Here is a 72,089-nt window from a genome sequence, read left to right on the forward strand (position 1 = left end):
AAAAAGTTCATTTTTATATAGTAAACTTAAAAACGAACATTCATACACAAAAAAGTAGCATTCAATATAATAAAAATAAATTTTTAATATATTAAAAATGAATTTTATATCATGATGTTCACGTCAAGTGAACCATGGTCTACTGTATAATGATTGCAATCATTATATCGTGCATCTAGTCCATCATAAGCATTATGGATCTTGTCCAGATTATATATATAATTAACATATAATATACTTTCAGTTAGTATATACAATTAGGATCCATTTGAAACCTTCATTTTCTGAATTTTTCAGTATTTTGGGTACTAAAGGAAAATGAAGTCAAAAGAAAATATTTATTATGGTCAAAGAAAATAAGGTCCAATTTGACGGAAAATGTCTTCCTAGTTTTTTGGACGGAAGACATTTTTCGGAATCTTTATCTCTCTTCACTTTCTTCTTTTTAAGTTAATTTCCAAATTATTATTACCCCACCACAATCACCACCAACAGCACCAATACCAATACCAATACCAACACCACACCACAACACAACCACAACATCACCACCACCACCAACATCACCATCACTATCACACCACCACCATTACCACCACAAACACCAAGACCATCACCACCACCACAGCCATCACCACTAACACCACCACCACCACTACCACTACTACTACCACACCACCAACATCACTACATATTATTATTATTATTATTATTATTATTATTATTATTATTATTATTATTATTTTAACAAATAATATGTTCTTTTTCAAGAAAATGAACACAAACCGAAAAATGCAATTTCTTAACTTTCAGCCAAATACTAAAAAATAAAAACATTTTCCAGAAAATGACTCATTTTCGGAAAATCAATTTTCAAAAAACATTTTCTAATTTTTCAAACGGACCCTTAGTTAACAGATTATAGGGTACAACTCAGACAAATTGTTCGGACAATTAAAGCTACAAAGTTTCAAATTCAACTTTTCTTAAGAGCTATTTATTTGCCTTCTTCATTGTGAATTTTTCCGAGTACCAGAAGTGAGCTTTTCTGTTAATCAAAGCTTGCTTCAAAGAGGTGGGAATGCGGATCTCTAATATAACATACCAAATGAGGGCAATTTATATCGTGCACCACGGCGCACATAGCAATGTGCGCCCAGGCACAAAACGCGCGCGTTTCATGTTGACATCATGCTGATGTCACTCCGTCCATCCGAACAGACCAAACCTCATTATGTGTATTCAGTTAAAATTTTATGTGTATTGTGTTATGAGTTTATGTATATTAGTTAAGAGTTTATGTGTATTATGTTAACCAAACCCATTATGTGTATTCAGTTAAAAGTTTATGTGTATTGTGTTATGAATTTATGTGTATTATGTATTATGTTAGATTATGTGTATTCTGTTATGAGTTTATGTGTATTCTGTTATGGCTTTATGTGCGTTCTCATTTTTTTTAACAACTTAACAAAACGACGTCGTTTTGGGAGGCGTGAGACGCACAGTGCTATGTGCGCCTTGGTGCACGGTATAATGATTGGGCCATGGGCTGAATCTTAACATGATTGAGTATATCAGTCGGTAAAAATGAGGTGGTTTTGGTACGCCTTGTCATGGCGTGGCGCCACCACACCATAGGCTCATTAATTGAGCACATCGACAAACAATAGCGACCCCTTCCCAGCCAAGATGCACCTGTTGCTTGCACAAATGGCCGGCAACTAACTGACGAGACAAAACCCAATCATAAACTAAATTACACCTCCTATCTCCTCGCCCTTTTCCTTCCATTTTTCTGGAGAATACAGATGCGATAGATGCGTGGGTGGCAGTATTATGGCAAGCAAACCAATTTACTCGGTAGCTTCCAGCATAACGACACTGAATAGTAATGTGGATAAAGACACGTTTTGGGACCACGACTTGGTGAAGCAAAATCTTATACTCCAAAAATACTGAAACACACAGGATAATGCGATGGCTCCAAACTCCCAACCATGCTTTATTTCGACGACGATGACAATGACGAGAAAAAACATCCTAAGCAATAACGTACGTGGACACGTGAATCCCATCCGGCGTCTGAGATGTCGTATGATTATCCGTTACATCCACATAAATCTTCTGCCGATCCGTTACGGTAGTTTGTGGTTAACCGCTACGTTACACCAATGGTCTAATCCATTATTGTGCTTTCGTTTTCTAAAATGGCATTGGACACTCTGATCTAATCGATTTCGATGATACGACACTTGTCATTAGTAGTTATTTTAGTTTTTGATTAATCTAATAAAGTGTAAGTATTGTTAGGTCTAGATAAAGACAGCTCTTTGGAGAACCAAAATTGATGTGTTATATATAGGGGCAATCCCAACCAAGTTGGTCAGATGATTGGTTTGGTAACTACAAGATTATAAGTTTGATTACTAGCAGGAGTGACCTATTGGTCTTATTGGTTTGAGTCAATTAGTTATGCACAACAAACTTATAAATTAGGCTGGCGTATTTCCTTGTGGACAAGCCAGCTAAGTTAAGGTAAAAACTGAGGTTAATTAATTGTTTACCCTCAAGTAATAGCTCCGAGTTTTTCTCATTACTCCAAATTGATATGTTATGTGACTCTCGTACCTAAAGATCATGTGTTCGATTCTTAGCTAGTCGTCACTCTCTCGGGCTCTCGGTTAAGCCTGTGCATGTGATTTTTCTAGTGCAATTTATTTCTCATGTGTGACTTACGGGTCATTATATACAAGAACATAATTTATCTAGTACATACACATCATTAGATAATAGTTGTGAGTTTCTCTCCAAACTCAAAAAATTGAAATGTTATTGAATGGTTGTGCTAGTCTAGTATATAGTTGTTGTGTCTTCAAACCTTTGTGGTCAATAGCCCAAAGGCTAAGCCAATATGCAATTAGTCAATACATAACTTTTGTGCTGCTAAGTTGTTTAACTAGAAGAAGCTAGAAGGAATTGATGAAGTAAGTTGGAAACAAGTCAAGTCAACAAGCCATCAAAATCCAGTCAGCAAGCCAAGGGCTTATTTGTCCTTTCCCTTCTCTTGGCAGTTATAACTGCCATTTGTATATAAGAGCCGTTTTATGCTCTTCTTCTTTTGTACTGTATCTTTCCAAGCTTCTGAATAAGAATCATCTCCACTCTTCTCCTTTGCTCATCTCTTGTAATGATCTGAGCCTACTCCAACATGGTATCAGAGCTTCATCGTAGCTATGCCGCAGCGGTAATGGCGGAAGACGGTGAAGGGAACTCTACTGGACAGCAAACAACAGGGTTTTCAAATCAGAATCAGACAAACTTCAATCACAATCAAACGAACTCCAATTCAACTCAATACGATCCTGATGATCCGATGTATCTGCATGTGACCGAGAATCCCAATCTCGTTCTCGTCTCTCCACCACTATCGGAGATCAATTATGCCTCATAGAGTCGTTCGATGAAGATGGCGCTGGAAGTGAAGAACAAATATGGCTTCGTAGATGGAACAATTGTGAAACCAGCAGAAATAGATCCTAGATATCCGATCTGGAAGAGATGCAACAATGTGGTGTGCTCCTGGCTATTCAAGTCTCTCAGTCCTACTACCGCTGAGGGAGTGCTCTACTTTGAGCTTGCAGCAGAGATCTGGAAGGTTCTTGCAAAAAGATATTCCCAGGCGGATCCTCACAGAGTTGCAGAGATACAAAATGAAATTTATAGGAGCTCTCAAGGTAATCTGTCTATCAATGAGTACTTTACTAAGACTAATGCCCTATGGGTTCAATTAAATTCTATGAGACCTATTCCCACTTGTGAATGCGTGCCTAAGTGCTCTTGCACTCTTATGAGTAAGATTAAAAAGGAAAAGGAAGAGGACCAGATCATTAGGTTCTTAGAAGGCCTGAATGAAAATATGAAAGTATCAAGGCAGGGATTCTTGTGATGGATCCCATTCCAGTCATGGAAAAAGTGTTGAACATGACTTTAAAGATGGAAAGAAAGCTTAAGAACTCAATTAGTGTCAAATGTAATGATCTGGCTCAGGCCAATGCTATACAGAATGACCAAGTTCAACAATCATATGAACAGATGATGATTGCCACTTCAAGTTCATATAATAGAAAGAAGTTTAATACTGGATCTCAGAAGAATGTACCTAAATGTACATATTGTGGGATGCTGGGCCACACTGTTGAGAAATGTTATAAGAAACATGGGTATCCCCCTGGGTGGGTACCAGGTTATAAATCCAAGGGGAAGCAGAGCCAAGATACTCAGCATAATTCCAATGCATCTGTCAGTCAGGCCAATGATGTTGGCTTATCTCATGATCAGTTTCAGAGACTCTTAGCTCTCTTACAGAATAAAAAACAAGGAAGTCAGCACTCAACTAGTGCAGCTGTTACAGTTAGTGGTGTTGGTCTCACTCCTGAATTCAGAAACTCTATGGAAAACAGCCACAATGAAGGCAGGTCCATTTCTAATCCTTGTATTAACACTGTGTTGAATTCTTCTAGCATTTGGATTCTAGATTCAGGTGCAACAGACCATATTGTTTGCTCCTTGGATTACTTTGATACTTATCATGCTGCTTGTGGAATCTTGGTAAAATTGCCTAATGGGGATACTGTGGAGGTCTCACACATAGGCCAAGTCAGACTACACATAGACATAGTACTGAATGATGTGTTATTCATTCCATCTTTCAGCTTCAATATCATTTCTGCTAGTAAGTTGATAAGGGAATCAAAATGTGAAATTATCATCAGAACTGATTCTTGTATCCTTCAGGGGCAGCTTGGAATAGTGGATGGTTTTGCTAGTGAAAGAGATGGATTGTATCTGATTAGCAACCCCCCAACAAAGAAGAGGACTTGCTTTTCCAGCACTGCTTTTGATTTCTCTTGTAATAGCCTTTCCATAGAACAATGGCATAATAGATTAGGCCATTATCCTGTGAATAAAATGCATCTGTTGAAAGGAATAAAGCTGCCTCCTTCATATAAATGTCCCAATTTTGTATGTGATACTTGTCATTATGCTAAACACAGGAAATCCAGCTTTCCTGTTAGCACAACTAACACAAAAAGTTCATTTGATTTGATTCACATGGATGTGTGGGGACCATTTTCTGTGGGAACTTTGAAAGGAGACCATTACTTTTTAACCATTGTAGATGACCACAGCAGATTCACATGGCTACACTTAATGAAGCACAAGTCAGAAGTGAAATCCATATTTCAGAACTTTTGTAACTATGTCTGGAATCAGTTCTCAGCTAGAATCAAGATGGTCAGAACAGACAATGGGGGAGAATTTATGTTGAGCAGCTTCTTCAATGAGAAAGGAATCCTACACCAAAGATCATGTGCTTATACACCTCAGCAAAATGGGGTGGCTGAGAGAAAACATCAGCACATTCTGAATGTTGCTAGGGCATTAAAATTTCAGTCTGGCTTGTCTGATATCTTTTGGGGCCATTTTGTTTTACATGCTTCATATCTGATTAATAGATTACCCACTGAGGTTTTGCATGGAAGTAGTCCTTTCTAGGTGCTCTGTGAAAAGGATGTGGACTATAGAAAACTAAGGCCTTTTGGATGCCTGTGCTTTGCTGTAACCATAACACAAGGAAGGAACAAATTACAACCAAGAGCCAGAAAAGCCATTTTCTTAGGCTTTCCAGCCAATGTAAAAGGTTACATATTGTTTGATATGACTGACAAAGCTACCTTTATATCCAGGGATGTCACTTTCTATGAGCACATTTTCCCCTTCAAGGGAGATCCTGAGCATCAACACAACAATGATATGCAAGTGATCTTTAATCCTTCCTTGCCCCTAGTTCCCATTTCTGATGAAATAGATGATAGCATATTGGACTCATTTAAGCAGAATCCTAATGCTGAGAATCACAATCATAATCAGCATGACGAAGGGCTCAACACTGATGACCATTCACCAGCCTCATTTACTGAATCTGTCCACACAGATGAGTTAGCAGATGATTCTGGAAACAATGGTAGACCAGAAAGTTATAATGTCCTCTCTCCCATGGAGCAATTACCAAGTGATCATGTTGTTGAACAACCACAGCTGGAAGTTTACTTAACTGATGATATCCTTGATCAGCCACAACTCAGAAAGTCTACAAGGGCTAGATATACCCCTCTCAAACTGCAAGATTATCTGTGTCAATCAAGTGTGATGACCAGGACATCACCACATCCTATCAACAAGTTTATATCATATGACAATCTTTCTCCCAACCATATGATATGTGCCTCTTCCATAGCCTCCATTCATGAACCCCAGTCCTACAAAGAAGCTGTGCAGCATGAAGAATGGAAACAAGCTATGCAGAATGAAATAGATGCCCTAATACAGAATAATACTTGGGCTTTGACAGAGTTACCAAAAGGAAAAACACCCATTGGTTGCAAGTGGGTATACAAGGTCAAGCATAAAGCAGATGGATCCATAGAGAGGTACAAAGCTAGGCTTGTTGCCAAAGGCTATACTCAACAGTTAGGAGTGGATTACATTGAGACATTCTCTCCTGTGGCCAGAATGACTACCATCAGAACCTTTTTAGCTATTGTTGTTGCCAAAGGCTGGGACATCCAGCAACTTGACATAAATAATGCATTCCTGCATGGAGATTTAGAGGAAGAGGTTTACATGGTTCTTCCTCCAGGATTTCAGTCCAGCAAGCCCAATCAAGTATGCAGATTACTAAGGTCTCTATATGGACTCAGACAAGCTAGTAGACAATGGAATGCTAAGCTCACCAAAGCCCTACAAGACAATGGCTTTCATCAATCATCAGCAGACCCCTCTCTATTTACAAAGCAATCAGGACACTCATTTACAGCTCTACGGATCTATGTGGATGACATCCTTGTTACAGGTACAAATTCCAGTCAGATAAAGGAGTTGAAAGGGGTTCTGGATAATTCCTTTAAGATAAAGGATCTTGGTGCTCTAAACTACTTTCTAGGCATTGAGGCATTCAGGAATGCAGAAGGAATCAACATCTGTCAGAGGAAATACACTTTGGAAATCTTGCATGAGAATGGTTTCTTGGAGGCTAAACCTACAAAGACTCCATCCATTCCTGGCCAGAAACTTACTTCATTAGATGGTAATCTCCTTGCACAACCTGAAGAATTTAGAAGATTGGTTGGCAAGCTGCTATATCTCACCAACACCAGACCTGATATAACATATGCTGTCCAACAGCTCAGCCAGTTTGTAGACAAGCCTAGGGACAGTCATCTAATTGCAGCCCATAGAGTATTGAGATATCTCAAAGCCTCACCTGGAAAGGGTTTATTCTATCCTTCAAATCAACAAGCCAAGCTACAAGCTTTCTCTGATTCAGATTGGGCAACCTGCTCAGAAAGCAGGAAATCTGTAACAGGATTTTACATATACTTGGGAAATTCTTTGGTTTCTTGGAAGACTAAGAAACAAGCTACTGTATCCAGGTCATCCTCAGAAGCAGAATACAGAGCTTTAGCCTCAACAACATGTGAGATTCAATGGCTTTTATATCTTCTAGCAGACTTGGGAATTGAGAAAAACAGCCCTGTGGCTCTATTCTGTGACAATAGTTCTGCAGTGGCCATAGCTGAAAATTATGTGTTTCATGAGCGTACCAAACACATTGAAATAGACTGTCATGTGGTGAGGCAAAAGGTCCATGAAGGGATCATCAAACTCCTAAGTATTAATTCCCACAACCAAATTGCAGATGGTTTCACAAAATCTCTACCAAAACCTTTATTTGATGTGTTCCAATCTAAGCTGGGCTTTCAAGACATCCATGCTCCAGCTCCAGCTTATGGGGGGGGGGGGGGGGGTGATGAAGTAAGTTGGAAACAAGTCAAGTCAACAAGCCATCAAAATCCAGTCAGCAAGCCAAGGGCTTATTTGTCCTTTCCCTTCTCTTGGCAGTTATAACTGCCATTTGTATATAAGAGCCGTTTTATGCTCTTCTTCTTTTGTACTGTATCTTTCCAAGCTTCTGAATAAGAATCATCTCCACTCTTCTCCTTTGCTCATCTCTTGTAATGATCTGAGCCTACTCCAACAGGAATTACAAGTAACCTCACAATTTAAATAATTGGTAAATAAATTACTAATACAACAATAAGAGGTTTGGTTAATCAATGTATGAAAGGACTGGTTTTGAATGGAATTATAAGACTTGATTCAAACACAGCGGGATATAAATACTAATATACTATGTAAAAATTAAAAACACAATTTACTCCGAAAAAAGTGTTCAATTGAGTAGTTGGCAACTGGTTTGAGGTTTGTTTTGTCCATATATTATGTTGCATTTCATGCTTTGTGCTATATCAAATCATACACATACATATCATGTACTATCTCGCATCAATAAAGAAAAGTATGGTACATTATATTTGACTATAATTTATTTCTCATCTTTTCTAAAAATGATGATTAGTCACTTAATTAGACTAAGTAATTAGGTGAGTAGTCCCCCACCACCCCTTAAAAAAATATTAAATATCAAATATTGAAAAATATGCCACTCTAAGACCTAGTATTCAACTTAGAATTGGAGTATCCGACACACATCAAACATGTAATCATTTTAAATTTCAACACATCAAACCTTACCAATCTAGCTTTATTGTAAACCTAAATATCATTAGCTAGCTTGCCGCTTTCCAACTACTACTCCTAATTTATTGTAATAATAGTAATTATTATTATTTTTAATACAACAAGACAATAAATAGATAGTGTATTGTTTTCAAAAAAAATAGATATTGTATTATTAATAATCATTATAACTAAATATGTAATTATTATACATAATTATTAATCCACAATAATCTATTACACCATCCTTAAATTTTTAAAAAATATTGAAATTAAATATCATGTACATGCATGTCATATCTCAACATTTGATGCATAGACACATGCGCGCAACGTGCACATAGACGCGGTGGAATTGACACATATTCGTAATCTTGAAAATTTTCTGGTTGACGAAACTATTATTGTCGTTTAGTATTTGATAATCATTAAAGTATGTAAAATCTAACGGTTTGAGAGAGTTCGTAAGTGAATTACTAATACAACTGTAAAGTTGATGATCAACTTTTGTATGAGTGTACAATGTTAAAAAGCTCTCTCGATTAGCCAAATAAGTATGACTCGAGGTGAATCTGAATCAATTTTAAAGTGGCTGGAATATTGGGAAAATTAAAGCTAGATTTGAGGAGGTGGAAAAAGGTGGTTGGACAAATTGAAATGAAATGAATGAAGGGCCAGATGTGTGGCAAGAATGAAAGGTAAAGTGAAAGAAAGAAAAGTATTCCATAATTGGAGTCTTTAAACAATAATATCCCCCAAAACGCTGCTTTGCTTGCGTAATTGCATACTGATGATTAGAGTTATTAACCCCAAAAACCTTGATTTCGTGTCTTCAACATAGACCCCTCATTGGCTGCTCTCCGCCATGATTGATCAATCAATTACTTTTTTTAGTATTTTTGTTTCTTGTTTTTAAATATATTTCTAGAAAACCAAACACTTGCCATTAATATTAGGTTGCAGTGTCCGGAGAGGCCGACAATTTTGCCTCAACTCGACAAGTGTTTTCTTTATTTTTTTATTTTTAAAAATATTTTTTACTCTAACAACCCCACACTTTTATATATATATTTTTTATAAGATGTCATTTTTACTTAATATTTTCAATTATGATGTGTCTTATAATTCTTGAGTGTTCATTAATCGCATGATTCCACTGTTAAAAAATGTCATGTAAAGAAGAAAAGATTGAAGAGAAAAATTTTAGAGTAAGTATCATTACTCTTTTTCTTAGCTAATAAAAAGTTGTTGAAATTTTTTAAAAGTAATCAATAAGCAAAAATGTGTTTAAAAACATTAATAATGTAACATTTTGGGCAAACTAAAAGCAATATAGAGTTAATGGGTTGTTAATTAGTGGTCTAATGTTTCGCCTCTATCCAGGTAATTGGTCTCAACCTAAGGCGTGGGTTTAGGCCCATTCCAATTTAGAATTGTGGGACACGACTATTCAATTTTTAAAATGATAGATTTTCAAGTTTGAAGGACTGCTTTTATTATATTTTAGGTAATAAATTTGTAATATACTCACACGATTTGTGAGATCTACTTTTTAAATTTAGGTTGAGCATTTTAATTAGTTTTTGAGTTGTTTGAATACCCCGGAAGTTAGATTGTAAAGAGTTCAAAATACTTGTTACCCTAAGCCATAAATAGCATTCCATATTGTCTCAAATATCTTTGGTTTTATTCCCTTGTTTATGATTAGGGGTGTAAACGAGTCGAGTCGAGCTCGAGCATGAGTTGGCTTGAGCTCGAGCTCGATAAGCATGGTTCGGCTCGAGCTCAAAACTTGATGCTCGAGCTCGGCTCGACAATTTTCGAGCCGCTCGAGCTCGGCTCGACCAGCTCGATTGTTCGAGCACAGGTTCGATTTTGACCTATTTGAATTCATATTTCAATTAATAATAAACATTGTTTTATCCATACATAAATAATAAAACTTTAAAAAATTTGAAAGTCCAAACTTCAATGTTTAAAGACTCCAAACACTCAAAACAAGTTTACAACTCCACTTTAATTACAAGTCAATAGTAGACATTGATCATTACCATATATATAATATTTATCTATTTATTTAATTATGGCTTGCGAGCGGCTCGACGAGCCATGAGCCTAGAATATTTGAGCTCGAGCTCGACTCGTTTAATAAACGAGCCGCTCGAGTTTGGCTCGAGCTCAATTTTGACCGAGCTCGACCCGAGCTTTGACCGAGCGGCTCGCAAACTGCTCGCGAGCCGCTCGACTCATTTACACCCCTATTTATGATTAGTAGTGTTAACTGTTGGAAAAAATAGCTTAGAATGGCATAAAATGGCATATTAAGTGGCTATTTTGTGGTACAATTATCAGTGGGGTCCACTTCTGATTTCGGTCGGATCAAAGTGGACTCGTGTTCTTCGTAGTGAGAGGAAGAGATTGATATATTGTACGCTCAAAATGGATAATGGGTGAATGAGATATTGATTCTCAAAGTAGACCCATTTGAGTTGGAAAATGAAGGGAAAAAGTGAGCTTTTGTCCCACATTGGTTTGGGAAGAGGATTTGCCCCACTATTTATACATGAGCTCTTTTTAAACTTATTGAATTGTATAGCATAGAGGTTCTCTCTTGCATGCAGGGGGGGGGGGGTGTAAATCAAATCCCAAAATGAGATAAAAAAGGCTTAGATCAAGCCTAATCTCGTGTGCGTGGGTACGAATGTCGTCCAAAAATTGACAGACCTTGCGGGTTAAGTTATTCCAAACTTCAGTATTCATTTTTCGGCCAAGTGGCCGAACCTATTGAAACTTACATTGAAAAGGTAGTGGCCGAAACTTGCAAAGTATACACGAACCAGAAAGCATATCCCTGTTATGACCGTTGGGTTCTAATTCATCAGCTGTTACTGGATTTAATTTTTTAATTAATACCAATTTCAATTTTGAATTAAAACCTATGTAAATGGTAGCTGTTACAGGAGTTGTAGGGGTGCCCCTAAATGCCATAATAAAGGCTATTCACTCCTCATTCCCTATATAAGAAGGAGTTGAGCAGTAGCATTTTCTAACACACAAGAAAAATTATTTTTCCAGCCTCAAAATACTTCTGCTTCTACTCCATTCTTGAAGCTGTGTTTTGCCCGTGCTCTTGTTCGCCGGGTTCGTTCGTTTGGGTGCTCAAACGTCGAACCGTTGTACGTTTTATCCTGGGAAGCCTAGGCCACAACGCTCCTAGCACTTTTGGGATGTGGCAAATAAGATTTTAAGGAAAGAAAGGTACCTCGCCTAACTCGTACTAATCTTTCTTCCTCTCCTTCTTTCTTGTTTGGATTATGCTTTTAAGCAAAAATCCGTTCTCCATCTTTTGATATATTCGCTGAATTGGACTTACAATCTGAGGATTATTAGTTCTAATTTTGGTTGATATATATTGGTATATCTTTTTCATAGATATACATGTATATATAACCTTTGGGTCCATTTTATATATATATATATATATATATATATATATATATATATATATATATATATATATATATATATATATATATATATATGTATATGTATATGTATATATTTGTGTGTATATATATATTTCGGATAAATATCCAATAATATTTTATATACTTGTGTGTGTATATATAAATATTATTTTTGGGATATTAAATTGATTGTGGTTCATTATCACCAACAATCTTAAAACCTTATAATTTTGATAATGAACAACAAGTCGATCGATTCCAAAAGTGTTGGATCCGTCAATGTTGCTCGTGGTGCACATTCAAATGGTCGGAACGGCAACGATGTTGCACATTCCGTGATGCCAGTTGATAGCAGCAACGTTGGAAATGTTGTTTCCATGGGAGTTGTAAAGACACACGATGGTGCTCCGGAGAACGTTGGTTCACGACCTGTGGCTAATGGCACACAATTGGTACCTATTGTGTTGCCTAACGGATCGGCTAAAAGCCACGAAGGATCCTATGATGGTGTAATTACTACATGGTCTGAGGACTATTGTAGTGTGACCAATGACTTCAACCGTAATCAAAGGAAACTTAAGCGGAAGCTTAGCTTTCAAGAAGATTATGAGAAGAAGGAGAAATGCCACTATGAAGCGAACCGTCGTCCTGGTGAAAAGGTTGAGGACAATTTCGCAATGTTTAAAACATGCAGATGGTTGGACGAGTGAGGTCACAACCGAGGTACCCCGATGTGCGCTATGGACCATCCTTCGTGGAGTGGACGGTTGGAAAATGGAACAAGGCATACGGGTTGAAGGATTACTACGAGATAGGAATAAGGAAATGTGTTTCCAATGTAATTTTTTCTATTTATTTATTTTGAATAAATGTTGTAGTATCCTAGTGATACATTTTATTGTTGAATAAAATGAATTGTTCCATTTGTGTGTATTGAACTTTGTATATTTTAAAATATTCTTGTGTGATATTTTTAATATATATAAGATTCAATAAGGGTGCGTAGAGCATCACGTAGCATTATATGGAAAAATGCTAGAATGACTTAACGCCCGGAACGAAATGTAACAAGCGTGTTACATGCTGAAATCCCGTAGTGAACTTCGGTTCTGGTTCATGTAGAACCATAAGGATTTCAAGAATCAATTTGTCATAAATTGGGATAGTTATATAATCGTGAACGTCACAACTCAATTGTTGAATATTTTAAATAATATTCTGAGTACGATTATATAAGCTTGATTCAACTAGTCGGGAAAATTTGGTTGATTTGTTCTCGTTAATTGTGTTATAATTAACTTGATCAAAAATTCCAAATTATACTAGTATATTTAATTTGAGAAAAATTGTGTTTTGGTGAATAGTGCTTTTGTAGCACTAATGGAAAGTGCAATTTAATTTGACACTTTGAAGTGCAAATTAAAACACTGTAACAGTGCTATTAAGCACTAGGGAGAGTGCTTAATTAGGCACTTTCGGCCACTTTGTGGCTGCACCTTTAGGTGTTGAAAACTTAAGCATTTGGTGCTTTGGTAATAGCAATAAAGGTGCTAGATTATGATTGTTCTTAATGCTAATTCACTTAGCTTAAACCTTTTGTCTGTGGCTAATTAAATTTAGCGTTGTAAAAGTGCTATGTGATTAGCACGAAAGGAGGTTTGGTTAATTGTGGAATTAATTAATAATCCTAGTGCTAAGTAGCACCGGAACTATAAATTAAGCAACCGAATGTTGCTGTGAGTTTATTATTTAAAGCAATAGAAATTGTTTTGGAATCGGTGCGTTAGTTTGGAAGTAATGATTCGTGCTTGGTATAGCATGATTCGTGCTTCATTACTAAGCACTGATTCGTGCTTCAATTTCGGAAGCACTGATTCGGGTTTGTGGCCTTTCGGTCAAAATCGAATGGATTCGTAAGTGCTGATCTGTTCGCACCTACGAGATGTGCTAACGTGTAGCACATGTCTATTCTTTATAAGAATAAAAGAGAAAACCAAATTAATTGTGGATTAATGCGGTTACGAACGATCGGTGTAGTGAATATGAAACACCTATTGGTGATTTCGGCGCAAGCGTTAGTGTCGTACTCGAGCGTACGGTACGGTATTCATCTCAATCGAACGTTGTTGCCGAACATAAATATCAAGACGTTGATAAGTTCGGGTCTACCTCAAAGTATGTGGGGTGAGACAATACTTTGGACAAGTAAGTACCTTTTAAATAAGGTTACCCACATGAAATTCTTACGAATTATAAGTACGTAGGAAGTTTTCCTACTAATGCCTGAAATGTGGGAGTGTCTTTCCAAAGGTGCGTATTGGTTCTTAGTACACGAGTCCTATAGTTTGGATGTACATAAGAACACAATAAATTGAATCAAGAAATTCATCGTTCTTTGAAGATGTATTTTTGTGAAGGTTCAATAAAGGACCTAGCACGTTGAAAGGAACTTTCGGCGTAGCTATGGTTGAAGGGTATGAAAGATAACCCGAGCTCGAAGCTAGACGTAGCAAGAGAGCTAGGATTGAAAAATCCTTTGGTCCAGATTTCTAACAAACATACTAGAATGTGATGCACATATTCTAACTTGTTTACTAGAAAATAAACCGGATTTTCTGACATGGTTGTTAAGAAATTAGCCTCGAACGTATGTAGAAGTGGTGACTTTTACAAATGGACCAACCCGAGAGAGGCTACCGAGAGTGAAGTAGATTCTATCTTAAATAATCATACTTGGAACTGGTTGTTCTTCCTTCGGGTTGTAAAACCTCTAGATCCTATACGGATCATCAGTCGGAAGATAAAACCGGTTGGTTATATTGAAGTAAAATGGCCGGGCCTGTAATTGTAGATTACATGCAACGCGAGTGCCACGGTTACTTCGATATATATTCTCTTGTAATGAGAATGAAATCCATTAGGATGATACCTGCCAAGAGCTGTTTAGCGAGACTTGGAAGTTCATCGAAATGGATGTATCATTTTCTTAATAGACATGGAACAACCTGAGGGTTTTGTGGTTCCGTGCTATGGAAAGAAAGTGTGTAATTGGTGTAGATCATTGTATTGTTCGAAACAATTGCCTTAGTGTTTGGCATGTGAGGTTTTGATCATGCAGTGATGACCAACGAGTTTAGTATAAACGGAAGTGAAAGTGTGTCTACGTAAGGCGTATGATAGATAAGGTAATCACTATTTGTCTATACACGATAAACTCAACATGGGTAGTAACGATCACATGATAAATTCAACCATGGTCATGTTAAATTTGAGATTTGACATGAGACGAGTGAGTTTGGCATATTTAATCTTCGAGATTGAAATCGTGGGAAGACCGTATGGTCTCGTGTTAGGCCTATCTCATTGTGTTGATTGAATCCTTCCAAAGGATGTTAATCAAGTGGCTTGGACACCGTTAGATACTAACGTACAACTAGCCAACAATCACGAAGATTGTATTTCTCATGGAGAATACATTCAAATTATTTGTAGCTTAATTGTATCAAATGGGTTGTACTAGGCCGGATATTGCATTTGCGGTTAACGAACTCGGTAGACATACGAGTAACCCTAGTGTTGCGCACTAGAAGGCAATAAAAGTTATGAGATACTTAAGGTATGCTCGTGACTTTGGACTGCACTACGTGGGATATCCAGTTGCACTTGGAAAGTGTAGCACGGATATCAAAGGACGCTAAGTCCATTAAAAGCTATGTGTTTACGTAGGCCAGTGCAGTTGGTTTTATGGAAATTCTCGAAATGATTTGTGATAGCTAAGATCCGACGGGATCTAAGCTGAGAGCCTTAGACTCGTGTCGCGAACGAGTAGGCCGAATGGCTATGCCATTTTTCGGGAATGTTCCCAGAGGTAAACTCGTACCTCCAATTTGTGTGCGTTGCGATAGTCAAGCCAAAACTAGTTAAGTATAGAGTTAGATGTGGAATGGTAAGTCTAGACTTATAAGTCGTTGACATAATACCATTAAACAATTTCTCACAATAGGGGTTATCTCTATTGACTACGTGATGTCAAAAGATAACGTAGCGGCCGCTAACTCGCTAAACCGAGGGTAAGCAAATGGTTGTTGAGAAATTGGAATGAGGAATGGGTCTAAAGCCCTTGGACTAAAAGTTTTATAGTGGATACCCAACCTAGCTAGCACCTAGGTTCAATGGGACAACTAAGTTATGAAACGGAGCGTGTCACTGTGGGGGTCTCGGACTCCCTATCACTCCTCGTTAGGAACAGTGACTCCCGCACGAGGTTAGCATGTTGATGCTTTAATGATTCGAATGTCGGTTGACATACGTGAGTATGCGGGATACTTGGAAAAGAATCACCTATGTGAGAGAGAAGTGAGGGTCGCTTCAAAGGAGAATTGATGGGCACAATTCTTCACAAACTCTTGCAGAACCAGGACGGTGACCCACGACCAAAATGGGCACACTCATGAGAACAGAGCATGGTTGGGAGGTTCCTGTGTGAGATATGTCATCGTCTACACAAACGACAGTCGGTTCAAAGACATCGCGTTCTACCGTACAGCTAGTAGAGTAAACATGTCTTCACAAGGGAAGGTTCAAAGGGTATAGTGATCCCTACCTATCCTATGCAGGTTGTGGGATTGCAAATCAAATCGCAGAATGAGATTGAAAAGGCTTGGATCAAGCCTAATATTTATAACCTTAGCTTGGTTCTAGTACAGATTACTCCTTCCTTCCTTGCGGCTATGAATCAATAAAAAAATAGTAACATTTTGGTAATTTCAATGATATGCTGGTGCATTTACATATGCTTTGTGGTACTTTGGATCAAATGTACCGCCAAGCATTCCCGTGTAAGACTGGCATTTGGTGGTGCACCACAGACCATCCCGTAGTGTACCACAGACCATCACTTAGTACACAACAAAAATATACTTGGTGTAAAAAATTATCAAAATGTCTTCACATTTTTTCCTTTTCTTTTTTATTGTAATTTATCTGAATTCATCTAACGGTTTCGATCTGTCCTAATATATATATATATATATAGTGCTTTGAATTAAAGTAATTACATATGAGGAATTAATGTGGTGGAGAGAAGCAGAATTTTGTTGCTTTAATTAAGATTATTATAATATATAGTATGTAAATATGTAATCTAGAATGGCGTCTAAATGCAGCGTGGAAATGGTTGTGGTCCGCTGTGGATGACACCCGCGCTGACGAATTTGATCTGCCCAAGTGAGCTTCCAGGAAAGTCACCTAAAGTCACGGTTCAAACAGGTATTACCTCGTACCTAGTACTCACCTTTAATACATCGTATACATTTCTATACACCTGTATTTCAAATATATACTATATATTTGAAATATTATATACTTTAGTTTGAATATAATTTAACCATGGACAAGATTTAAAGTTAAATTTCTTGTGAAAATTGTATATTCGTTCTCTCTTTTTAGTTTAAGTCAATCAGTTATGAATAACTTAACATGATTTATCTCATTATAGTCATTTACCGAGCTAGTGTCACACTTAAAGCGTTATGGGCTTTCCAGTAAATTGAAGAATTAAAAAAAAAATGACTAAAAAAATGTATATATTTGTTGAAGCCGAATAAGTTTAAAGAGCTTTGTACCATATTTTCACAAAACAAGAATCAAATTCCAGTTAACATTATTCGCTCTTAATATGAATTAGTCTGACAATAATAAAAGTATTAAGTATCGTACGAACAAATAAATGTGTTTTCTCAAGTAAAAATTAAATACTATAAGTACAATTTTAAATGAAATCTAAATTAATTTTGCATTGATGAAATAAAAGGCGTAGTATAAATTTGAAAAAAAAAAAAAAAAAAAAGTGAGCATAATGGGTGTACGGTAGAGAGTATGGGGAGACACAATACGACATAGAAAATCTCCAAAAGATTAGTTGAGTCCAGACACTATACACACACAGACAACACACCAAAACACACGGACAAATTCAAGGCAACTAAACAATAATGATTTCAAAGTGGACCACCAATCTATGATATATCCATCCCAATGATTCACCTCAAGACTTTGCCGACGACCAATCATGATAACGTGTCTACAAAGCAAAATATATTCAAAAATATATGTTTCTGCAAATAATTAGCATACATTATCTCCTCCTAAATCCTTTGATTTGGAATACACTAATCATCGCAACTACTTGAATGTTTGCTCTAAGTGAAACTCTCATTATGATTATAGTCAACAAAAGATTATAAAGAGGTAAATTAATTATTTAAATGTGCGCTTTGAGTAAAATCTGTTTTGTAACTTTAGCCAGCAAAAGATTATAAAGGAGGTAAATCAACTATTCAAATGCGCGCTCTGATTGAGCTCTGTCTTGAGGTAAATCAGATCAAAGCAAGAAGTTCAATAGACAATTCTAATGAAAAGTTGAAAAGGTTCAATCCCCAACCCCACGAGCCCCCATGCCCCGGCCCGATAAAACATCTAGGAGAATGTAAATCATGGTAACTCAACTAAACATTTGCTTGAAAAGGTTGAATCTCCAACCCCACGAGCCCCCATGCCCCGGCCTGATAAAACATCTGGGAGGATGTAAATCATAATAACTCAACTAAACATTTGCTTCTACACTGTCACTGGTGAGACTCAATTCTAAGATCATTATTTTCAAACTCTACCTCTATGACCAAGTGATGCCCACGATGTTAATCTAATCAAATTCTAGGGGTGAATGGTCACGGAGACATGGCTTTTTTAAAAAAGAAAAAAATAACATTTTTCGGTGAGAATAAATCTGGACCGTTGACGTAGGACTTTGAACTAAAATGTTTGGACCATTTCATGGCGGATAACGCAAAACCCACTTTTTTTTTTTTTTCCGTCACCCCCACCACCCTTTTGTCCGAAAAGAAAATACATTTTTTTAGTGTACTTTTTGGGATGCTTTTGAACGCATACGCCTACTTTGTTGCCATGGCCTAAAGTCCACCTGAAGCTTCCTATGTTTTCATCATGACATTATGACATTTCTCCCACGGGCGCTAAAAGTTTAATATCCCACATCATTTCCGCACCATATTCCCTTTTTATCCTTACTCGCCTCCTCATTCACTGCTCACCCGTCTCATTTTGTATGTCATGTTATTATAATAGTATTTTAACATACAATTACAATTACTCCAGATAAATTAATATTGCATTTTGAGAAGTTGAATAATTATAAATATTAGATATTACCGATATTTTAATTTATTTAAAAGAGAGTGACACTTTTATTCTTAAATTATAGTAAAATACAGAATAACACTTTTTGCGTCTTAATTATATTGTCAATATTTTTCTATCTCAATTGTTTACAAAGTAATTTTTTGTTCGTTCTTAGTAATATACAAAGTAACTTTTTAACCTAATTTTAACAAAATTTGATTTAAAAAATTATTTTGTAGATAATTGAAAGATGAGATGTGTTAATTAATAATTTAAAAGAAATTTTTTTTATTTCTCCTTTCTTTAACGATGGGTACATTAAAAAAAAAAAAGCATGAACGAGAATAGATTTTAGAAAATTATGCAATTAAGGTATATATGTGGATCATACTATCAATTAATAATGTACACTTAGTATACAAATAATGTATTTTTAGTATATTAAAAATTATATATTATATTCAAAAAAATATATTACTTGAATATTGAAAGTACATTATTTTATATAATGTACATTCAATATATAAATAATGTATTTTTATTATATTAAAAATATACTTTTTGTTATGATTCATATAGCACGGTGTGAATCATGATTTATACAATAATTTGTCCATAAGACGTAAGAGGGCCACAAGGCGTGGGAAGCATGAGGGGATCACGTGATGCGTGACCCACCGGTCGCCTAAAAGTCGGGTTTCCACGAGGCCCATGACGGGCGTCCAAGAGAGAGAGAGAGATGAGTTTTATGGGGATTTCAATTATTTGTTTTTTAAAATGGATATTTGAGAATTCCTTTCTTTCAGTACACGCCAGTGAGGAAGGAGGGGTGGGTGGTTGGGGAGGGGGGGTGGGTGTTGACACTTTCTAAATCAGAAAACTAACAGAAGAAGAGGAGACAAATACACGTGAGCGCCACATCACATAACCACCAACTGAATTACGAGTATCATTATCTTTCTCTTTTTGTTTGGTTAAAGCCATAATCCCCTTCACATTTCCACTATCCCCTTCCCTTTTCTTGGAATTATACCAAACGCAACTTTTATACTGTATTTCATATTTCCATCCATTCCCTCTTTTTACAGTCACATTATTATCTCTCTTTACCCTCAGTAATATCTCACTTCACTCATCGTCGGCATTCTCAAAAAAATATTCATTTTTCTTTTCAAGAAATCCAGATCGACTATAAGATAACATATACTAGGTAAATCAGTCTTATAATTGTAGTCGATAAATTATCACAAAGAGATTAATAGACTGTTACTGTTTGAAATCAAACTTGTAATATTGTGATTACCAAATCAACAATCTGATCAAATTTAGTTGAGATTGTTTATAATATTTTTTTAAAATTTTATTAATGAAGATGGAAGGTTCATATTCAATATCCGGAATCATTTGTCCTTTGCACTTTTGCTTGAATCATCTATCCCACCACAGTAATTGACGAAAAAGAAGAAATTAAAGAGATAATTAAGGCAATAATCACTTCAATTCATATATGTATAGTATAATATGATCCATTAGTAATTAAGATTTACAAAAACATATGATCTTCTAATTTAATATGACAAAGAAAGAAATTAAAGAGATTGATTAGTAATCTCTATTTTTTTTTTGGGATGTTTCTACAGATGAACTAATTAACATACAGCGCTAATTACCACTTTGGGATGATGACAAGCCCTCACCAAAAAAAGGTGGGTGGGGGGGACGTTTCAGATTGTACTATAATATATCCACTATGATATTTATAGAGGCTAATAATTAATGATAGTTTTGATGATGAAATAATTATAGCAAGCTAAGCAAGCAGGGGCGGAGGTGATGATGATTGGTTAAAACACGTAAAGTAACTAACAGGCTGCGGAGGGGTTGGTGAAGGCGGGGTTGAAGAAATGGGGCTTCGGAGCCATGGTAAAAGGGCTCTTGTTGGAGGCTTCCACGGCGGCGCCGCCGATTCTCTCGCAGGAAGGGCACATCGTCAGAGTCGCCGCCGGCAGCTGCATGTAGAACGGCTGCGCTAGCTTCAGGGCTTTTAGCTCCTGGACCTCCTTCTGTAGCCGCCGGTTCTCGTCGGTTAGCGTCTCGCAACATTTCTTCAGGAACTCGCAGTCGACTTCTGTCTGCTTCAGCTTCGTTCTGTTAATTAAGGAAAATTTAAACATCGTTCAGATGTCGGAGCATAGAATACAGAGATCGATTGAGTACGATGATCTGATCGATCTAACCTGGCGCGTCTGTTTTGGAACCAGACTTCCACTTGTCGAGGCCTGAGATTGAGTTCCCTGGCTAGATCTTGCTTCTGTTTCTGGAATTCCGAGGAACAAATTGAACAATCATCATCAATTTTCTCATCAACGAATTTAGATGAAGCAGAGATTAATATTATTATAGGTACGAGGTAGCTAAGTACCGGATTGAGAGTGCTGTGTTGCTTGAAGCTTTCTTCCAAAAGCGCGGACTGTGCTTTAGTGAGCCTGAGCTTCTTCCTGCAGTTACCGCCGTCGTCATCCTCGTCGCTGATGACTCTCGACGAAACTCTCTCCATCTCCGCCTCCTCGCTCTCCCTCTCCCGCTTCACGCTAGCGTTGGAGTACGAGGAAGCCGCGCTGTCCTGTCGGTACAAATCAGTAGCGGACTGATCTACACAAACCTTATTGTTCGCCGCGGCGACCACCTTCTTAACCGCCTGACGATCAAACGTTTCACCGGACAGGCTGAGCGTCAAGGACGGCTCGAAGCTCATCGGCGGCGGTTTCCTGGCGGCCTTGTGAACTACGTCAACCTTGGAGGCCTGATCGGAACACGAAAAGCCTAATCCCAAGACAAGGCCGGTGCTACAGATATCATCAAAACCCATCTATATATATATGTTTGGCAGAGCGAGCTAGCTAGGAACGAGAGACACGGGAATTAAGGTTGTAGTGCGAGGTGAAAAAACAAATGGTTGGGGAGATGAGAGTGGGGGAAGAGGGGTTATATAGGAAGACTTGGGGAGTTACTTTTGGTTTGTTGAATTGTATATATTTAAGAGTCTTGGAAGGGCAATGGAAAAAGAATTGAATTTAATTTGAGGGAGACTTTTGTGCTGTGTTGGGGTGGTAGCTATCTATCTTCTATCTGTGATGATTAATAATCAAATAATAATCAAAGCAATGAAATGAGTACAGAAACGAATATGTTGTGTGGAGAAATTATTATGATTTCAGACTCTCTCTCTTAGGAGGAATTCTATTTAATAATAATAAATAACCTTAATTCCCTCTTGTCTTTGCTTTTCGACTACTCAAATTCTTACAGGGCCGCTGTCTCCGTGAAGCAAGCGGATCGGAGGTAGCGTCCAATCTTCTTTCCTTGCAGCCATTCTCCACCGCAGACAGTGTCCGCCTTCATTGTCTTCTCTGCCTTCACTGTTTTTTCTTTCATTATCCGCCTAGCACGGCTATTCCCCTTTTACTTTGTTTTACTGGTTTAATTTGGTTTGCTGTTTCTGTGTTTTTCCTCTCGTTGTTTTGACAAGTTTACTTCATCTCGTTTACTTGGCGAGTTCTTTTTCATTAAGCGTGAAACAATAAAACTGGTTATGACGTATGTGAATGTCCTCCTGAGTGACAAACATGACAATAAAAAAGAGATTCATCTGAACTATGATATGCAGTTCAACCCGATGGAGATATTGCCCAGGGATAGAAGAATGGAAATAGATACTCAAGTGGCGTGCAAGACTATTCAACCACGGTTAGTTTTGGGTACGTTTGACCAAATCATTAAAGAAGCTTTAAGTTCCTCCCAAGAATCCAGCTTCAAATGTGTGGAATAGTTAGCGAATTAAGTTTTCTTTAGCATTGCTACGAAAGTTATTTCTATGTCTGACGGTAAAGAATGTTTAACCATTCTATCGATCTTTATTACAAATATTTTCAGCCTATGATTAATGAATTAACTCCTTTATTTTAAAAAAAATATTATAATAATAATAATAATAATAATAATAATAATAATATTATTATTATTATTATTATTATTATTATTATTATTATTATTATTATTATTATTATTATTATCCACACTAAAATTTACATTATTATCTCATTATTAATACAAAAAGTCAACAAATATAAAATTTTATAATAAGTACGCCATATAATACTCATTACAAATTATGTAATTTATCAATACGATAAACACAAACATGTCCTGATTGGATTTACCACTTACATAAACTAAGGTTAACATTATCTCTTAAATTTCTCCCACACTAAAAAATAGATTGACTTCTACGTCATCCAATTTATAAATCATTTACTATTCTCACTACATTCCTACAATTATGATAAGTTCATATTGCCCTTAGGGTTAGGGTTCAGCCTTTTGGAAGAATGATAAGTTCATATTTAAAAATAAAAAATAAAAACCAACAACACAAAAATAGTCACCTCTGGAGTTACACCAAACCTGAACAAGATTAATTTTAGTGTGTAGTCCTATTTAACTAGTTAAGAAAACTATGGTGAGATAAAATAAATAAATAAATTAGAGCAAATGATTTAAAAAAAAAAAATGAGAAAGCCACAATCACTACATTTGAAAGTGGCTCAGAGTGAATTCTGCTTGCGACTTTAGCTGATAAAAGATCATAATGAAGTAAACCAACCTAAGTTGTCATAGCTGATCGGCTCAAATGGTATTTTTCTTATTTAATTGTTTTAATTTTGAACAAAAGGCATGATGTATAACTTTTTTGGGAAAATGACACTTTTTATGCTTATAGCGTTTTTGACCCCTAGATTATTCATGTATCCACATTAGCATCTCAGTTATTTTAAAAGTGTCTGATTTTCACCCTTTATATTAAGTGGAATTTTTTATCCTTAAAATAAGGACATAAAAGTATTTCATTTATTTTTTTTTCTACAACAAATTATTGTTTATATGTGAAATCAAAATAAATGCGAAAAAGAAAACAAACACTATGCAAATATTATAATTATAATTGTAAACAAATGCTAGAAAATACTTAAACACAAATAATTCATTCAACGTGTTTAAGTATTTAAAAGACACCATTTGTAAATATTATAATTTTAAACTAATACTAGTAAATAATTAAACACAAATAATTCACTAGCATTTGATTCTCACATATAAGCAATACTTTGCTGGAGAAAAAAAAAATACATATTTTGTCATTATTTTAAGGGTAAAAATGTCTATATTTACCTATGTCTATTTTTACATAAAAGAAGGAAAAATAATCACTTTTTAAATAATTGATGAGGCTAATGTTGATGTATGAATAATTCATGAAAAAAACTCTATAATCATATTTTTTTTTTGAATACTACTGACTCTATTACAATGTAATATTTGTTCATAACTATTTTCTCAACCAATTGGAGCATAAAGAGTCAATATTGACTCCACTAAGGCCCGAACATACACCCTCCAACATAAGGTGCAACTTGGTGCCATTGGACCACAAGGTCCTTGATAACTCTATAATCATATAATTCTAAGGGAAAAGTTTCATTTTTCCTAACTTTTTAATAATATTGTATAACAAAATTTGTGCTACCTTTTAAAAATATACATATATAGTCCTTATTCCCATAACATTATACAAAACATTGCAATCATTAAACTAAAAATATGATACAAATTAAAATAGATGAATAGATATATTTTCTATATTTCATTTTACATGCTAGGTTTAATATTATTAGTCAAACAACTTTTTATCCATTTACTTATTATTTTATCATTTTTGAATACTTTTTAGATTAGAATTATAAAAAAACATTTAATTTCTAAATGTATAATAGTAAATTATGGATAAAATGAGTTAACCTTCATTTATTGAGCATCATATAAAATGAAGGAAGTATGCTCAAATGTATTGATATATTCGATCTATGCTATATATGTATGAATAGGATGATCTATCCATACTTCCTAAAATAACAAAAACCATCCTCATAGAAATTTTTCTATATACGTGAGATTGTAGAGGTTATGTATATATTTTTAGTATATATCTATTAAATAATGAGAGTTTGAATTCAATCCAAACATGCTACTTAATTAGTTGATACATTATGTGGGACTAGCAACTATAATTTCTACATAATTAAAAAATCTAATATATAAATCTTGCAAAAGATTACCTTTAATTAGAATCAATTTTATTATTAAAAGTATCCACATTAAAGGTGAAGTAATTTTAATGAGACTCAAATTTATTACTAAATGTTATAACGTTCAAAGGTGATGTAGTTGATACAATTGTACTCCGTACTAATCATAAATGAAATGAGATAATGTTGTCATAAAATAAAGTTGAAGGAGAGGTTGAGGGGGGGGGGGTGGTGGTTTACTTTTTATGATAGAACAAAGGGAAAATGACACTTTTTACCCCTGAATTATATACTTATAGTACTTTTTTCCCCTCAATTATTTAGGTAAGTACGTTAGCCCCTTCAATTATTCTAAAAGTGGTGCTTTCTCGCCCCCCCCCCCCCCCCCCCGCCCGACCGATATATTAAATTGACATGTATACCCTTAAAGTAAACATTTTATTTATTTTACTACTACAACAAATTATTGCGTATACGTAGGGATGACCACAGTTCGGTTTGAATTGAACCGGATACTAAAGCAATCGAATTAATAGTTTTCCGGTTATAATTCGGATCTAGAACCCAATATTTAAATGTCAATTTTAATTATTATGTATCAAAAAAATTGAGTCTTGAACCGTGAACCGACGATTCCGGATCCGATTCGTGATTTTGAACCGTCTTTATTTTAAAATTTTATTTTTTATTTTAAAATAGTCTAAATTCAACAATAAATGTATTTTATTTTTTCAGTTCGGAACATGAACCGTCCGTTCCGGTTCACGATTTTACTAAACTCTAAATATCGAATTTTGATTCTAAATTGTAATTGGAATATTTCGGTTTGGTTGCTATAGTGTTTGTTTGGTTTGAACCAAATTATGGTCATAATTTGTTGGAGAAAAAAAAATTAAATATTTAGTTTAAGGGTAAATATGTCCATTTAACATTTCAGAGGAAAAAACAGCCACTTCAATAATTTAGGGGGAAAAATGCTATAGATATATAACTCAGGGAGAAAAAGTGTAATTTTCCCTAGAACAAACTAGTGGTAATTCTAATTCGAGCCCTAAGGCACAACTACTTCTATAGTAATAGAAAAAAATAGTGCAAATAATTTTTTTTTAAAGAAAATATATTTCCTATAACGTAACAGCATACAACATATTGCAATCAATGAACTAAAAATATGATGACAAAATAGATAAATAGTAAATTTATATTTCATCTTACATGTCATGATTAATATTATTTGTCAAGCAGACTTTTTATTCATTTGCTTATTGTTTAAACATTTTAAATATTAGATTATTTGCATTTAAAAAAACTTTTAATTAAATTTGCAAATATACACACAATAATATAAAATGCATCAAAGGAAGTACCATATAAATGTATTGATTCTATGCTATATATGAATGGATAGGATGATCTATCCATATATTCCTAAAATGCATACAAACCATCGTTATAGAAATTTCCTATATATGTGAGATTGTAAAGGTTACACATAATTTTGATATATATTTAATACATAATGAGATTATGAGAGTTTGAATTCAAATTAAACACACTATTTAATTAGTGAGATTACTTGATATATTATGGAGAACAAGTAATTTTTTAAAGAATTGAAAATGCTAACATATACATCTCGCTAAGATTACTTAGAATCATCAAACTCAAATTTGCGACTAAAGGTTATTTAAGAATCAAGACTCTAATTCATGACTAAAGGTTCTGATGTGTTAAAGGCAAGATATTAAATGAATTAATTAATTTGGAGGGAGAGGGTGGGGTGAGGGGGGGAAGGGTTGGGTAGTTTTGATGGCACACCAAAAAGGCATAGAGTTAAGTACAGCGAAATGATCGAGATTTTTGGAAGAGTTCTACTACATGAACTACTAAATCTTACTCACTAAATTTTTGTTTGATGTGGTGGATACTGATAAATTACTTTTTTTTTTTTTTTTTTCATGTGAATTGAATCTCAATATAAATGTTTACATCAAAATTTTATATGTTGAAGTAAAAGTTAAGAATAGAAAATAAACACTATTATTTTCCGTTTTGGAATGCGGAGATGAGAAGAATCAAATGCATATGAATGAATACGTGGATCCACATGGGAAGTTAAATAAACTGGAACGCTACAACAGTGTATGATTCCTCTGCCTCCCGCCACCCATTTACGTACCAAATTTCACTGTTGTTACCCCTTCCCTTTTCCCCTTTCTTCTTTCTACGGCTCCTTTTTTCCCTTTCTTCACGTTTTTTACTTTAAATATTTGACTAATATATAACTAAAATAAACTTCCATACCTTTTACAATGATACATGTCATGATCAAGCACTTATTATAACGTCTAAAATGATAACTAATAATAAAGTGTTGAACGGCAGCACGAAAAGTCAGGTCAACATCTTGTCATCAAAACGTAATGTTGACTACTACATAAGAATACACAAAGTAAAGTTACGTTTTCGTTACTAGCTATAACTTTTGATGCAGTGATAATCACCTGATCATGACACGAATCATGCTCCTTCTACTCCCCCACCCCTTCCAAGGCGCAATCACCACAATTTGATGGTAGGCATTTGATCTTTTAGGTATTCCGGATATGAGAAGTAATTGAATGAAAGTAGGAAAAAAAAGTGATTACTTTTAAAATTATCCTCTTATTTGATATTTGTTCGATGGTATGACACGACCAGAATAAGATGTGAAATGTTCCGGAATCTTTTTCGTATAAAATGATGAATAAAAACATACATAAATGATTGATCGTATATATAGCAAGTTGTGTGACAGCAGCCCATGAGGTGACTATCCAATAACCTGCGGCATATTATTAGGTACAGCCCCAATGACCTTCAATTCCTACGTACTCATCCGATCCATTAATCAACTCAATTTTCTTGGCTGCCCATCTACTTAGAATATCTTATTAATTAAAGTATAAATTAATTATTTAGTCTTTGTATTTTACTCCTATCTCATTCATTTTTTTGACTAATTTATTCTTTATACTCAACTTGGATTAGTGCCACATATGCCAATCATTATTCTGTGGAACATAGTCTATACAACTATGTGGACCATTCAATACACGAATAATGTACTTTTAGTATATTAAAAATGTACATTATATTCAGAAAAAAGATACATTATTTGAGTACTGAAAGTACATTATTTTGTTTAATGCACTTTAAGTATATTAAAAATGTATTTTTTTTTTATTATGGTCCACACAACACTGTGTGGAGAGCATGATCCACACAATAATTTGCCATTAATGTAATCAAAAAATCTGTGTGTCTGTGTGTGCGCGCGCATTCAGTACACAAATAATGTACTTTAAGTATATTAAAAATGTATTTTTTATTATGGTCCACACAACACTGTGTGGAGAGCATGATCCACACAATAATTTGTCATTAATGCAATCAAAAAATCATTTATCGAACTATATATATATATATATATATATATATATGTGTGTGTGTGTGTGTGTGTGTGTGTGTGTGTGTGTGTAAACAAGCTCTCGTAAAAAGTGTGAATTTATTTCATCCTTTCATCAAGATTGATTAATGATTGAAAAATAACGAAACATGGAGAAAACGCTTAATAGTGCATCAGTGGATAACTAATAGTTTGCATACTTGAATGCACTATTACAGATTTTAAGTGCAATATTAGTTGGCTTATTTCATATTTTCATGTAAAAAAATCTCAATAGAATCTATTTATAAACTATGTCGACATTATGAATATAAAGAACAATGCTTTTGTAAATAATTAGGTTATTATATTATTGTGGCTAAGTGGTGTTTAGTATAGCGGATAGGATATGTGCTTAATTAGTTTAACTTACTATATAAGTGCAACTATCGGGGCTTGGCTTGCTAATTTTGCTAGTGTTTTAGGGCATGAACAAAAGGGTTATTATTAGTAACACAAATTATTTTTGGGTGGGGGGTGGGGGGGGGGGGTGGGGTGGGGATTGAAGATGAGATAGAGATGGACACTATGGGAAGTGTACATAAAAATTAGAGGAGAAGCTAAGCTTATGTATTCATTGTATAGTAGTTGTTTGTAGTGGAAAAAAAAGAAAGAAAAACAAAATATCAGAAAAATTGACTTTTGAATGTGTATCACATGTTAAAGAGCACTGAGTTACACCTTACTCTCGAATAAGAGTCTCATTTCTATGAACACAACTAGGGGTTGGGTGAATAAAAAAATCCAACCGACTGTATAACTGAGGACAAATAACCATATCAAATCTGCTAAAATATTTGGTTACCGGTCATGCCCGCATTTAACTAAATTTTGGTTATTTTAGTTTTCTAATTGACTATCGGTTCATTACTGCTATTTTGAGATGGTTTCACCACACTTAAAATGAGAGGTTCACAACAATCAGTTATCATTATTTAAGTATAGTTAATTAAAAAATTCAGTCATTTTAGTTTTTCTAGCGGGTTATCACTCTTTTACAATTATCTCAAACTTTTCTAGTTATTTCAAACAATTGTATGGTATACTCCTAACTAAGCACGACTTGATTCGAACTATGACCATTAGTCTTATAGTAGTGGGGATACCGTATGCATGCAGAAAGGAAAAAGTAGGTAGAAGACACTTTGGGTGGGGGGGGGGGGGGGGGGGGGGGAGGGGGAGGCTAGTTGGGGTGTGGGAATGGTGGGAGAATATGATTCATAATGAAGAAGGTGGAATGAGGATCTTTGCTTAACTAGAAAGTTGATGAGATGGAGTAGTAGTGTGCGTGGTTGGCTTAGGTAGCTTGACCCCACCCATACCCTTACCAACACAACTAACAGTACACATACACTCAATAATGCATTGTCGGCTGCGCTATTTAGCTCATCTCATCACAATTAAGTTAGGTCACCAATAATATTTAACACGCCATGATTATGACTCTTAATTGTGATTATATTCATTAATATATGTAATCTCCATCCCCTACATACTATTCTTGGTTGGACTTAAGATGAGTGTGGTTGGATTTATTCCCACATATGGCATCAATATAAATATATAATGGTCCCCTCAGCTCGCCCAATCATCCCTCTTCAAGGTGAGGATCAGACCACCCTGCAGTACAGTTTCCACTCTATAATTAACAATCCCTAATAACAGCATGTAGATTGCTATAACTTATAAGCATGCAGCACTTAATCTTTATTATTATACAAACCAGAAGCCGTGCATCCAGCCGTTTCAATTAATTGGTTCCGCTACTTTGATTTACACTGAATCTCAACCTCATTATTCAAATGTGTATTTTAGATAAAATTAAGGGAAAATGACACTTTTTTTTCCTCCGAGTTATATACTTATAGCACTTTTTTCTCTTGAATTATTCAAGGGACTGGTTTCCTCCTAAAATGTTAAACGGACATATTTACCCTTAAAATAAATATTTCATTTATTTTTCTTCTCCAACAAATTATGACCACGATTTGGTTCAAATCGTTGAAAAAAATAAAATACATTTATTGTTGAATTTAGACTATTTTAAAATAAAAAATACAATTTTAAAACAAAGACGGTTCAAAATCGCAAACCGGATCCAGAACCGCCGGTTCACGGTTCAAGATCCAGTTTTTTTGATTCATAATTTTAATAAACTGAAATCTAAATATTGGGTTCTCGATCTGAATCATAACCGATTCAATTGCTATAGTGTCCGGTTCAGTTCGAACTGAACCGTGGTCATCCCTACGTATAAGCGATAATTTGTTGGAGATGAAAAACAAAAATAAAACGTTTACTCTAGGGTAGAAGTGTCAATTTAATATAAAGGGGGAAAACAACCACTTTTAGAATAACTAGTATTGCACGGGATGAAAATTAAACTACATTATAAATAACATTTGAATTAATAACACGCATAAAATTTTGCAGTACAAAAATGCGAAATATGCAGTACAAAAAGGTTCAAAACAATAGTAAATATACCAAAGTCATAAACATTGGAATAATTATATATACTGAATTACAAATTTTTAACTTTCAAAAAAAAAAAAAAAGAATTACAAATTTTAAAAAACCTCGTGATACACAACATTTACAGTTGAAGAAGAATACTCCCCATTCTCACTTAAAACAACCATTTAAGACCATTTGGATTGTTAACTCTAGACAAAGCCACATACAATTGTCCATGCAAAAAACAGGTTTTTTCAAAAGTAAGCCAACATTTATAAGACTTTGTCTTCGACTCTTATTTATTGTCATTGCTGACAACATTAAAGGGAATTTCCTTCTTTGGAACTTAAATGAAAATCGAGGATCAGACGGTGTCAATGACAATCTTGGAATTCAAACTCGTGTACCCATACAACTTCTTGACATCACTTTCGCTTCAAGAACATGATCTCCCAATTTAGTAATGACTAATCTCATACCATTACACAAGACAAGATTGTAGTCATTGTTTCGCAACAACATAATTGGAGATCCAACTTGCAACATAAGACAATGATTTGGAATACCCGAGCATTTCAACGTGTTAAGAAACACTGTAGTATGTAAACCAGCTAAAGTGTCGACACCAGAATCTGATTGACAAATGGAATCAGAACTGAAATAAGTTCTAATAGTTGTCGGATTCAAGCCACTCATGTAATCATTGATTTCATGCACTACATTCAGAGTTGGAGCCAAAATAGCTCGACCATTAAGAGATTCCATATCAAAATTACCTGTGCAAAATTCCGGGAACGTACTATTTACTATGGCTGCAACTGAATCTCCATGTGGCCGCAATACATTTTGTTCCGAAATATTTATTACTGCACACCCATCATTTGGCCACCAATCAAACCATCACCTATACCAGCTATCCACTTTTCCGAAAATGAATTGATATCTTCAGCACTGTCATAATTTCCCAATCTTTGTAATCTAAAATTCTTAGTCAATCTTAGCACCTTAAAATTTTGCCAGAGATAAGATGAATTGATGCTTGCTCCAACAATATCTTGTCTTGTTCCCTTAGGAATCACAGGCAGTATTTGTCGAAAACCACCACCAAGAACCACTGTTTTTTCTCCAAATGTCATTTCTGTACTCAAAGGATTTAGAAACCGTAATAAATATCTCATGGTTCGGTCTAAAGCCTCAAAGCAATGTTTATGCATCATCGGAGCTTCATCCCAAATAATAAGTTTGGAGTTTATAATTAGATGAGCCAAGTCACCCCCTTGAGAGATGTTACATGTAGAATCTTCAATTATATTAATAGGTATAGCAAATCGGGAATGAGCAGTTCGACCACCTGGCAAAAGTAGAGAAGCCATACCTGTAACAACCCAAAATTTAATTTTATAAATCCAATTTTAATAAATTCCCAAATAGCTATTTTCACTCTATTGAAAATTTTTGCGATAAATTGGTGTTTGAATAAATTATTTTGGGTTACATTTTAAATTAATTCAACACCAAAACTTATTTTTATTCCAAAATCCTAAATTTTCGAGTACTTCGCGTACCAAGTTTTAAATTGAGAAATCAATCTTTCTGAGACCGGGATAAATTTGAAACAAGTGTTGGTTTGGAAATCATTTTTGGAAAAATACATTTTGACCCCAAACTATTTAAAATTCCCCTTTTTAGACCTTGGTCCGTGATGCAAGGTGAACCATAAGCTTTATCAAAACTTTGTCTGATCTTTTGGAAGCCAAGCTAAATTACTCCTTTGCCCTCCACCAATCATTGGTGATTCTCCTAGGGTTTAGAACCCTATAAAATGAGATGTTTTCAGCCATTGCCTCTTGATTCCCTTCCTTGTCTTCCCCAAACAAAAGTTCTACAAGAAAACTCAGTAAGTTTTCCAAGCCTTCCATTTCTCCAGCTTCATGTTTCTATCTTTGAGACTTTAGTTTTATGATTTTTTGTGTGGCTTGTTTGAGGTGTCTAAGAGGTGAAGGAGATGTCTAGCTTGGGAAGAATGAGGAATCCCAACAAGAAGAGGAAACAACAAAGGTATAACCCCATGGGCTCCCTCATTGATTTTTGGCTCTGTGAAGCCTATTATTTTGAGTAAAAATTGTGGATTTTTGTTGTGTTTGAGCTTGGAAGTGATCTAGTATTTGTCTTTGAAGAAATGAATAGAAATGGTGGATTTTTGTTGTGTTTGAGCTTGGAAGTGATCTAGTATTTGTCTTTGAAGTGTTGATAATATTTTGGATGTGTTGGACTTGCTTGAAATGTGTTTTGCAGGTGAAACAACCTATCTGGTGCACACACAGTGTGCACCAGACTAGTGTAACGGCCCTAGCCGCGGCCCATCAAGGGGGCCGCCGGCTAGAGCCGGGGCCAATCGGGCCTAGGGCACGACCCTAAGAGAGGGCCGTTGCCTAGGCCCGGCTATGTTGCGGCCTTAGGGGGGCGGCTCATGAGGAGCCCCGCCCCAGGTCCCTGAGTATGTTCTGAGTGTGTTTTGTGCAGTGGCAGGGCCATTGTGGCTTAGATACGTGTCATTTTGGGATAGGTGTCATGGGCCCTTGTGGTTCAGTACCTCAGGGTCGTCTCGACGCACGTTTTGTCTTTAACTTCGTTGAATTTGGATTAAAAATGAGCATTTTATGTTGGATTTAGTGATGATTTTGCTACACAGTATGTGTTTTGAAGTTCACTGTGAAAGAGAAATGCTTTGCCTTGTTGCCTGATGTTATTTATGTTTTGAGTAGAGAAGCATTATCACTTTGAAAATATGACTTATTAGAAAAGCATGACTAGAATGTGTTGTTTGATCAATGAGATTTGAAGCATATTTTGATGATAGAAATATATAGAATTTGTTATGTTGTAAACCGAGTATGATATTGTATTCTTGAGAATTTTGTGATCTTTATATATGGTTTTAGAGCATGTTTTATAGCATTTGCATTTAAGCATATCATGTTTTAAAAGTGCATAAGTGGCCAATGTGAGCCTAAGTATTATTTTCCAAAATTCATGAGTATGTGGAAAGTCTTTATCTTGTTGAATTGAGAATTTGTTGAGAAGTGACATGCTTAACTTTGGTGCATGAGATATATATATATATATATATATATATATTATCTATCTATATATGTGAGGTTTTGGAGGATCCGTTTGGACTACGTCCTCTCGGGAAGAAAGAAATGGACATTGCGGTCCAAGTTTATGTAACGCGGCGTATTCCTACGTTACGAGGTTGGAGACTGCCCGCCAGGCTTGGAATCCTGGTTAGGGGGTGTGCATACTAAAGGTACGATACCTAATTCCACACAGAAAGAAAGAAAGAAAGATAGAGCCAAGAGAGTGGATCTGTGGGCGAGTTGAGTATGTGGCGGCTAGATTGCCGAGCCGGTTAGGTCCATTCACGATTCGTGAAGACCTACCTCCCCACGAGTTAGAGCTTTCGTAGTTACAGATGTGGCAGATGGACGAGATTACACCGTACGCTAGGGCTTCGCTGTGGTGGAGTACCTGCCTCGCACAAGAAGTGAAATGAGAAGTATGAGAAAGTTTGAGCAAGAAAGAAATCGAGTCAAGAGACTCAAGAGAAAGAAAGCGAGTCATTGCGACTCTAAGAAACCTCCACAGAAATGTATTCTATTTTATAAACGAGTGTATGAGTATATTTATAGTATTGCACGAAATTGCATTTGAGTACATTTATAGTATTGCACGAGATTACTTAATGAGAATGATGAATCAAGTTTGTTTATCGAGCATGATCGCTTTAGTTACATTTTGAAGTCTTGTATATCCAATTTGCATGATGAGAACTTGATAGCATGACGATAGTTGTCGTATTGATTAATAGTATAAAATTGCTTGTAAGCATGTATTCGTTATGAGGAGTTCGTTGTGATATTTATGTGTTGGAATATTTGTGTTGTTAAGTCTTTTATATTTGAAGCATGCCTGTTGATACTATAGGTTGCAAGCATATAGAAAGTCTGTGATTAACTTTAGTTGGCTATGTGATGTTGAGTATGAGTGTGAGCAAATGTTTTTCCAAAGTATATTATATAGTACTTTACAGGGTTGAGTGTGGTTATACTTAGCTTCGTGCTAACAGGTGTTTTCCTATTTGTCTATGTGTTGTTTGTAAAACCCCTTTCAGGTGGGCCAAGCGTTGAGAGGTGATCGAGTTAGACTAGTCTAGTGTGTCTAGTAGTCTGAACTCATAGTCTTTTATCATGATGTTATTTGTCGGATTTATAGACTTATGTTGTTTTGATGATGATTGATGATGTAGACATCGGGGTGTGTTTTTCCCCTTTATGCTTTTTTTTTTTTTTTTTTAAATTAAGTTTTATGGATGTTAGTTATTTGTTTTACTTCTAGTTCCATCCTTAGCCTATGCAATCACCACGGAGTGGTGGTTGTTGCGGTGACATCCCCACTAGTTACTTATTAAGTTGTTTATCCGCTGCTTAGTTTATGTTAATTGTGGTTTAGAATTGTAATTAAGATTTATAAAAAGTGGGGTGTTACGATACCACTCGAGGCGACATTTAAGACGATGTGACCCTCAGAACACAGAGCATCTGATAATGTTTTCCAAACAAAACCAGTTCCTCCGTACCCATAAACAAAAAATAAACCACCCCTAGCATTCGTAACATCACTAAGAACTGTGTCATAGACATGTCGCTGTTCATCTGTCAATTTCTCTACAAAATTATCATGTTCAACTTTAAGAGCATCATAATCGTATGCCAATTCTTCATCTAACAACTGATTTCCATGAGAAGCTGAGAAACTCATATTTGGCACAGGCTGTAACGCCCCACTTTTCTAACTCTTAAATTACGACTCTAAACATTCATTAACATAAACTAAGCAGCGGAAATATTAACCAAAAGATAAATAGTGGGAGTGTCACCGCCATAACCACCACTCTTTGGTGATTGAACAGACGAAAAGGGGTAAAACTAGAAATAAGATTAAGTCTGGGTACTAAAAATAAATACTGAAAATGTAAGGGGGAAAAACGTCACCCCAAAAGTCTACAACATCCTCAAAAGAACATAAAGTTAATAAGTCTAGTCATTAAAACACGATCATCAATCAATCTAGAGTTTAGACATCTCTAACTACGAGACTAATCTAACTCGATCTCTTCTCACTACTGGGCGAACCTGAAAGGGGTTTTGCAAGCAACACATAGACCAATAGGAAAACACCCGTTAGCACAAAGCTAAGTATAACCACACTCAACCCTGTAAAGCATTCTAGCAAATACTTTGAAACAATAGATATCTTTATAGTAATAAACTAATCTCAAATCATCTTAAGATTTATCACATTCTTTCTAGATGCTTGCACCCTATAATATCAGTTGGAATGCTCATATTTGTGTAAGACTGATCACGTAGATACATCAGCATATAGACTTCTCAAATAGCTTATCAAGCAATTCATGCTTACAGATAGGTTCATGCTAAAAGACCATATAATAGGTGTTTACATGCTTTCACATTCTTATCACGTAACTTGATAAGTAGAGCTTCCTCTACTACAACACGACAAACATGCTCAAAAGAATATCTTAAGTCAAACTTCTCGTTATACAATATCTTACGATGCTCTATTCACATACAAACACGTATAACATTAAGATCATACTTCTTATGCAATCTAGTGCAATAATATACTCATACTCATATGCAATCTCATGCAATTATATAATCATACTCTTATGCAATCTAATGCAATTATATAATCATACTCTCGTGCAATCTAGTACAAGAATATACTCATACTCATATGCAATCTCGTGCAACAATAAAACCATACTCTTATGCAATCTAGTGCAAGAATATACTCATACTCATATGTGATCTAGTGCATAATACTCATATGCGATCTAGTGCAATAATATACTTATACTCATATGCGATCTAGTGCAATAACATACTCATACTCATATGTGATCTAGTGCAATAATATACTCATACACTCTTTTATAAATTAGAGTACTTTCTGTGGAGGTCTCTTTGTTACTTTCTCGAGTCTCTCTTGACTCTCTTTCTTTCTCTCGAGTCTTTATTGACTCTCTTTCTTGAGTCTCTCTTGACTCTCTTTCTTTCTCTTATACTCGTAGATGGCTTAGGGTTTCACAAAAGTGTGAATTACCCCATCGGGAACGGCATAATTCTGACCCAATATCTCCTACCGTTTACGGAACCAATCTCGTGGTTCGAACTCTGTGGAATCAGGTATCGAACTATTAGTGTGCACACCCCCTAACCAGGATTCCAAGCCTGGCGGGAAGTATCCAACCTCGTAACGTGGGAATACGTTGTGTTACATAAACTAGGACCGCAATGTCCATAAATATCTCCCGAGAGGAACATAGTCCAAACGGTATCCTCCAAAACCTCACAGATATAGATAATACATAAGTATATCTCTCATGCATGCAACAATTCTACTACTTCTCAATGCATCAAAGAATGATATACCGCATGCTTATGGTTTTTGAAAGTATTCTTGGACTCACGTTGGCACCTTATGCATTTTTGAAATATGACTCATGTGAAATGTAAAAATGCTCTATAACATGCTTCTAAATCATGTATAAACTAACATGAAGTATTCAAGAATATATCATCATGCTCGGTTTGCAACATAGCAATTTCTATACATTTCACTCAACAAATATGCTTCTATTCTCTTTGATCAAATAGTACAATTTAATCATGTTTTCATAATAAATCATATTCTCAAAGGATCATACTTCTTTACTCAATAAAATATCACCAGATCACAATAATCAAATAATTCTTCATACACAGTAAACTAGCAAATTATTCACTGTGTAGCAATTCTTCACAAAATCCTTCATAACATACTTGTTTTTAAACCAAATTCAACGAAATCAAAGCCAAAACGTGCATCGAGACGATCCCGAAGAGCCGAGCCACAATATCCCGTAACACTCGGTCCGAAACGACATGTAGCTGAGCCACAAGGGTCCGACCACTGCACAAAAGTCCTTCATAGACTATACTCAGGGACTTGGGGCGGGACTCTTCATGGTCCGCCCCTGAAGCCCCGTTGATGCGCCGGGACTAGGCAACAGTCCTCCTCTAGGGCCGTGCCCTAGTCCCATGCCACCACAGCTCTAGCCGCGGCCCTTCTGATGGGCCGCGGCTAGGGCCTCCACTCTGATCTGGTGCACACTGTGTTGTGCACCAGATGTTATTTCACCTGCAAAATCTCATCCAAACCAGTCCAAAACAATCTCAACAACTCACAAACATATACTAAAAACCTTCTAAGCATGAACACATCAAAAACTCATAGTTTCTACTGATTTCTATTCAAAACTAAGGCTTCACAGAGCCAAATTTAGAGAAGAATCCATGGGGTTATACCTCTTGTAGTCTAATCTTCTTGCTTGGATCTCTTCTTCCTCTTGACCTAGCTTGAGCCTCCTTCACCACCTACACTTCTCAAACACACCTTCTATCCTTAGCCTAGAACCTCAAAGACTAAAGGAACTAGAAGAGAAAAGAGACTAGAATGAAGGATGAACAAGCTTACTAGGTTGTTGTTTTTCTCCTTGTTCTTGGCAGACAAATGGTGAGGAGGAGGCAAAGAATGAGATCAGGAAAATAAGATGAAATAAGGTGGTTTATATAGGGTTCAAAACCCTAGGATGATTCACAATGATTTTTTAGGACAAAAGGGGTAATTTCCCAAGCTAAAAGATGAATCAATAAGGGATTTTTGGATGTCTTGTGGTCCACCATGTAACATGAACCATAGGCTAGAAATGTTATCTTTTATTACTTTGAGGTTGAAAGTGAATTTTCCCAAAAGCTATTTGGATGAACACTTGTTCAAAAATCCTTTTTGAATTCTCCCGGTCTCACTCAGATAAAATTCTCGATTTAAATCTTGGTACGCGAAGTACCCAAAAACTTAGGGATTTTCGAATGGAATTTATTTCTTCGGTGTCAAATTAATTTTAAAATGCGACCCGAAATTATTTTATTCAAACACCGATTGATCGCAAAATTTTTTAATGGAGTGAAAAAGCTATTTTGGAATTTCTGAATACTGGATTTATAAAATGAAATTTTGAGTTGTTACACAGGCATAGACGGAAAGCAAGACATACTTTTTCCCAATACACGTAAAAGCTTTTCAATTTCCACCAAAGCATAATTAACATTTTCTTCATCTGTTAGGATTAGACCTAAAAAAGAGAATAAAATCAGAATGATACTTACATCTGATGATCCAATATAGCACAATCATGTAAATAAAATGTATATTTAAGCTACAAAAGAATGTAAATAAAAAAAAAACATGGTTCATCTAGTAGCATCCGTTGGTTGAACTCCGCATCTTCGGCTAAGAGTATCCATACTGCCTCCCAAACAACTTCTGGTCGAATAAGAACGTTTGAAGTAAGTATAGTCACAAATAGTTTCCTCATAGAAGTTGCAGATGCCCATTTACTTGCTTCATTAATCGCATCAACATATTCCTTGTCATCTGCTAATAAACCACGAACATAGCATGCAACTCGAAACGAACTATACTGCACTCCGTCAACAATACGAAGATCTTCATAACATGTTGCACCACGCACCAAGTTCAACAAACACCTTAGATAATAAATTTCACCCGAACCTGGCGAAACAAAGAACATACGTCCAATAGCAAACCCCTTACGTCTAAGATACCACTCTCTAACATCATTTTTCTAAACAAATTTGTTGGGCATCTGACCATAAGTTAACTCTTTAACTTCTGCAAACTTTTTATTAGCTTCAAACTAAGCTAAAAACATACTTTCTCCAACACTCGGGCGACTCAAAATATTGTCAACACAATCATCATCGCCATAAACAACTAATTGTTGATTAGGCAAATGGAAACTCAACATCTCAACTGCAGGAACTCTAAATTGAATGTCAAATCCGAATAAACGCCATGTTCCTTCGCAAGCAGATATTAACGACAATCATAGAACATAGATATCTCATCTACAACTTGACCTTTCTCTAAATCATCGGAACTTTTGTAGAAATGAGCTGTAACTCGATCATGCCCCTTGTTGACATACTTAAATAAGTACTTGATAGAACGGGACTGGTTACACCACTCAATATTAATATTTGCTCTATATTTAAGCAACAAATATTTGTTATGTGGTATAACAAATCTGTTATCCAGCTCAATTCCATTTTTCTAAACAAACATTCCATCATCTCTTCGTCTGTAAATGAGATAACCATCTTGATCAAAATTTAAAGAGTATACAAACTTATTTGAAAAATGTTTAGAACAACGACCATTGACCATACACAGAGAATTCTTCCTAAGATGACCACAAGGACCGTGAATCATAAACTCTTCAACAACCTTATAATACTCACTATCTACTTCCTTATTTGGAATTTCAGCTGAAATGATAGTATCAATATTTTGACATAAAGCTTGACCATCTTCTCGGCCCAGAAATATCAATATATGGGCATGCGGAAGTCCTCTTTTTTGGAACTCAACAGTATAAATAACTACATAAAGAAGTATTAAAATACAAATTAAAAATAAGATAGGAATGATTCTCGTGTATATGTAGAAAAATTAAAATACGTACCTGCAGTTACATTACCAAAAACTAATCCAGAACGGATCTCCCTAATCAACGCATCCAATTTCATTTTAAATAAGCGACATATGATATCAGGTCGATCAACAGCACTCAAATGTCGCTCTCCCGAATGCCTCTCTATTTCAGGCCACTTTGGATTACATGTAAATGTAATAAATAAATTAGGATAATCAATCCATCCACAAATCGACATCGCATCTTGATAGTTTAGAATCATATACCTTGCCCCACCAGTAAAGCTATAAGGAAGAATAACTCGTTTACCATGACGACCGGGCTCAACATCACCTCGTGTTAATGCATCAGACAATCCCTGATAAGCTCCACACCTTAAAGATTTTTTATTGGTGCGAATATACAATAATCGACTAGCTTCAACCATGGTGTAACCATCGACCAGAAATTGTTGAAATAATCTCAGAGCATATAAAATTGTTGAAACTTTTGATGAACGCTCATGAATAGGAAAAATAAGATACTAGCGAGGTGAAATACGGTGTCTAGATCCATTTTCAACTACTCGAATAATGTTGAAGCCAATATCCTCCGTATAACCATCTTCACCATACGAAAACAACACTGGATACTGTAGTGGAAGATAAGCTGGATTGAGTTCACTAATCCTCTTCAACAATCCAGATTTTGTTTCCACTAATATATCTCGCTCACCGAGATGCGCATCCAAGTCCCCAACAATAAGTGCAGCAACTTCAGAAACTGTGGGCAAATTATATGTACGGGCATCTGTGCTACGCTTCCCAATCAACTTCATTTTAACTTCTACTCTTGGATTTGACTGGATTGCTTCTTTCGCCATGCGAAATGACTTAACCAAAATATTGCAATAATCTAAAACAGCTTGGATATCAGCAACATTTTGAGGGTGTAAATCTTGTACATCACTTTCATTCCTTCAAAATTATAAAATTTGCAAAGTAAAATGAATTTTAAAAATTGATTAAACAAATATATTATAAAAATATGAGAAACAATTAGTATACATACCTGACAGCGCTAATTCTATTCATAACTTCATTTTCAGAGTCATGAATGTATAGCTGTCCGAATTTGGCCGAATTACCTTCAATGGGTAATAAACTCCCCATCAAATGAAAATTCTGACCATTCAAGCGAAAGATTGGCGGAGATGATCCAGAATTTATTTGTTTATCAATTCGACCATCCATTGATGTAAAACTGAACATGTTATTGTAAGATCGTTTATTCTGCAAGAAATTTTTACTTTTACGATCGCCACTAAAAAACAAATTAGATATCATCTTGGGCGGAGGAATGATAGGTGCCAACTTAATTTTTCCGTTACCACAACATATGAAATATTTAGGCAAACTATTCACCTTTACACTCTTTAATCTCTCATCATACCAAAACAATGCATCACAATGTTGACGCTTAAAAGTTGGATCGCCATTGTCTAAATACATGCCTACTAAAAAAAATGTCACCAAAAATGTAATTATATAAATAAATGAACTTAATTTAAGCTACCAAAGGTATATAATAGCTTTAACAATTTGTTACCTGTACGTATAATTTGAGGATCATGTTGCACTTTTCGCTTATTTTGGACAGGTTATCTACATACAATTGATGGTCCTATTGATAGTTTAATCTATTACTATAAGAATAAAATAAATCAATATATTATAATGTAGGATTAGAAAAAAAATGCACAAAATACCTTCATTAGTTAAATTTGTTTTCCTTCTGTTTGAACCACAAACAATATTCAATACGATTTTAGAATTATCAGCAATGTCGACTGTATGATTACACACCAAATAAATCAAGTCACAATATAAATTCACCTAACATTTAATATAACATTTTAAAAGAAAAAAAATAAATTACCCGCTTCGGTGCTAGTACTCCCAATATGCCTATTCAAACATTCAACATTAGAAGATATTGTAGTATTGATTTGATGGCTTACATTAAAGAAAATACATTTTAAAAAAAATAAAAAAGACAAAATTTAATTTGAAATGTGATAAAATTAGTGTAGCACTTACAATTTGTTAATACACTCAAACTTGTATAAAGAGAATTTTCAAACACACCCAAAAGGCATGATTTTTATGCCTGAATCCCAATCCGATCGATCCTTCGCGTTGTTAGTTGCTCAGGAGTTAAACTATCCACATTCTCTAACAAAAATTCAAGATGAAATTGTTAACAATTTATTGATTCCCAGAATGAAAATTTTAAAAATATTTGCAAATTCATTATATCAAATAGACAAAATCCTTACTTGTAACATTATTTAACGTAATATTTAATTGGACAAAAGAGGAAAAAGTGTCAAAATGCTTTAAAATATATTATTAGGATAAAGTCATTGCAAATTTTGAGATGCACAATTTATAAATACAAATATATTGAAGAAAACTCAATAAAAAAATCACCTATTTAATAAATATATTAACAAAACAATAAAAAGAATTCACACATTAGAATATAGGAATAACAAAAAAAAAAAGTAATATTAATATCAATAATGATAAAAATAATTAGAATATTTCCATTGACAATAACAATATTATGAATAATAATATTAATAATTAATAATTAATAATTAATAATGAATAATAATAATGCAATACTATTAATCATAACAACAAATTCAGGAATAATAATAATAATAATAATAACAACAACAACAACAACAACAACAACAACAATAACAATAACAACAACAATAACAATGATAAGAACAACAACAACAATAACAACAACAATAATGGGCCGAAACCCATCTAACCTGCCCAACCCAAAACCTACCAACCCTTCTTACCTAACCCAAAACATAATTCTAGAAGTCCCTCTCGCTCTACCTCCCTCTGCCTCGCTCTGTCCTCTCATTTGCGATTCACCGTCTCCTTCGCAACACCAGTACCATTCGCTATTCACGAACCCTAAATCATTCACGAAATAGAAGCCAATTACCTCTATTCTCTTCAATCCTTCAAGCTTCATCCTGTAAACCATGAAAATCTCTCGTCCTAGATGAATTAATCCAAAAATCAAAACCATAAATCGGAAGAAGTTCCAGCAAATCGTCTACTTTTCAAGCTTAAACTGGATCGGATCTTTCAGGAAACAATTTTCCCACATGCAGTAAGTTTTAATTGGTATTTGCTCTAAAATCTATTAATTTATTTATATACTTCTGAAACCCTAATTTCTATGTATGCATATGTACGTAGCTAAGCCCAGAAAGGAACAAATACACATTAATTGTTTTACTTGTTTAGGCATTAATTGATGTGATTTTGAGTATTTATATGAAACTTGTATTTATAAAGTATAGTGTAATATAAAATGCTTTCATACCTTTGTTTGAAATCCCATACTTTCTCTTGCAACCAATAGTAGTAGATTTTTCTAACTTTCTCATGTTTGTTTAAGCTGATGCTTTGCATGAACAGTTACAGAGAACCTGCAGTTTGAAAGTATCTTCCAAGTGTTGGATCTTTATTTATAGTGGCAATAGCATTTGATTACCCTAGTATAACACTGATGAATACTTGTAAATGATTACTATTTTATAGCCTTTGGTTAGGTTTGAATTTCATTTTTATTGGGAATGTAACAGTGTATTGATATATACTTGATTTTATTTTCCCCATATTGTTTAATTGGCTATTAGTTTATAAGATCAAATTTTGGCTTGATCTTCATCCATGGTTTTCTACATTTATCATTTTTTAAATGAGTTTACAGATTAATAATATCACATGTCAAACTCATGACATAAATTGAGTATAGTATTTCATCTGCCATACATTATACCTCTGTTCATCTATAAACTCATTGATTTTTATTACGAATCCAAAGTGCAGTCGTATCTAATTTGGATTTCTCCGTAATGGTTAATTAGTTGTTAGTTTTTAATTTCAAAATTTTACTTCATTGATAAAATTGATCAATGCATTTTTTTTTTTTTTGTGCAAATGAGCCTAAAAATTATATAATCCCTGTTGTCAAACTATTTGGTTTCAACTGTAAATCCCTACCTAAACCCTTTCATACTCACATTCTAACCTAGTCCTATTCTTTCACCATAAAAAAAGTTTTTTTTTTCTTTTTTACTTATAGCTTAAAACTTTTTTTTTTTTTACATAAATTATTGAATTTGAATGTATAACATATATACTAAGTTTGGTTAAATAAATAGTATTAAAGGTTCCATAGATACATTTAATACAACACTAAGTTAGAATTTCATCAGTCCAGCTTAGATCTGTAACTCATGGTTATTAGTGTACTCAAAAACTAAGTTAGAACCTTTTGTCAAATCTGCAATACTCCATTTCATCACTCCAGCTTAGATCTGTAACATTTTGTCATATTCTTACTGAAATCTATTTACTAATTGAGTAAATTTAACTTGTATTCTTATTTGATAAGTTCATGCAAACTTAACTTATTAAGTACTTATATTTTTACTTGATAAGTTGTAATTTAGTACACAGATAGACAACCTTTTTTTTAAAAAAAAGAAAAAAAAAAGAAAAAGTAGTCAGACATTGATAGTTCATCATTGCAGTTGTTTTCAGATACAAAGAGACCTGGATCTGGATTTAAATATAACAGAACAGTTGGCATCAAATAGTAGTCAAGATTCAATAGGTAAGTTTATTTTCAAATAATCCAAAAGATTTTACATTTACTTATATAGATGTTATAACTTGATTAATCTGTATTTAATTATCTCATTCCAGATACGGTTAACAAATGAAGATAGAAATCCCAAAGTATCATAACATGAAAAGGTATGTATCCCTAAAACCACTTCATTAGTTAGTACTATTTAAACTGGAAACATAAATAAAATAAACTTGAGCATAGAAGTACCAAACAAAAATAGGTACACATAATATTCATATTGTCCATAGAGTCCCAAAACATAAGACAGAATTTAAAAGTGGTACATAGACTGGACCTATTAGGGAAACATTACAAAATATAGCATAGAAACCGTAAAAACATTACATTTTTTCCAACTTAATCACTTAAGTATTAAGTCTCTTAGAGTAGTCAGACTAATTGAATTCATTCATTAGAGAACTCTTTAGTGTGCTGCACAGAAACCGCAATCACATTACATTTTTTCCAACTTCAAGTCGTTTAGAGTCATTAGAATGATTGAATTCATCCATTAGAGACCTCTTCAGCGTGCTTGCAACATTTCCAGATGAACCCCCCTCGTCAAACCCAACCATTTCAAAATCACCAAATTCATCAAGGCCAAATGAATCCTGAAAAAAAAAAATTAAATAATACACAGTGTTATTCAAATTTATAAAGAAGAAAACAATGTAAATAGGAAAATAGTTAAACCTCATGAGTTTGTTCTGTTGCATCTACATCACAGTCTATATTACACAGTGTTTTGAAAAAATGTTAGCTTGTCTATGTTGGGTAATTACGGAAAGATTATTATTATATGGAAAAAAAAACAGAAAAAAACTGGGAAGGAAAAGATGTATGATTCGGGTAGAGGTTGGCACAAGTTTGAACAAATCGTTCTTTTCCTTAAAACCTTATTTGCTACCTCCCACAAGTGCTAGGAGCGTTGTAACCTAGGTTTCTCATGATAAAACATGCTATGATTCCTTGATTGAGCACCCAAACAAAGAATCCGGCGAACGAAGTAAAGAAAGAACACACTTGGCTAAAAAGAAAGAGAGTAGAAGCAGAGTTTTGGAAGCCGAAAAACATAGTGGAATTCCTTTGATTTCTTGTGTATAAAAAGCTTATGCCCTACCTCTCTTTATATAGGGTTGTTGGAGTGATAGCATTCAACATGGCAATTAAATTGGTGTTAAAACCAATTGTGTAACACCTGTAACATCCACCCACTAACAGAAAAATTAAATTCAGAATTCAAAAATTTGAATTAAAACAATATTAATTCTGTAACAGATGAATTTAATCTACACAACAGTCCGAACTTTCGGGTTTCAGACCGTTGGTGTACAGGTTCGCTGTTCAGGACACGAGAGTTCGAAGTTCGGCCTTAAAAGGCCGAACCAGCAGCACGATAGTACAACTCTTGTGCTCTGTGGTGCAGCCCGAGAGTGCAACTCTCGTGTTGTGCAACCCGAGATGCACCTCTCGTGTTCTCTGTTGCACGAGAATTGTGCTCTCGGTGCACCTCCAACTCTCGTGCTCTTTGTAGCACGAGAATTGTGTTCTCGGTTTCGGCCTCCCAAGTGGATATATTGGTTGAAAAATGATACCGAAGTTTGACATAACTTAGCCCTCAAGGCCTGCCAATTTCCGGACGACATTCGTGCCTGCAAGTGCCGGCGCACACGAGATTAGGCTTGAGCCAAGCCTTTTCGATCCCAATGGGTCTACTTTGAGAATCAATATCTCATTCACCCATTATCCGTTTTGAACGTATAATATATCAATCTCTTCGTCTTACTACGAAGAATCTGAATCCACTTTGACCCGACCCAAATCAGAAGTGGACCCCACTGATAATTGTACCACAAAATAGCCACTTAACATGCTATTTTAAGCTATTTTTTCCAACAGTTTACAGAACCCTAACACCCCAAATGCAGAGATCAGACTGTCCACTTGATCTTTCTTCATAGAAATCCTAAATAGTATAGGCATCTCACAAATAGACTGCAACTCAGGTGAGATCCAACCTTTTGCATTCTGAAAAAAAAAACATAAATTTTATTAGGAAATAAACATAAGAACATATATAGCATTCCCAATCCCAAATTAGATTAGAAAAACCATTCTTACCTCAACATACTTCTCTCTTAGAGTTGAAGCTGAAACACCAACCAAGTCATAGCATTCCTTATTCCAAATGAGCATAGTTGTTTCACATGTACTGTCCGTTACACGAACAACCACCTTATACTTGACAGCTCCCTCATGCCAGCTACGGTCACACTTAGAACAGTACATCATACCTTCTCTTGGAGTTAGCTTTTTTCCCACAGTTAGTTCGCTTACAGAACTTGTAATACCAACCATCTGAACTGTCAACATCCATAATCTTAACAGCCACCCAATACTCATAGAGCTGTTTAATGGCAAAAAAGAAGTTAGTAAGTCAATCTGGAAAAAAAAAAAGAAAATAATTTATTACCTCCTTCCTCTTATAAATCTCACTTAGAGAAGTTACCACAATATCATCACTTAGAATGTTACAATTTGGCCTAAATCCAGTCAATCTAGAGCTTGAGTCCAACTTTCTTAAAGGAGTTATGTTAGATGACAGACTAGAATAGAAGAAATAAAAGTAAACAGATGCAATTAAGAACTGTGGAATTTAAAAATAGAAACAGTAGGATTTATACCTTAACCTTTTCTTGAACTCCTCAAAATCTGGCATTCTCTGATTTATCCAAATTTTTGTGGCATTAAATGAAGTTGATATGTGCACATCTCCATATGGGAATAAAGAATATAGAATTTCAGGATAATGCCACTAAAAGATAAAAGAATAAATTAATAAAACTTGAAGCAATGGAGTAGAAGAATAAGAGAACACATACTATCAAAGATCTTTGCCCTACAGAACTGCAGCAAAACAATCACTGGTTCTTCAGTGACTGTTGAGCTATAAATAGGCAGCAAACTGTCCACTTGATCCCCCCAAAGAGTACATTGAATCTGATCTTCACTAAAAGAAATAAAAGAAAAGTTTATTTTAAAAAGAATAGTTTATTGAAGTCATTCCATTAAAACTTTAAAAAAAAAAAAACAGAAATCTAATATAGACATGTACACTCACTTGATATCTTCCAGAACAAAATCAATAAGCCTAGCTCTTTGTCCTGCTACAACCCTCCCCACAGGAAAATAGATTTTAGTGACCCTTCCAATCACATCTAGAAAAAACAAATAGAAACAGTTAGGTATTAAATAAGGATAGATTTATAAGTAAAAGAGGTTGTATTTAAAAATAAGAAATTAAGAATATACCTATGAGCATCTTCTCATCGATATTTTTCTTCCTAACCAAGGAAGATATCGATTTTAAACGAAAAATCATGTTAGGAAAACTGACTTTCTTGTACTCCTTAACCATCGTATCATGCTTAAATTTAAGCATGTAACGATGATAACTTGTCTTGAACTTCAAGTAGTTAGTAATGCAAATGAAGTTCTTTAACCCATAAACACAACCTTCCTTGAATTTGGTCCATTTTTGCACTTGATTTTTAGGTATAGTACAATGAACAAACACACTCTAGATGAACACATTCAAAGGTATTAAACTGGAAATTAGCGAACATAAGTAAATATAAAGAAATTTTATGTTAATAAAATCAAATATACTACACCTCAACATCATGGAAAACGCATTCCAGACTGCTAATCCCATTGTTTTCTCTGTTTTCATAAATAACATATGTTCGCACAAGCCTAACTCGAATGACCTTCCTATTGCATAGTGGAGTGAGCTAGGAAGCAAGAACAAACTGACCAGCCATCAAAGAAGAAGAGCTTGTGATTGGAATTGACTAATATTAAGAGGTTATAATGTGAAATTGATTGTATAAACATGTGTATTTATACTGAAAGCCATCACTTATGCTATGTAAGTAATCATCACAGCTGAGTGAAAAAAGAAGAAGAGCTGATATTTCCAAGACATGGTAGCCGGCTGAGGGAGATAACGCAAAGTCGCAGCAATAGTATACTTATAGAAAGAGAAAAATTAGAAGATTAGAGGATTAGCTTAGTAGATAAAACTCATGTTTGTAATTCATATATCACACGTTTCCTCTACCACATGAATCGGGAAATGAAACTCATCCCCAAAACCAATCAATTGAATTAGTATCCTATAAAGTAGGACTCCAAAACACTCATGCGCATTAGAATAGCTATCGAAAACCAACAAAAACACTCATACGACTACATGCAAGGATATAAAGTAAAAAAAAAAAAAAAAAAAAAAAAAAAAAAAAAAAAAAGGTAAAATTATAAGCAAATTATTTAGTGGTTGGGCGGGAGAATAGTTGAGGCAAAATCTCCTGGCTATATTGGTATAAGGATTGAGGGGCTAATGTGCTTACATGAATAATTGAGGAGGAAAATGTGCTCTTAACATATAATTCAGAGGGAAAAAGTGTCATTTTCCTTAAAATTAATTAGTAAAAATCAGGTTGTCAATCAATTATTTTGGGGTCTGAACAAAATATTTGTCAATATTACCAACCACCAATCGAAGTGGTCAAGGACCACCAATGCAGACAGTCAAAAAATCAAACAATCCCTTAAAAGTGAGTGGTTAAGGGGGTAAAATATTATTCTCGTACTAGAAGGTCATGAGTTCAATTCATGCTAATACTCTTTTGTACATGGTTTACCTGATTTACAAGTTATTATACATGAACGAGGTTTTGGCAAATGTTTTGTTGGAAGGTATACACCTTTCAAAACTTGGTGGTTTTTGCTTATAGAACCACTTTTTTTTTTTTTTTTTAAGAAGTTGAAATTTCTAATCACCTAACGAGGTGTAGTTAAGAAAATTAAAATTTTCGTAAATTGTTCTTACTTTTTGGAGTTAAAAATACCCGATTTTATTAGAAGTGGTATGTCTATATGCAATCGTTATACCCAGCACCACGGCGCATAGTGCACTGTGCGCCCCGCGCCTCCCAAAACGACGTCGTTTTGAGAGGCACGGTAGGAAGTTGACATGATTATGTATATTTGTTTATACAATTATGTATATTTTTTATTATGTACATTTTTTATACAATTATGTACAATTTTTTTATACAATTATGTACGTTCGAATTAGAAAATTTGTGTATTATGTTAAGAGTTGATGTGTATTATGTTAAAAGTTTATGTTTATTATGTATTATGTTAGATTATGTGTATTATCTTTTAAAAAAGAGTATGTGTATTTTGTTATATAATTATGTACATTCATGTATACAATTATGTGTATTCTAGTATAACATTATGTACATTTTTGAACATGAAATTTTTTTTTAAAGGAAAATTAACTGTCAAACACTGGGTAGCGAAATTTCAAAAAAAAAAAAAAAAAATTGAAATGACGTCGTTTTGCATCTGGGCGCACAATGCAACGCACGCCGTGGCGCAGCATATAAATTGCCGTCTATATGTATGTTAGTATAATAGTATATAGCATTGTTTAATGTTAATTGTTTGTCGTATAATATACACTTAGGTTATTATTATTATTATTATTATTATTATTATTATTATTATTATTATTATTATTATTTTTTGGAATTATTACAGTTGAATCTAATTAAAGCAATGATGGGCATGCATGTTAGGTCATATGACTCATGTGGTCAACCGGTGATATTTAATTAATTATCCCCCTTCTTGTTACGTTTAACCCATTTCATCTCTATTAACATATGATAGTTAATATGTAAACTGCTAACTTTTAATACTCATATTAATAATATTTTAAGTTAATTCTTTTTTCTCGAATAAGAATAAAACTTTGTAAATGTAAGTGCAATTGAAACCAAATTCGAATTTCCCAGTGGCAGTGTTTCACCACAAGACATCACCTAAATCTCATCGATCGATTAAAAGCAGTGTTGTTTGACCTAGTCTATAATTATGCGTGGAAACACAATGATGAACGTAACACTGACGGTGTGTATCATGCGACGGACTGTGGATAATGCATGAATCACCGCACGTTGCAAAAACCACAACTTGATAATCTAAATCATCCTTAATTGGCCCAAACTGCGGAGTCATTAGTTTTTTTTTTTTTTTTTTTTTTTTTTTTTTTTTTTTTTATAACTCGCAATCACTATCTCAAAATATATACTGCATAAATTATGATTCGGTGTAATAACTCACAAATCATGAAGTAAATTGTACTAAGAAGACCACGTAGATCGGACGGGATTGATCGAAAAAATATTTGACAAGAATTAAACTGATGATTTTTAGATAAGAGAAATATACTCCATTCGATCATCTTTTCAGATAGGAATAAGCTTTTTGTCTTTGGTGTGACCGTGTGAGTGGACAAGTGCCAAAAAGCAACGTGGTGGTGGACGTTGACTTTAACATGCAATGGTGTTTTAATTACATATATATGTATATTGGGTGCAATTCTATTGTATGTATCCGCCCTACGTGCCATCCCTCCTAACTTGTATTACTTTATTTGTGTTGATGATTAGGAAAAATAACAAATCCATTATTCCACCAACTTGAACCAACTGCACTCTCCCCACTAATCCAATCAACAAAAGCAGTAAAGCACACAACATTCTTGTAATCAAAAGGCTAAAAAGTAAACCCATTGGATTTAGAGGCTAATATAATTATAAATTTAAAATTTTAACTATGTGTCATGTTAATAAAGAATATTAGGTCTGATTTTTTTAGTATGAGCTAAAAGCATGACTTGTGTTGAATCTAGAGTTGTTAATTTATTAGACAAAAACATATATATATATATATATATATATATATATATATAATAGAACTTGGTATTAAATAACTACGCTAAGTTGAAATTTACCTATAATAAAAATTGTATATTCTAATTTCTTTTAACAAGAAAAGTGAAGAGTTCTCGTTCCTAAATTATAGAGAAATAGTACGTTTGGTTCACCTATTATAGTCGCATTGTTGTTACTTTCCATTCCTCAATTATTTATGAGGTGACGTTTTTGTCATTTAATCTTGTTAGATTTGGTTAAAAAAATCATTTCACAAATAATCAAGAGATAAATATTATTACTTTTTTATAATTTAAGAACAAAAAAGTATTATTTTTTAAAAAATAAAATATAAAAAATGGCACTTCGATCTCACCCATCATGAATGATAGAAAAACAGCATTTTTGTTCAATAATTATGTCTTTACCAGATTGTATACGAAGTGGCATTTTAACTAAACCCTAATTAAAATATAGCGATAAAAATAGTTCTATTTGTCTTATTTTATATTTATTATTTATTGATCAAATTAATTTTTTTCTTCTTTGTTAATTTTTAAAGTATTTTATTTTATTTTTTATTTAATTTTTTTATTTAATAAAATTTTTAATATAATTTCTAAACATATAAATTTTATATAATACTGTATAATATTAAATTTAACATTATGAAAATTATAAATTAGAATAACTTCAGTTAAGAATCGTTAATCAACTCAGACACCTAAAATATAACGAATAGAGTATCGCTTTGGAAACACTTTAAGGATGAAAAGCTATAATAAATGTAAATGAATGAGTAAAAATGTCATTTTCTTGAAAATGTTATTGTGTACGTAACTACTTACTCCCCAAAATTATAATTTTCATGAGTATTCATACATAGTGCGTTTCAAGGAGAAATGATACAATTCTCAAAAAAAAAAAAAAAAAAAAAAAAAAAGGAGAAATGATACACACACATACATAGAGTATTAAAGAACAGTAGTGACACATGTGTGAGAGAGGAGACAAAACAGGACCCACCAATGATTTGGTATGATGGGCATTTGATTCCGTGGGGGAGTGATGATTATGGAGCGTCGAAGATGGCAATGATGGAGGCTAGAATTTTTTGTGCCGATAAGGTTTCAACTTTCAACAACGTTTGTTGGCCTTTTTAGTCCCTTTTAGGTTTTTTTTTTTTTTTTTTAATATCAAAGAAATATGTATCTGTTATTTGAAGATGTGCATTTGATAAATCTTATTTTATATAATACAGAGTAATATATAAATCACACATGACAAACAAATAGCATTATAAAATCCTGTACGACAAATTCAATTAAAAAATTATTATAAATACCTAAAATTATAATTTTAACTACGAAAATCATACTTCACCCAGTTTTATTTTCGGATGCTTTTATAATTTTGGTTGCTGTCTTTACGGTCAGCCGACCAAGGTTGATTACAGTAGTTAGCAGCCACAACCCTCCAATGTTGTCCCCACTTTACTTTCTTTAGCTCCCTCATTTCCCATATTTTATGGAGATAATCCTCATCATTGTCAATTTATTTTATTTTATTTTTTTAATTTTTAGGGTGTGTGTGCAGTGTCATCGCGAATAAATTCCTTATTTTCTTTTATCCATCCTTTACCCTTTATTTTTTCTTTTGTTACATAAAATATTTTTAAAAAGGTTTTCTGTTTTAATTTATGCAACAATATATTACCAACATGTTAGACTGTCGAAAAAAGTTCACATATAATTATTGTTCTTGTTCCAACAGTATATGACTATACCATCTTTCTGATTATTAGATTTAAGAGAAACTAAAATGTATTTTATCTGAATGTTTACTCTCAAATTATTAAATTGTTGAAAATTTCTTATATTTGGTGGTTATAAATGATTTTTTGACTAGTTTTGATATTTGGAAAAACATCTTAACCGTTTATTCCAAGTACATACATCTATAAATACTTGATAATACTCTTCTCCCAAACACTTGATAATACTCACCACCGAATAAGGTTGTCAAAAGATTTGTACTGAAAATTTATTGACAACAACCAATGATTATATTGTCAGATCTTTTACTTCCGAGCATCCAAAATTTCGAACAAACATATGATCAGAAATTTCCCAGCAACCATGAAACAAATATTTTTTCTTTTTTTTTTTTTAAAAAAAAAAGAAGCTAAAACCCCAGCATTCCGTCATTAGGTATATGCGAATAACTTCTGGTAAATTATACTAGAAAAATCGTACCGTATATGACAACATCAACAAAAAGTATACTAACAAAAATTAAACTCATAATCTTATATTACAAGAATCCTATTCCGCCGCCCAGTTGAACTACCCTTTAAGGCAAACAAACACTACAAATTAGTTGCATGTGTTTTTTGACTGGAGAATAGCGCACTTGATCAAATTAGATAGATAGTGGATATTCTCTCAACTAGATAAGGTAACGATTGGCTGAACATTCTTCTCTGGTAGCATATATTTTTATTTCCACAGCAATTTTTTTTTAAAAATAATTTAAGTCAACAAATAATATTCTAAAAGGATTATGATATTTATTCTTTAGGCATCCATTTGCATTCAATTCACAAAAATGATCTTTTTTTCTTTATTTTCTGAAGCTGCTTTATATCGACCTTTATATATTCTTTATTTTTTCTTTAAATGATGTCAAGATCATCATACAACTAATTATATATGTAGGGCGAATAAGTCGATTTCACAAAAGATAAATATATATATATATATATATATATATATATATATATATATATATATATATATATATATATATACATAGTGAAAGGTTCCAGTGCGGTTGAGTGCTTCCCGTGCGGTTAATTAATGTGCGTGAGTTGTGTACTTAATGTGCGTGAGTTTTGTGCTTAATGTGTCTGAGATTTGTACTTAATGTGCGTGAGTGTGCAGTGGCGGAGCCAGGATTTAAGTTGAGTGGGGGCCAAAAAGAGGTAAAATGAATTAAAAAATGTTCAAATACAAAATATCAAATAGGAATAAAATTGTTAAACAACTATATGCTAACTAACCTTAACTAATTATTCCAAATAAACAACTATGCCAACTAACATTAACGAATTTCCAGCAAATGTATTCGTCCTTAGTAATTAACATAACCATTAAACAAGGGTTGAACTGCTAACCTTCCATTGTATTAGGAGATAAACCAATGGCCTTACCATCCAAGACAATACAAACTTTGTTTAAGTCTTGGTATATTTAGTATATATACCATTTATATGGGTAGAGCTGCCCCCACTGCCTCCATTGTGGCTCCGCCACTGTGAGTGTGTAATGTTAATGTGCGTGAGTTCTGTACTTAAGGTGTGAGTATTGTGCCTAAGGTGCATGAGTTTTGTGCTTAATGTGCATGAGTGTGTACTTAATATGAGTTGTTGTTGAAACGTTAAAGTGCATGAGTTTTATGCTTAAGGTGCGTGAGTTTTGTACTTAATGTGCATGAGTGTGTACTTAATGTGAGTTGTTTTTTAAAACTTAAGGTGCGTGTGTTTTTGTGATTAACATGTGTGAGACTTGTACTTAACATGTGTGAGGCTTGTGCTTAACATGCATGAGGTTTGTGTGCTTAATGTGCGTGTGTTGTGTACTTTAAGTGCGTCAGATTAATGCTTAACGTGCATCCACCCGCACAACCGCACGGGAAGTCTCAAATGCACCTAATCCCTTATATATATATATATATATATATATATCACTACTGGAAATTATGGAATTTCTGACCACCTGAAAGTGATCTTAAATCAAGTCGAAAGCCTTGTTCCGACCACTTTTGGTATCCGGAAAAACCTTTGTTGCTATTTCCGACTACTTTTTTGGTACAACTTGATTTAAGATCACTTTCAGGTGATCAGAAATTACATAATTTCCAGTAGTGTGTGTGTCTATATATATATATATATATATATATATATATATATATATATCTACTATACTAATAAGAGCCCAAGAGAGTTAGGCCTATAATGGGTAGAAAAAATGGCGGTCACAGATTTTAATCAAATGAATGGCTCAGATTGATAAAGAATTGATCAGATTTAAATTTTACACTAAAATTTCCTAAAATACCCACACACCGTTACTAATTCCGTTAAAATTTTAAGAATTGCCGTTAGTTCACCGTTAACTTACTCATTGATTTCAATAAAATTAAAAAAAAAAAAAAAGTCTTAGGTTCGAACCTCATCCCAATCAAAGTTGGCATAATTAGTACTCTATTTTACTCTTATTAAATTATATAAATAATAATTTAGTAGTTACAACAAAAAAATAGTACATATGCATTTCTTTAATTTAGAATTATGTGTCCACAATGTCTTTATTCAAAAAAAAAAATATTCATTATCAATAAATTAAATAAGAGAAATAATTTTATTAGTTATATTGTCTTTATTTTTCTTCAATATAAAAATTCTTTATATTCAAATTTATTAATTGATTATATTCGCTACATTGTCCTTACAATGTCTTTATTCAGTGAAAAAAAATTATTAATTATCAATAAATTAATTAAAAGAAATATTTTCATTAGTTATATTGTCTTTATTTTTCTCAAATGTAAAAATTTTTACATTCAAATTCATCAATTGATTATATTCACTACATTATCTATTATCTTTTTTGTGCACTATTTTTCTAATTAAATATCAAAGTTATAATACAAAATAATGCTATATATTTATTTACCAAGTATTTTATTAATACCATGATAAAATTAAAAAAATATAATTAATAAATCCAACCATATTAACTACTTGAGAGATTTTGTGACAAGAGAGTATTCAAATCACACAACAAATTGAAGTGAGAACTACCTCGCAATGTCCTTGTTTGACAATCAGCAGTTAGCGGTTAGCGTTAGCAGATTTGACCAGTGAATTTATTTAATTATTAACATTGGGTAGAAAAAATGACCGCCAAATTATTAAATCAAATGAATGGTTCATATTGTTCAGGTTTTAATTTTTTTCTTTTAAGATTTTCTAATTTATCCTTAATTATATGATTATCCATTTAACTTTTCCGTTAATTCACCGTTAGTCTAATTCTAATATTAAAGTCTAATATAGAATTATAACTACACCATTAATCTAATTCTAATATTAAAGAATTAATAGAACTTAACCACAAATCCTAATGTCGGAATCTCCTCAAACAATATTAGTATATATTTAATATTTTATGCCCTAATTTTTATTTGTTCTCCCTTATGTCCCGTATTTGGTTTCAACTATACCTATACAATTATTTTATTGACAATTATAATCAATCTTGACTATATTATCTTGCTTTTGTAAACTTAGAATTACCTATTTAACCCGCACGGGCTTAGCTCAATGGTTTAGTGGGTAGTATTTGGGAGAAGAGACCAAGGTTTGAACCTCGGCGGCGGCAGTGCGGGAATTATGTCCAAAGTGGGCAGATTCCTTGTGCGTATCAGCATTTGACCCTGTCTGCTGAACCATTGAGTCACCATGATTTACAACTTCCCACAATGCTCTGTCAGGTCGGAGTGTGGGGGGCCCTTGGGGTTGGGGATTCAACCTTTGGGAGAAGAATTACCTATTTAAATACGCAAATTCAACCTTCAATTATCTATGCATGAACAATTTCAATATAATCCTGCCTTAATATATACAACTTCCCACAATGCTCTGTCAGGTCGGAGTGTGGGGGGCCCTTGGGGTTGGGGATTCAACCTTTGGGAGAAGAATTACCTATTTAAATACGCAAATTCAACCTTCAATTATCTATGCATGAACAATTTCAATATAATCCTGCCTTAATATACTTTAAAGTACTTATTTAACAAAAAAGCATTGGGCATTATCCCAATCGCGCAATGCGCGTAAAAAACTAGTATATATATATATATATATATATATATATATATATATATATATATATATATATATATATATATATATATATATATATATGCTCAATGTGTATTTTCAAATTAGTGTTTTATAATTTATCAAAGTATAATTCGGTATCTTGGCGTATATAAATGTAAGATTATCAATTTTTTTCATAAAAGTAAATATTTCAAAAATAGATACTATAATTTGGGTGTGCCGTTTATCAATGATTAATGCGTGATTTTAATTAGTTGATCAAAGTCCATGTTAAATTTTATATTGTATTTTTTTAATACACTCTAATGTATTCATAGTATATGGTTATCAATTATTTTTGTAATAACGCTAGTCTAAATACTTAGTCTAAAAACGATAGTCTAAATAAATACTACTCTTGGTTTAAATTTCTCTAATTCTTCTTAATTCTATTTTGGATAGCATTGTCATTGTCTTCATCTTCAGTACATGTCCTCTTTTTTTTTCTTCTTTTTTTATTTATTTTTTATTATTGTAGTGTGTCATGTACAATTGGGTTACTGGTGGTAGCATAGATGGATTCATGGTGCAATGAGATTATGGTGTAAGAAACTTTATATTTGCCTTGTTGTGTATATGATGGGATCTTAGTTGTACTATTAACTCTTTATCTTACAAGCACCTATTGATATTTGATAGTGGCAGTTTTTCCCTACATATTTCATGCATTGTGAGATGTGTGTCATATGTTATCATGTGAAAGTATTGAACAAAATATTGATATTTATTATATTTGTATAAAATAATTGGTAAATAAATATATATAACATATTTCGTATTATAACTTTGATATTTAATTACAAGATAATGCAAAAATAAGACAATGGATAATGTAGTGAATATAATAAATTAATAATTTGAAGGTAATGAATCTTTGAATTATAGAAAATAAAGATAATATAACTAATGAAATTATATCTCTTTTTTAAATTTTTTATAATGGATATTTTTTAAAAAAAAATAAAGGCATTATAGACATCTAATTCTAAATTAATTAAATGCATATGTATTATTTTTGTTGTAGCTACTAATTTATTTAATTTAATAAGAGTAATAAAGTGGCGTACATACTTTTCTATCAATAATAATGAAATCATTGATTCTTTTTTTTATTTAATTTACATTTGTTGTTGAGACAAATTGTTTTGAGAGTGTCAATGACAATTGTTACAATTCCTGTCAATAGAGGATGATAATAAATAATTCAAAATATATAGTTACAATAGATATTGTTATAATGATATAGTAAAAATTAACTTACAAATTTCTTTAGAAGTTTTCATGCATTGATAAAATTCTGATGTGTAAACTTGTTCAATTGGAGCCAGTGGGATGTCAACAATGTCAATTCTTTGGAAAATGGTCATATTTTTTAAGAGTCCAGGTGTAATTGTATTTATGATCAACAACTTTGTAGTTAGGTCGTACATGTCTGACAATGATGTAAGAACAATTTTGTCTGATAAAAAAATAATAGTATAATATTTGTAAAGTAATGTATAATTGTACTATTATAAAAATACATACAAAAATTTTAATACCATAACGACCTAAATCATACTAATAATGTAAAAGTATAATTGAAATATTAAATTTTGTTCTGATCTAAATAATCAAAAGAAGATTAATTAAACGAAAAAAAAAAACTTGACCTAAATTTGTTTTTTTTTTTAAATGCATAAAAATCAAATGATTTTTAAAGTTCTTGATTTATAATCTTTGATGCTTAACTTTGAATGTTATGTATTTAGTCGAACTAATTATTTGACCAAAGTTTATGTTAAAATTTATATTATATATATTTTTAATACATTTTAACATATTCGTAGTATATGTTTAACAATTATGCAACCTCAAATTGGGATGAGGTTCGAACCTAAGGCCTTTCTTATAGAAATTAATGAGTAAGTTAAAAATAATAAATAGTTAATGGAATATTCCGTTACTAAAGTTTATACTAACGGAATTTAGGTTATTTAAGAGTATAAAATAATATAATAGAGGGTAAATAAGGAAAATCATTAAAAATACTAAAATCAAAATAATATGAACCATTCATTTTAAGAAACAATACTACCGACATTGTTTTGTTCCAGTTAAGGGCCTAACATTATTGGCTCTTATTAGAATTGTAGATATATATATATATATATATATATATTGTTTTGTGTTTATGTGTATTATGTTAAGAGTTTATGTGTAATATGTTAAGAGTTTATGTGTATTATGTTAAGAATTCAGGTGTATTATGTTAAGAGTTTATGTGTATTATGTTAAGAGTTTATGTGTGTTATGTATTATGTTAGATTATGTGTATTATGTAAGGAGTTTATGTGTATTCTACTATACAATTCTGTACATACCAAACATGGAATTTTTTAGGGTGCACAATGCATTGTGTGCGCTGGTGCACAATATAATGATTGTCTATTAGGGGCCTAACATTATTCGCTCTTATTAGGTTTGTAGATAAACAAAGGGATTTAGAATTTTTAGAAATTATAACCCAACGAACAAGAAGACGAGAAGAAAGAAACAAAGGAATCTGTAAGTGTAAAATTATTTACACATTAAACTTATTGGCTATTTTATTTAGTAGTAGCTTTATTAGTTTTTAATTAAGAAATTAATTAGAGTTGTTAGAATTAATTCTATTTTGGACCATGTGATATCTAAATGTGTGGATGGTATGTCTTGGAGAATGAAGTCTACGTATGAAGCTTTCAAAGAAATAAAAAGAACGTGGCTGAGGTTTATTCGAACAAGGAAAAAGGCTACATTTAAGGATCACAAATTAAGCTCAATATCTGCTATAAAAGGATGCTGTTCGAAAGAAGATATTGCTGATTTTTTAGATTAATATACTGAGCACACATTTGAATTACAAAGCTTCCTATTTTAATATGTTCTATGTTTAATTCTTAAGAATATTTAATCTATACTACATGATTAGTACGTGGTACTGCTGAAGTATCTTGTGAAGATTGTTCGGGTTTTCGTGTGTCAGTCCTGGATAGGTGTTAGAAAGAGTGGTAGTGGTAAAGGCTGGAGGTCATCTATATTTACCTCTTGTAATACTCCTTTTGGTGAACATCTATAGTGGATTGGGCAGACGTGGGTTGCCCCGCAGACGTAGGAGAAGGAGCTCCGAACTGCGTAACAATTTCTTTGTGTTTTTACATTACTTTATGCTTTCTGCAGTTATTATTTACACTTGCTTAAACGAGTTTAATTAATGAACGTAACTGGTGCATAACTTAAATAACAAGTAAAAATACATTGCTTTTGGTTTTCAAGTGTCACGGTGCAATTTCAATTGGTATCAGAGCCAGTAAACTTAATTTATTAATCTATCGATCTGGCGATTCCGTGTTTCTTGAATTCATCTCTTCAGCGGCTCTTATTATTTATCTGTTTATTGCTTATTTGTTTGATCTCACGGGGTGTTAAGTGTTACAGAATGGATCGAACTAAAGTCATTCCTCAGTTGACCGGCGACAACTACGCCTATTGGAAGGCTCGTAATCGTACGCACCTAAAAGCTCAAGGTGAAGCCGTGTGGCGGTCTGTGGTGTCAGGTTGGACACATCCCACCAAACCCAGTTCCAGCACTGACGGAACAGAAGTAGCTAAGCCTGAAACTAAGTGGACTCAAACAGAGATAACCAACGCTGGAAACAATGATAAGGCTTTAGACACAATTTATTCTCTTATGCATGAAAGTCAGTTTTCAATTGTTGCAGGTATTCCTTCAGCTAAAGGTGCTTGGGAAGCTCTTGAGTCTACTTACGAAGGAACTACGTCGGTAAAACACTCAAAGCTGCAACTGGTTCAGTCAGAATTCGAAGAGCTTCGCATGAATGAGGATGAGACAATTATCGACTTTCACACACGCGTACAGGAACTGGCGAATCGCGCAATGGTCCTTGGTGAACCATTCTTGCAAGCAAAGCTTGTTAAGAAAATACTGAGATCTCTACCTCCCAGGTTTCGAATGAAAGTCACAGCCATCCAAGAGCATGATGGCTGGGAGAATAAAACGGTTACTCAGTTAATGGGAAATCTTAAAACATATGAAATGGAAATCTTAACTGATCACACGAAAAAATAAAAAAATGTTGCATTTGCCGCTGAAGAAAATAATGTTGTATCTGATTCAGACGAAACTAATGATGATACAGTTGTGTTTTTTACTAAACAGTTTTCTAAAATTCTAAAACAGGTATCCAAAAATACGCGCAACAGAAATTCACAAAGAGGAGCAACATCGTCCAAAACTGGTCCTAGGTCAGGTGCGTCAAACTTCAAACATTCTGTCTCACGTCCAGGTCAGTCCAAAGAAAGATCCAACAATAAAGGAATCAAGTGTTATGAGTGCGAGGGCTTTGGACATGTACAAGCTGAGTGTGCTACCTACCTTTGACGCAAAAAATCTATGTCAGCCATTACCTGGAGTGATGACGAGCCTGACGTTGAAACAACTGGATCGGATGTCGAAGAAATCTCGGGTAACTTTGTTGCATTTACAGCACGTGTTACTGGCTGTTCCGAATCCGTTGAAGAAGCTGACTCAGAGGGTGGTGAATATGTCTCCGCAGAAGACTTGGAATTAAATACTACTTTATCTTTTGAAGCTGAGTTTAATAAGTTGTATCCCAAATGGGAAGCTCTACGAAAAGTAAACTGCAAGCTAGTGAGATAGAGATTGTAACCAATGCTAGTAAAGTATATCAAACTCAAATAGCAGATAGGAATGTTCTACTTAAAGAAGCGGTTGACCGAGAAGAAAAACTACAAAACAAAGTACAAACTGGCAATGTACTACTCAAGGAGGCAGCCGACCGAGAAGAAAAACTCCAGCAAGAAGTACAGACCTTGAAACAGGAGCTCAGCACCTACAAATGACAAATCCAAATGATGATGGATACTACTTCAACACTTGATAAAATCCTTGATTCCGGAAGAAAATCTTCTGCAAAATATGGTTTGGGCTTCACCGGAAGTAACTCCAAAGATAAAGACAGTATTTGTCAAAGCGTCTGGACCTGATCCAGAGGACATCCCTGAATCCAGCACAATGAAACGCTCCTATGGTAAAGTAAGCGCAAATAAGCTCCATTATAAACTATATAACCCTGTTTGCCACTATTGCAGGTTACGAGGTCATACCAGACCTGAATGCTACTACTTCTACAAGGATCAAAGAATCGAGAAGTTCAGGCACAAGAACATACAACCATTCACAAAACAAATTTGGGTTAAAAAGACTGACTATATTTCATTTGTTTCTTTTCATTCTAAAAGTGCAGGAAGAGAAGAGAAATGGTACTTTGACAGCGGGGGTTCCCGTCACATGATAGGAAATGCAAAATTTCTAAGTAACGTAAATGCAAGCAAAGGTGAAGTTACCTTCGGTGACAGTATTAAAGGTCATGTCACTGGCATAGGCACGCTAAATGTAGCTGGCCTGCCAAAGCTAGAAAAAGTATTGCTAGTCAGTGGACTTCACGCTAATCTCATTAGTATAAGTCAACTATGTGACCAAAACTGGAACGTGTGCTTCTCCAAAAATAACTGCAGTATCCTGGACAAAACAAATCAATGCGTTATGGAAGGTAAAAGGTCAACTGACAATTGCTATATTCTAACTAACATATCTTATGTTGCAGGACCAGCATGAATGAAGCCGAGCTGTGGCATCAAAAAAAAAAGGTCATCTAAGTTATAGACTCCTTGATAAACTTGTAAAAGTAGAAGGTGTTTGTGGTTTACCCAAGATGAAAGTCGAGTCAACTATCTGCGGTGCCTGTCAAGCTGGGAAGCAACCCAAATAATCTCATCCAGCTCAACATACTATAAACACAAGTCGGTGCCTAGAATTGATCCACATGGATCTCTCGTTGGTCCAACTCAAACAGAAAGCTTCGGAGGTAAGAAATACATACTGGTATCTGTCGATGACTTTTCACGTTTTTCGTGGGTAATCTTTCTCAAGGAAAAATCCGAAGCACCTGAAGCATTCAAAACACTGGGATTAAAACTCCCAAAAAAAAAAAGAAATGAATCCATTGTTCGAATCCGAAGTGATCACGGCATAGATTTCGAAAACAAGCTGTTCGATGACTTCTATAACCAATCAGGAATCACTCATGAGTATTCAGCTCCAAAGACTCCTCAGCAAATGGGAAGGGTTTTATTACCACAGAAGTTCTGGGCAGAGGCTGTAAACACAGCATGTCACATCATCAACCGAGTCTACCTTCGTCCAGGCACACCACAAACACCATACGAATTATGGAAAGGTAAGAAGCCGAACATTACATATTTTCACATTTTCTGCTCACGATGTTTTATATTGAAAGATAGGAATCCAGTCTCAAAATTTGAACCAAAAAGCGACGAAGGAATCTTTCTCGGCTATTCAACAAATAGCAGAGCCTACAGAGTATACAATAAGGTGATCAAAACCATCATGGTGTCCACAAATGTCGTAATCGATGATCAACCACATGAGATTATCGAAGTTACTCAACCCGACTCAGTGACAAATCCTGAAGCTAACCGCCCTAAATCCCCTGACGCTGGTACTCCGGAACCAAATCCTGAGTCATCTACCTCATCGCCCATATCTAATCAACCAGAACCTGAACCAGAGTCAGAATTAGACAACGATCGAGATGACATTGACATTCCAACACGCATCCACAATAGATCACCCATCTTCAAAATTAATTTTGCCATCATCGTTGGTGATAAATTTTACAGGTTCATCACTCTCTAATTCCTTTTGTTAATTCCTTGGATGTGTTTAGGGTGTCTTCGTCTAATGTGTCTTGTGAATTACCTGCAAATTTTCCAATATCTAAAGCTGAGTTTTTATGTGTTCTTTTATCTAATTTGATGCCCTCTACTTCAAAATCCTTGCATTCATCAAAATCTTGAAATTCTTCATCTTTGCCAGTGTAATATTCTGCATCTGTGATAGAATCTGTTTCAGGATAAGGGAATTTATCTTTTGAATTAATGGGTCTGTTCCTACATGCTCTTACATTGCATCTATGTCATTTTTTTTGTGGGTGTGTCTCTCTATGATTGATTTGTCCTCTATTCCTTTTTTTTTTTTTAATTTTCTCGCAATTAGTTCTTTTCATTACCTACTTCTCAAAATTGCAGATTGATTCTTTGCGTTTTGTTCTTGACTATTTTCTATGTGTTACTAAATGTTCTACTTGTGTTGTTGTGAGTGCTTTTAAGCCTATTTTTACTTACGTTACTTTATTTGTGTTTCTCGTGTTGCATCTTTTGAATTCTCTATGGTTATTTGAATGAAAATTTGATGCATTTTGTTTAATATTTGCACAATATGTGAATGTGTTTTGTTGGTTCGGTCATGACCGTATCTGTGTTTTCTTTATACTTAATTGTGCTAAACTGTTATGAATTCTTGCCTAAAGTTGATTTATATGAATCTGTGCCTGATTTTGATCTATTTGAATCTCTGGCTGAATATGTTTTTCATAACCGTGTTTGTTTTGTTTGTGTGTTTTACCGTGCTATCTGGTATGAATCTGTGCTTGACTTTGATTTATATGAATCTGTGCGTAAATGTGCTTTACTTGAATGTGTTTATTGTCTTATTTACCAATCTGTCCTTTTGAGTGACCCAATTGTGTGTTTTTTGTGTTATTTGCTACGAATTTGTGCTTGAATACGTTTGTTACTTGGTATATTTTATCTACTTAATCTGCTCCAACTTGACTTGTGCGTATATGTTATTTGTTAAAATTGCTTTGATATAATTGTTCGAATTTTTGTTTGGTATATTCTGGTTGCTTTTGTTGGAATAAAGGGGTAAGTAAGAAAGGGGGAGTAGTAGTTAATATGGTTTAGGTATTGGCTTGACTCTGACTGTTGCATATGGTATTCTTTTTGGTACTACTACTCTTATGGTAATCTTCTTTTGGTAAATCTCTTGCTATTATATCAGTCTCCAATTATGAAGTTTATGGTTATTAATCTCTCGCCAAATATAAAGCCTTTATTTGGCTATATGATGCATTGGATTCTCTTACTGGAATTTCTCAGATTTTGAATTATCTCGTTTGGTTATAGTTTTATTTGGCTCATCATAAACTCTGGGGTCTCATTTTATAATCATCACCTTATTTGGATTATTCTTGGATTATCTACTTGATGAGATTATTTTGGATGGGATTGCTTATAAGGCTTTATCTTCTTGGTGTTTGATATTTGATTCTGATCAATATGATGCAAGATTGGATATGAAAAAAATTATACATGGGTGTAAACCAGCAAGTAAATATGAGGGCTGATACTGGCGCTACTACCAATGAAACTGATGATACTGACGACGACTCAGTTTCGGGCACCCCGTCTGCACGCTGAAACTAATCCACTATGCTGATGTTCACCATTCCTAGCTTTGTCATTTATTTGGCAAAAAGGGGGAGTTTTGTATTTTTGGAGTAAGGGGGAGTATGGTAATTTGGAAGTTTGGAAGTTTCTGTCTTTATGGAAATAATAGGACTATTATGGAGTATTTGACAGTGGTATATCTTTGGACGTGTTTCTGTTAATTTTTATGGAAATAATAGGATTATATTTGTTAGGGGGAGTAGTAGTTTCTTTGGTGCTCTTAACAAATTGAATTGATGGTTCTTTTACGCTACTACTCACATGAACAAGTTGAATTATGATGTGGTCTGCTGTGTATTCGATTCTACTGTGTGTGATCCAAGGCTTGAAGAATTATAATCAGGTACACTATTCACAAATGGTCCAAAAAGGAATTAAGTTTATTTTCTTTTCGTTATTATACCTTTGTGTCTTGTTCAGTACCTATACTAAGGGCTATTAATAAAATTAAATTGATTCTTGCCCAAAGTATTTGATACTCAAGTTTTACCAAATAAAATGCCAAAGGGGGAGATTGTAAGTGTAAAATTATTTACACATTAAACTTATTGGCTATTTTATTTAGTAGTAGCTTTATTAGTTTTTAATTAAGAAATTAATTAGAGTTGTTAGAATTAATTCTATTTTGGACCATGTGATATCTAAATGTGTGGATGGTATGTCTTGGAGAATGAAGTCTACGTATGAAGCTTTCAGAGAAATAAAAAGAACGTGGCTGAGGTTTATTCGTACAAGGAAAAAGGCTACATTTAAGGATCACAAATGAAGCTCAATATCTGCTATAAAAGGATGTTGTTCGAAAGAAGACATTGCTGATTTTTGAGATTAATATACTGAGCACACATCTGAATTACAAAGCTTCCTATTTTAATATGTTCTGTGTTTAATTCTTAAGAATATTTAATCTGTACTACATGATTAGTACGTGGTACTGCTGAAGTATCTTGTGAAGATTGTTCGGGTTTTCGTTTGTCAGTCCTGGATAGGTGTTAGAAAGAGTGGTAGTGGTAAAGGCTGGAGGCCATCTATATTTACCTCTTGTAATACTCCTTTTGGTGAACATCTATAGTGGATTGGGCAGACGTGGGTTGCCCCGCAGACGTAGGAGAAGGAGCTCCGAACTGCGTAACAATTTCTTTGTGTTTTTACATTACTTTATGTTTTCTAGCTGCAGTTATTATTTACACTTGCTTAAACGAGTTTAATTAATGAACGTAACTGGTACATAACTTAAATAACAAGTAAAAATACATTGCTTTTGGTTTTCAAGTGTCACGGTGCAATTTCAGGATCCAAGTAGTGCGAAACAAACTTTCCTTAAAATCGATTCGCTACCTCCGGGGGTGTTGGGAACACCGTAGCATCAGTCTCACCGGATAAAATGAGTCAACGATATTATAGTTCGATCTCTCAAACTATTGTACCATCGGCGAACTAGAACAACATGCTTGAACACAAGCTATTTCACAGAATGAATGGGCAGAGTTTTGGGAAGAAAACGACATAGGAGTAGAGAGAAAAATGAATTTAATAGTTCTAAAATCTGCCCAAACACTTAGCTTATAAAGGGGATGCTATAAATTCTAACATTAATATGACCCGTAAATCTGAATTAATAATCAGATTATATTATTTGAAACGGTTATACTTATTATTATAATAATATGTACGATTATGAAATTAATATACAATTAATTCGTACCAACCATTTGAAACTTATTTCAAATCATTTGAGTAGTAAAGAAGTTTGTACGATCTGAAGAGTAAACAACCTTTCGAAAAGTTCCAAAAGGTAAACAAAGTTAACCTCTCGTGAGTACATTCCGAAAGGTAAAACTTACGGTTTTTATGTGAGCATATTTCCGCAAGTGCTACATAGCCTTCATGCAGCCTTCGTAATTAGGAATTAAGCACCAATTAAGGTGATTAATTTGCATATCTCAGTGCATGCAATATATGCACCTCTAGTAAGGTGCAATTATATATACTACATACATTTTTACTCTTCGTTGGTGCTACATGTACCTTAAAGTACATTAGTGCATGAATTGCAGTATTGCACTCGTCGTAAGTGCTAATCATAATTAGCAGTTTAATTAAGTTTAAGTCTTTATTTCTCTCAAATAGGTCTACTTTCAAAATCAATTTCTCATTTACCTATTATTTATTTTAAGCGTACAATATATAGATTTCTTCGTCTTACTATGAAAAGTGTGAATCCACTTTTATCCCACCCAAATCGAGCAGTGTACCCCACATATATTTGCACCACAAAATAGTCACTCAAAATTTTTCTTTTTAGCTAAAATTTCCAACAATATCAACAAATAACGTACGATCCCAACCAAGTTGGTCGGCTAATTGACCTATTAATTACAAGGTTCTAAGTTCGACTTCTCAAATGAGCTAGCTATTGGCATTCTTAGTTTAAACATGTCAGTTATGGACCGCTTAAGCTACATTTTTATTTTAATTATAATTTTTTTTAGTCCTACATATGTTTCGAAAGCTTGCACAATTAGGCTATCCAAATCCATGTAATACTCTACTTTCAAAAGTGGGTCATACTTCCATATCACTAAATTTACAATTTATTTACTATTCACACTACATCACTGCCAATCCAATCATTAAAAAAAATATAAAGTTACACGTGTACAATAAAAAGCTTCCAATTAGCAGTAAAAGTTGCCATTAGCAAGCTTGCAATAGATGCAAACTTGCTAATCACGTGTACAATAAAAAATAAAAAAAATTCTTTTTTCACATTATTTAGCAAGTGGTATATTGACTGAGTTGAGGACAACCTTAGAAAGCTTTCAAATGGAACAAAAGGTTGCCAATTTGGCAGCCTTTTGTATTTTTTTGTTTTTGTTTTTATTATTATTAATTTATTATTATATTATAATTTGATTTGAAAGTGCAACTTCTTTTGAAAGTGAGAGAATAGTGCAGAAATTTTAATAAAGATAGTAAAAAAAATGGTAAATTTAATGATGTGAAAGTAGAATTTCTTTTAAAAGATTTAGAGAGTATTGTAGGGAAAAAGATACCCTAACACAATATGATTATGTTGAATTATTGTATACATTTTAATAATTAGTGGGCAAGCTATATTGTAATCAACATTACAAAAATCTATTTTATTCTTCGTAGCAATTTTATACTGGAAAGCAACATGAAAAGTTTAAAATACCCTTTTATTGATCTTTATGTTAAAAAGATCGTACTTGTTGTTTGAGGACCAAAGCGTCTTTCTCTAGTGTCACGGACAATCTGGATACGATCTTTTGCGCAAATTATGCTGTGGACTTGTATCCACAATACATTGTGGACATGAGTCCAAAACGACGTCGTTTTAAGGGAAAATGTGGCCTTTCAGTTAAAAAAATTTGATTTTGTCTCGCCGTTAACGGCGTTATTCGTTTGTGGCATTACGAATGTACAGTTATGCAATTATGAATGTACATTTATGGAATTATGAATGTACAGTTATGGAATTATGAACACAGAGCTCTGACATTATGAACTTACAATTATGAACATATAGTGATAAAATTATGAACATAGAGCTCTAAAATTGTGAACATAGAGTTTCGAAAATTATGAATTTACAGTTATTGAATTATGAATGTACAGTTACGGAATTATGAATGTACAGTTATGCAATTATGAATGTACAGTTATGGAATTATGAACACAGAGTTCTGACATTATCAACTTACAATTATGAACATATAATGATAAAATTATGAACATATACTCCTATAACAAAGTGGTCTGAAATTATAAAATAAAATAACAAAATAAAAAAAAAAAAGTGAAAGATAACGGTGCCAATGAAGACACCGGTACCGTGTCCAGCATGCATGCTGGACACGGGTCTATAGCATAACGATTGGATGTTTTGTAAGTAGTGGTTGCTTTTTACCAACTAATAATAGGAAAAGAACAATATTCCATGCATATATCAATTTATGTTTTATTAAGTGTCGGTTTTATTACTTTATATAATTACACTCTGTGGTAAAGAAAAAAAAAACTAAAAAAAAAATACTAATTTACAAGTAATTAGTACATTTAAAATAACACAGGGAAGAGTTTAGGTGCAGATAGCTTCTCGTGCGGTTGTGCGGTTGACGTATCTTAAGCATTAAAGTGACGCACCTTAAGTACACAAACCACACACACCTTAAGAACACAAACCACCCACATTAAGAAAATAGACCATGCACTTAAGGTTTTAAAATGACGCACCTTAAGTTTCAACAACTCACGCACCTTAAGCATACAAATCACGCACCATAAGAAGGAAAATCACGCACATTAAGCTTCAGATTGACGCACCTTAAGTTTCAACTACTACTCACATTAAGCACAAAACCCACGCACCTAAAGTTTCAACTACTACTCACATTAAGCACAAAACACACGCATCTTAAGCTATCACAAAGCCCACGCACCTTAAGAAGGAAAATCACGCACCTTAAGTTTCAACAAATACTCACATTAAGCACACAACCCACACACCTTAAGCACAAAACTCAAACACATTAAGCACAAAACTCACGCGCCTTAAGCAAAAAAACAACGCACCACACAAAAACAATTATATGATTAAATAATTTAAGTGGTTTCATAATATACCATCTAATACACCAACAAATAAACATTCGAATGATTTAATAATATATTCACAATCCACTTACTCACAGTATAATTGTAATGGTTTCATAATATAATTTAATTTCAATGGTTTCACAGTATAATTTCAATGCTTTCACAATATAAATGTATAATTTCAATTTTTTCACAGTCTATAATCTCTAATTTAAATGGTGTTTCACAATACACAGTGTATGTGTGTGTGTATATATATATATATATATATATATATATATATATATATATAAGGGTTCCAGTGAGAACATGTGCTTAGGTGAAAACATGAGAACACATCATGTGCATTCATATAATATTTTTAATGGTATAGATTAGATTAAGTGTGTGCGAACGCGCATTAAATGTGTTCTCATGTTACTTAATTCTAATTTTTCAAGATGACTTCAATAAATAAAAATGTGGAAGGAAAAAGTTTTAAATGGACCCATAAAAGTACATTGATATTTTGTGAGATATGGGCGTGGATTAAT

General features: G+C 33.9%; 3 protein-coding genes across 3 annotated transcripts; all 3 read right to left on the reverse strand.

Annotated features, from left to right (window-relative positions):
- Positions 1-20,792: 20,792 nt before the first annotated feature.
- LOC109168560 (homeobox-leucine zipper protein HAT22-like) lies at positions 20,793-22,320 on the reverse strand. Its single transcript, XM_019317614.1, has 3 exons — positions 21,733-22,320; positions 21,548-21,627; positions 20,793-21,458 (listed from the first exon to the last, which is right to left on the reverse strand). Exons 1-3 carry the CDS (start codon positions 22,177-22,179, stop codon positions 21,173-21,175), a joined length of 813 nt encoding a protein of 270 aa, XP_019173159.1. The 5' UTR covers positions 22,180-22,320; the 3' UTR covers positions 20,793-21,172.
- Positions 22,321-32,260: 9,940 nt separating this feature from the next.
- On the reverse strand, positions 32,261-36,218 carry LOC109168458. Its single transcript, XM_019317482.1, has 2 exons — positions 35,951-36,218; positions 32,261-32,772 (listed from the first exon to the last, which is right to left on the reverse strand). Exons 1-2 carry the CDS (start codon positions 36,216-36,218, stop codon positions 32,261-32,263), a joined length of 780 nt encoding a protein of 259 aa, XP_019173027.1.
- A 9,990-nt stretch (positions 36,219-46,208) lies between these two features.
- LOC109168459 lies at positions 46,209-49,177 on the reverse strand. Its single transcript, XM_019317483.1, has 10 exons — positions 49,072-49,177; positions 48,881-48,977; positions 48,685-48,769; positions 48,444-48,574; positions 48,233-48,365; positions 48,054-48,166; positions 47,881-47,971; positions 47,664-47,787; positions 46,453-46,487; positions 46,209-46,370 (listed from the first exon to the last, which is right to left on the reverse strand). The coding sequence occupies exons 1-10, from the start codon at positions 49,175-49,177 to the stop codon at positions 46,209-46,211; spliced, it is 1,077 nt and encodes a 358-aa protein (XP_019173028.1).
- Positions 49,178-72,089: the final 22,912 nt, after the last annotated feature.

Source organism: Ipomoea nil, unplaced genomic scaffold, assembly GCF_001879475.1.
Source record: "Ipomoea nil cultivar Tokyo-kokei standard unplaced genomic scaffold, Asagao_1.1 scaffold3199, whole genome shotgun sequence".
NCBI classification, from domain to species: domain Eukaryota; kingdom Viridiplantae; phylum Streptophyta; class Magnoliopsida; order Solanales; family Convolvulaceae; genus Ipomoea; species Ipomoea nil.

Coding starts and splice junctions, on each gene's coding strand:
- LOC109168560 (XM_019317614.1), bottom strand. CDS start 22,179: ATGGGTTTTGATGATATCTGTAGCACCGGCCTTGTCTTGGGATTAGGC. Junction 21,628..21,732: donor AACACAGCACTCTCAATCCG/GTACTTAGCTAC, acceptor TCGGAATTCCAG/AAACAGAAGCAAGATCTAGC. Junction 21,459..21,547: donor TTCCAAAACAGACGCGCCAG/GTTAGATCGATC, acceptor CTTAATTAACAG/AACGAAGCTGAAGCAGACAG.
- LOC109168459 (XM_019317483.1), bottom strand. CDS start 49,177: ATGGTTAAGGAGTACAAGAAAGTCAGTTTTCCTAACATGATTTTTCGT. Junction 48,770..48,880: donor TTTGTTCTGGAAGATATCAA/GTGAGTGTACAT, acceptor TATTTCTTTTAG/TGAAGATCAGATTCAATGTA. Junction 48,366..48,443: donor GAGTTCAAGAAAAGGTTAAG/GTATAAATCCTA, acceptor CTTCTATTCTAG/TCTGTCATCTAACATAACTC.
- LOC109168458 (XM_019317482.1), bottom strand. CDS start 36,218: ATGAGTTTCTCAGCTTCTCATGGAAATCAGTTGTTAGATGAAGAATTG. Junction 32,773..35,950: donor CTTAAATGTCGCCTCGAGTG/GTATCGTAACAC, acceptor GGGTTGTTACAG/GTATGGCTTCTCTACTTTTG.